The following is a 69,070-nucleotide window of genomic DNA, read 5'->3' as shown; positions in this document are numbered from 1 at the left end:
TGGTTCCTCACATGTAAGTATTTGTTTGTCTAAAACATTTTCCTCTCACGTCGGCTCAGCACGTCACCGTCCTGATAACACGGTCCTACACTGTACCAGCCTGATATTACAGTAATTTAAAAGTGTCCACGACACAGAAAACACACACCTGTAATCCTGCACTCGGACAGTTTCACAACAACTCACTGTATCATTAACCTGGAATGTGGAGCGAACTGCTGAGCGTCGTCGAAAAGAGAAAAGAGGCTCGTGAGCATCACAACAATACGTAACCGTGCCAACCAAGAAACTGAGATGTAAAAACTCATGTTTCCTCAAGTAAAGGCTCAGTTCACCCAAATGACACCTGACGATATCACGTCAACTCTTGTGGAATCAAACGACGGAGATTTCTTTTCTTGGATTTCTTGGAATTGACATTTAAAAACATTAAAGCTACAGGGTGTCATTTTCTGACAGCACCTGGTGGTAAAGTTGCAAACTGCAACCAACTGAGCAACCGACAGTGGGAATAATTAGAAGAATTTATTCACAGAAATTGAATATATTGTCCATAACTATGTGTTCATATATGTTAGATATAGTTCCATGAGGTGGAGCGACCTCCGTGTGAGTCTCCATGTTTCTACGTCGTGTTGAATACGGTTGTTGAACTAAACGCTCCAGAACACGTCGCGTTCACGTTGAATTTTCAGACGCTGACGGAAACAGGAAATGGAATCGACGATGCGCCACCATAAAGTGTCCCCTGTCGCTCGCTCAGTTGGTTGCAGTTTGCGACTTTACCACCAGTTGCCGCCAGAAAATTGCAAATATTACACACCGGGGCTTTAACTCAAATCATAAAAAGGATACAGTCATGACGACTCCTCCAAACAGGAACATGAAAACGAAATCCGCCGTCCGCCCCCGGAAGCAGCTTTCCTCCAGCATCTGGCAGTAACGATAACTCGCTGCAGTCAAGGAACCCGACAGATTCACTGAGGATATTTATTCAGTTTTTTCTACTCGCCGCGATAAAATAAGATACAGGAAGATGATGTTGAACAGGAAACTGAATCCGAGGGAACCGAAGAAGAGGAAGTTGGTGACCAGGCGCCATATCTGAGACGAGGGAGTAATTTAAAAAAACGCGTTAATATGACGATGTCAAGGTGTTTATTTACAAATAGTAAATATGAACGTTACCTGATATCGTCTGATGATGAGCTCGGGGTTGAAATAGAGCTGGAAGGGGCCGACGACCTCGAGCTGCTGAAAGATTTATACAGCTTGAGGTTTGATAGTGGACATTCTTATTTTGTAGGTGTTTCTATTTTTGATTGATTTGTATGTTTTGGTGAGAGACGTACGACTGAAATTTCATCTACTTCCGTTATTTTTACAAAGCTAATCTGTGTTTATCTCACTCTTAATTTAAATACTTTCAGTTTACAAGTGAACTTGTTGCTCACACTTCAACTGCTTTCACACGTTATACGTCAACTAACATTTCAACTGCATTTATTTGTTCTTAAAATGAGTTTAAGATCTTAAAAATCTCTCTGTTCTGTTGTAACTGTTCACGTTACTTCACTAACGCTAAATAGTTTTACACTTTGTCTGACGCCTCAACTCCTTTCACTCCTTTAACTTCGTCGTTGTTGTCGTCGTTGTTATTGTCGTTGTTGTTGTTGTTGTTGTCGTTGTTGTTGTCGTCGTTGTCGTTGTTTGTGTCTTACCACGGCGGTGGTGAGGACGCAGGCGGTCGTGTACGCTCGTGTCACCACGGGGATCTGGAGATACTCCTGAGTGAAGCTGTGAGCTGCCATCATCATCATCATCATCATCATCATCATCATCATCATCATCATCATCATCATCAACATGCTGCCGCCTCACTGTCCACCATCATTCACCCCGCTGCATCAGCAGCACAGGCCCCGCCCCCTGCTCCCTGCACCAGCCAATCAGATCCACTCATCCATTAACACCATCCTGCCCCACAGAACTTTTTCAGCAAGAAAAAAATGAATTGTTAAACCACCTCATCAGATGTTTTCTGCCAATTATTATTTCTAATAAATTTTAAAAACGATTGACATTCATTTGTAGTTTGAAAAAAATATTTTAAAAATATTTGTTTTATTTTGTTAATAAAGTATTTTTATCTTTTTCACCACAAACATTTCATGCAGTAATTTAAAAAAAGACCAAAAAAAAGAGAACGTTTTTCACAAAAAAATATTGGGTTTAAAGAAGCATTTAAAACTATTTTTGATTAATGATTAATGATTTGTTAAAATGATATACAGTTTAAACTGTTGCATTATTTTGAGGCGACTGGGTTTCGGTCTCTCACCACATGCTGCAGAGTTTGGTACAAAGATTATGTTTTATTAGAAAGAAACAATATGCAGTTCATATATTTCAATGTACAAGCTCAAGGCTACAAATGAGTAAGAAAAAAAATAATAATCAAAGACACGTATGTACAAGAAAAAAAAACCTTTGCTGAGTCGATTGCGTATAAATATTTTTTTGCACCGATTAACACTTGAAATGAGTTTGTAGAAAATGATTCAAACAATAAAAACAACAACTACAGAAACAACAACATCATCTAAAACAAGTGAAAGTGAAATGACTCGTCAGTGTCCTGCACTGAACAAACCAACGAGGAAGAGGAAGAGGAAGAGGAAGAGGAAGAAACAGCGGTTCTCAACCTGCGGGTCACGACCCCACAAAGAGGTCGCGACGGCCGTGAGGTCATTTGACTTCAGATACTTCACGTGAGTAAAAGTCCTGAAACAATAAGGTGAAAATATTGAACTACATGTGAAAGTCTTGAATTTTCTACATAGTTTATCATCATCATATTTTAAAATGATCAAATTGTCGATGGATCAGAAGCTGTTTCCTGCTGAAGCTCCTGGATGTGGAGCTCGTTTCAACTACTTTACAATAGAGTTACTGTGTTCGTGAGACAAAATGATATTAGTTTTATATTTTTATTTCAAATGTTTTAGTCTTTGGTCTTTTTTAAATGAAATCATGTGAAAGTTTATGTGTAAGAGTTCACAAGCCAAATATTACTTCTAAATACTGAACTCAATAACTAGAAACATGAAAGTAAATTGTTTACAGTGATGAATCCTGGAAAGATCCAGGTATGTTTATATATTTGTTGTGAACTAACTATAGTTTAGTTTATAGTTTATATAAAATGAGTAACTGTTTGGGACGGCGTTCATTCTTAATAATGTATTGTATCTTTAAATCATGTTTTTATGTCTATGTCTAATTTTAGAAATGATTATACCTGTCAAATGAAAGTTTGAGAGAAAAAAAAAGTAGAAGATTTTTGAGCTGCAAAAATATTTATTATTTATTTAATATATATCTTTTTTTTTATTTAAGCAAAAATGCAAAAATATTTAATATTTATAGTTTCCAAATGTTCCAACACGTGACAGTGAACTGAGAATCTTTGGATTCTCATTAGACAAAACAAGGTCGAAATTACAAACAAGCATTTCTTTTGCCATTTTCTACCATTTAAAAGAACGAATCATCAAAAATAATAATATACCTGGCAGATTAATTAATCTGTTAAAGTTGCAGCCCAAAAATATCTCGTCTCCGAAACGTAGTAGATTAGAAGTATAAAAGTAGAAGAAACTGGAGTAATACTTGTAAAAGTTACTTTATCGAAGTGACAGTCTGTCTGTGAGCGAACATCGTCCCTGAACGTTACACCGATCGTCCCTGAACGCAGCACCATGTTTTATTTAGAAAAGCAAAGACAGAGAGAGAGAGAGAGAGAGAGACATGAGGTCGTCTCCTCCTGCAGGGTGACGTGTCGGCCTCTAGATGGCGCCCTGGAGCTGGTTCCTGCAGACGGACGCGTGACGGCGACTCGACCGTGACCTCGTGTCGGAGGAGCGACGTCAAGACACAGTGACACAGTTACGTTTCTCTTTTTTCTTCCCACGTGGAAACTGACTTTGAAAAAATAATCTTTTGTTTTGTCAATGAAGAAAAGTAGATTGGTGAAAACCTTTTTCATACGCCTGGTCGAGAAACTGACGCGTGAAATTTAAAAACCTGCGTGGAGCGATGACGAGACTTTAGCTTCCTCATCTTCCTGTTCCCTCTTCTTCTGTGACTGTTGAACATTTATGTGAGCGCACCAAACATTAATTTGTACTTTTATTTTTTGCAGGTTTTCTGTAAATGTGGTTCAGATCGACTTCCCTACAGGCGGCGGCCTGACAGACTCGACTTCAGGGCAAGAAAAGCCCAGAGTCCTTTAGAACGTCCATCGAGCTCCATCAAAGTTTACGACTGTGTCACAGAAAAAAATATGTAATTTATTTTGTGTGATGCAAAACTCTGGTTCACGGTCGGCGTGAGGGAAAATCAGTTGCATGTGTGGTCACACGATGAAAAGAGCAACATGGTTCATATGTGCGTCTAAAGTTACAGCATTAGAACATTTGAGTGAACTCTCCGCGGCTCGTGTTCGCTCTTCAAAACGCCGGAGGATCAGCAGCGTCCAGCCGAGATTTAAAAGAAACAGAAACATCTGGAATAGAAAACACCCGGCACACAGGAAGTGAAGAGCGTCTGCACCGGTGCCGTCTTGAGAACCAAGAGAACTCCCGACCTCGGGCCTCAAAAGAGAAGAGGCGAGAGCCGCTCACGTCGGCCTCGTCCACGCAGATCTCGTGACAAACTGTGCAAAAATAAATATGAGTATAGCTGCACGGGAGAGTCGCCACGTCGGAGGAAACATCGCTGGGTTTTTCCTGAGTTGATCTGAGTATCAATAAAAAAACGTAGTAAAGCATAAACAGAATTTCTGTTGAAGGACGTCGTCTCGTCCTCGTCTCCTCCTCCTCGAATCCGAGCATACAAACGTCTTTGTTCCCAAAAAAAAAAACTCCTCTTCATTTGTCAACAACAAGAAAGAAAAAAATGGAATCTGTTCATCTGATTCTCCGCGAGAAGACTCACACGTTTCTACAGCCGAAAAAGTCCATGCCGATGTAGCGAGGGTATCCCTCCAGAGAGTTCATGCCCACCGGGTCGAACTTCCAGTACTGACGTCCGCGGATGAAGTGGGCGTAGCCTGGAAGACAAGAGGCCGCAGAGGAGCTCACGTTATGGATTTTTAAAAACCTTTTTAAAAATAATCATTTTTGCAAGAAGACGAAGAAAATGTACGTACGGGAAACATCTGTTAGCAGAACGCTTTGGTGCAACGCACACGCTCATGTAATGAACACAGTGACGACTACGAAGGCATTTATCAAAAGCTATTTTGTCATAATTAGCATGTGAATTGCCACAACTGAGGTCACAGTGACCTTAACCTTTGACCTTTGACCAAATTCTGATCAGATCTCATTTGTGTCCAAGTGGACATTTGGTCCAAATTTCAAGAAATTTACTCAATAGAGTGGAAAATGATAATTAATATTACTTGAGTTATTCATGATTTGTCCATTTTCATTCAATTTTCAAATTTGAAAAAAGTGCAATATCTACCAAATATTGTGAATTTTTTTTTGAATTTGAATTAATTCTTCTGATTTCGACCGATTGTTTCTAAAACAATAAGTGACGTGACTGCAGTCGAAACAACGTGGCTTTAAATATTCAATACAAAGATTGAAAACCTTCTGTGGAACCTTTTGAAACCCTTGAATAAAAACTGTAAAAAGTTTCCGTTCTTTCGCCGAGCGTACCGTAGATGTCCCTGAAGGCGGCGTCCACGTCGTCGGGGATGCCGCTCCAGTCCTGCATGCTGCGCGGGTACGCCGACTCCACCCGCCGCTCGCGGGGGCTGAACCTCCAGTAGCTGCCCGACTTGAAGAAGTAGGTGTTGTAGTTGGAGTCGTGGCCCCAGCGCAGCGCCGCCTGGACCCCGGACAGCGACAGGCCCAGACTGCCGATGGACTCGGGCCCGCGGACCTGCATCTCGGCATCGAACACCCAGTAGCTGTCGCCTGCGGAGACGGACGGACACAGTTTTGTGTCTTGTTTTCTTTTAGGTCGGCTGGAAACAACCTCGTTGATGAAGCGAATCCAAGTCAAGGAAACTTTTTATGAAAATGAAAAAACCCAAAAGCCAATCGTACAGTTCACGTCGCCTCATATTTCAGTTTCCTGCTGAACAATGTGACTCACAGAATCTATATGATGTTGACATTTTAATCCTTTTTTTTTCAGAATATCAGCAAATACCAGTGAGGACGAGCTCGGCCACGTCCTGGTTTTAGTGAAACACTTCATCGCTGTATCATCATTTCTTTTGTTTTGTTACACTTACGCTTTACACTTCCCTACGCGCGTCTGACACTTTCTGTTTCTCCTGCCCCGACACGAAAACCGCCATGACAGCAGCTCAAACGGCCTCGCTCACCTTGAAAGAACCAGATATTCCCCGACTTGTCTTCAAAGGCGGCGTCGATGTTGTCGGGAATCCCCCTCCAGTGACGGGACGCCAGCGCCGGGTAGCCGCTCTCCAGATGGCCGTCCCTGATCCGCCACACGTACCCCGACTTGAAGAAGAACAGCTCGCCGCGGATCATGGACACGGCATCAAAGTCCGTCTGGCAGGCGTCGGGCTGGAAACAAGACACGCGACATCACTTGTCTGTTTCCAAACGCAGCGGGATGAAGTGATGAAGAGGCGTTTGATTGCCTGAAGCGATGCCAGAAGTAAATCAGAGCTGGGTCTTCGTGTTTGACTCGGTTTAAGATCCAGATGAAGATCGCGTTCGCCCGCCGTAAAGGCATCACAAGGAATTTGAGGGTAAAAGCTCTCGGCAACAAGTTTTACAAGAGAGAGTGGCGCCTCTGACTTTTGTCTTTGACCCTCATTTAAGATCTACGGCTCATGTTTCAAAGTCACTGTTCAAGTCTTTAATGACCACAGGAACAACTTCCTCTTAAAAAGACTAAGACCTCGTCAACAACAAATGAATTGATCTTACAAATTACTCCAGTGAGCAGCAGTTTAAAGAAAACGGAAACTACAAATTGTCGATACTGTGCAGTTTAAAAAAACACAACTTTTCATCCAACAGTTTCTGATGTTATTCACTTTAAATGTATACGGCAACCTCACGGTGGCGCTAGATTCAATTATATTCATCTTTATTTGTATAGATTAGGATGAAGGATTGAATTTCGCCATAGGTCGTCACGGCGAGGGCCTCGGACGAAAACTCTGGATTTTTATAACTTTTCATCCCATAAGTGTTTGGATGAAACCCACCGAATTTGAAGTTGCTCATGTAAATCTAAAGGAGGAGTTCGTTAAAGTACAAAACGTGTAAAATCTAGATTAGATTCAATTACATTTGATTTGGTGGATGAAGGATCGAGATTCACCAGGTCGTCACGGCGAGGCCCTCTGAACAAAACTCTGAATTTTTATAACTTTTCACCCCATAGGTCTTTAGATGACACACACCAAATTTTAAGTTGCTCATGTAAAATCTGTAGGAGGAGTTCGTTAAAGTACGAATTGTGTAAAAAAGACAAAATAATATACTTTGGAACAAAAGACAAAAAAAGTACTTTGTTGTTGTACTGTTGGTTATAGAGCGTGTCTCCAAGAGGCCTTTTTGAGGCTACAGAATACACCTGCCTCCCAAATTTCATACTTGCGGGATAAAGGCAATTTTGGGGAGGGCCAGTGTGCGATGGAAAAACAAACGTGGGGAGCCAGAAAGATTCAACCTCTGGGCACCATGAATGTCTGGAGCAAAGTAAACTCGTGTCAACGCCTCGTCAGGTCCACTCACGTTCGTGGGGATCTCGTTGGTCTCGGGGTGGGACGGCGGCGGCGGAGGCGGCGGCGGTGGCGGCGGCGAGGGCAGGACCTGCGGATGAGCTCCGTACAGGAACTGGATGCCTCGCTTGTCGTCCTCGCTCAGCCTCAGCGGGTAGGAGAAGGTGTAGTAAGCGGACATGATGGCGCCCGGCTCGCGGGAGTGCTGCAGGCCCAGGACGTGGCCGAACTCGTGGGCCGCGACCTGGAGGAGGTCAGTACCTGCAGGAGGGAGGGGAAGAAGACATTTTTTCATGTCAGGACAGACATTTCCAAAAGAAAGAAATGTTCGTTGAACGCCTTTCTCTCTCTCACCCATGTGGTTTCCGAGCGTCCACGACTCGTCGTAGTCGAAGTGAACGTCGCCCTGTCGGTGAGTTCTGGGGAAGAAGGCGTGAGCGAGGATCCCGCCTGGGCCGTCGAACGGGAGGCTGTCTCCGTGCCAGTACCTGCAGGTTCGTAAAACAAACACACGTCTCAACATAAATCTCCGATGATGAGTCAGACGAGAAGACAAACGCTCCACGGTGACGGATCGATACGTTCGTCCGCCAATTCTTTGATCAATTGGTTGATTCTTTGAACTTGTTTTGTCCGAATGTACAAGAAAACACGCAAATATTCACTTTTCGAAAAAGAAAACTCATTTTTTTAAGTAAGATTTTTTTTAAATTTAATTTTGTTTTATTAAAATTTTGAAATAAAAATGCAAATTTGGAAAAAAAAATCAAATTTGGAAAAATATAAAATATTGTGAAATGTATTGATTGAAAGGGGGGAAAAAAAGTAACTATGAATGTTCACCAGAGCTTGTTTCGTTGGAAACTAACAAGACAACAAGCAAATATTCACTTTTCCCCCCAATTTTTGATTGGAAAAAAGCATAAATTGTAAAGTGATTATCAAAATTATTGCCGACTTCCTCTTTCACTTGTCTAAAGGACTAATCAGCTGATTTGACAAGTCAGATGTACAAAAGCCTTAGATGAATTGATTTCATGTTGTTATCTTACCAGCTCCTTAAACGTCCTGCTTGGGGTCTTGGGAGATGTTTATAGTAATAATTCATCTATTCTATGTTTTACTCACGCAGCATTTTCACATTTCCAATTTTCCAAATTTTCACACACAGTAAAGACTCATGAAGTTTTGTTAGTGTAAATTCAACGAGTTCACAACAATAATGAGATATTTTTTGTTTTTGTGGAAGTTATACATTGTCCTTGGGATCTTTGTGCAGCAGAACAAACAATGACCGAGTCTGTGACGTGACGAACAATAGAGCACAAATCAAAAACAAACTGAGCAACATAAAAGAGCATGAAGTCATTTTAAAAGATGATAAACAGATGAAACTGTGGATTTTCTTTATTCTTATCGACTCTTTGTTGCTCAACTTATCTCCTGTTTCCATCTTTCTGGCTCCGTGAAAACATTAGTAACAAACGATCTTTGTCCACATAAGATTTGGTTTCTTCATTTTGCTGCTCCAGAACTTTTAAGTACTTATATATAATTTTACTGTGATGTAGTTCTGGGAAATTATAAACGTAATAAATAGTTGTTGATATCATCACTACTGGTTTTACATTCTACATTTATTTTGACTTTTTATTCTTTGTAAAATAAAAAATGTGATGGGGTGCAGGTGTTTTCACACGTAAAATTTAGTTTATGAATCATAAATTCCTCATTTACATCCTTTCTACTTTATTAAAGAAGTTGTATTTGATTTCATTTCCCTCTCCCACCTGGTGAAGTCGATGCGGATGTCGGCCTTCCCGCTGTGGACCTCGGTGAAGGTGAGCGGCGTGACGTCGCTCCAGATCTGCAGCGCTTCCTGGAAGACGCGTCGGACCTTGTCCTCGCCCATCTGCCACGGGAACCGGACGATCCTGCAGCCGAGGGAGGGAAGGTGTCAGCACACACACACACACACACACACACAGAGGACGTACAGTAGCAGGGACCACCGGCCTCGCTCGCTCGCTCTGCCTCCCTCTAATCTAAGATCTGCCGCCCTGTCAGCTCGGGGAGGTTCGCTGTTTCCCCGACTCCCTCGAGGCCTCGTCGCCCGTCGCCGCCCTTTTCCTCTTTGCCATGGAACCACCCAGCGTGATAACTGGAGAGGAACCTCCTCGTCTTACCAACTGCACATAAACGCGTCATAAATGATATAGAGCAGTCGGCTGAATCTGGCATCGAATCAGAGAGTTAATGTTGCGGTAAAAAATTGAGAAATAAATCCTCACACGTCTTGTTTGGGATAAATCAACCGCAGCCCGACATGACAGGGCGACATCGTCGGCTCGTAATTAAGATGGAATTCAAGACGCTGACTGTGTAAAATGAGATTGATAATTTTTGCAGAAAAGGGCCACGAGTTCGAATCATGACACTCTCACGTCGGCGTGAGCGACGTGACGCTACGCAGACAGTTAGCTTAGCATTAAGACTGGAGACTGTTTCACCTAATGACCACAATGTCCACAATTAACACAAATAAAGTTAATATCTGTTTGTTATGTTTTAGCTGTACAAAATCCAAAGTGTTGTAATGAAATATGTTGTGATGCTAAGCTAGTATCCCGAGCTCAATGAGTGTTTCAGACCTTGATTAGGGCGGCAACTGAAGATTATTTTCATAATCGATTAATCGGTCGATTATTTTCTCAATTAATCAATTAGCTGTTTGGTTCATTAAATTTTGAAAAATGTCGATTATGTTTCCCAAAACCCCCTAAATGATGTTTTTTCTTTTGTCCACACACCAAAGATATTGAGTTTACTGTCACAGGGGAGCAGAGAAACCAGAATATATTCACATTGTGAATGAAGTCAGAGGATTAGGACTTATTTTTTCATCAAAATAGTTGCAGATTTATTGAGTAGTCAATTACTAATTGATTAATCGAGTAACTGTTGCAGCTCTCGTCTCGATAGGCTCAGGAAACATCACTGTGTGTCGTAGACAATGTGACTATTTTGGCTAAAACCCCAAATCTCCAAAATAAGAACAAATGAGTTTTTTACAGTGATTTTTTTTTAACCTGCTTTTTCTGGCTCGCAGCGGTTGCTAGGCGACCAGCTCAGACTCCGTCTGAGATATTCTGACATTCAAAATAAACAAATTGTCACTTTTGTTAAAAGTCATTTGAACGGGAATAAAAACGCTAATTACGGAGCTTTATCGATTATCTGAACTGTTCCTTTAACCAGCAACCGCGTCTCCTTGACGTGAGCCCAAGTAGCTAAAGGGACAGTTCAACATTCATGAAAATACGCCGATGTGTATTGAGTGAGAGACGAGGAGACTGAAACGTCTCGTCAGTGTGAATCTGTCGGGACTTGTTCAGTCTGTCCAACACGCTGCCAGCTGCTACTGGGGAAGGCAGGGATTTGGGTTTTGGCACAATCATTCCAAACCTGGCAACCGTGGCAACCGTGACTGTTCAAAAAGAGAATCTCTTAAAGAGATAAGACGCAGACTTTTGAACTTTGGACGACACACGTCAGTCGTTTCCTCCTGCAGCAAGACTTTCAATGATGAGTTGGGTCACATTGTCCGGACTGACTCCAGGTCTGTAACTCCACACACAAATGTGACACTGACAAAATAAAAAGTAGAGTCTCGGTATCAAAAACATCGTTTCTGTTTGATCAACGGTGTGAACTCGAGCAAACGCTGAGGGGAAAAAAGTCTGCAAATATTTGAGTTCACGTTTGCACAAAAGAGATCTTTTCTCAGTGCAAAGTTCATGTAGCTTGAAATCCTCCGGATTAACACCTTTTTTTGCACAAATACCCAAGAGATTAAAAGATGAAAAACTTTATGAAATATGACTCCGGGGACCCACACGGCTGAATACAGCAGGTTTTTATTAAAGGATATTTCTGCTACGCTCAGAGTCCTGTTACAAGCTTCTTTAAAAACGGGCAATAAACGAGTTTATATATATTTTTTTATTCACATGAACATGAACTCTCGGACCCTTGGTTTATTTTTGTCAGTCTGTGATGTTCAGAGAATTTCAGGAGGAATTTTGGAATAAACTTTTATAATTTCCTTTTAAGATAAAACCAAATTCCTCTCAACCTTTTATTTATTTTTTTATTACTACCTCTGCTGCAGTTATGGTTTTCCGACTGCCCTGACTGGAAACACATGTTGTGTGTGCTTTCAGTTTATTCCTGGACTATTGATGCTAATGTTCAAATTGGTCTTTCTGCCTTTTGTCAGTGGAGTTCCCTCAGGATATTTTTTAGAACATGTTTGTTTTTTGTGGACTCCTGAAACATTTTCTGATTTGTTAACAAAAACCTTGATTAATACGAGACTTATGTTTAATTTGACAGCTACATCTGAAGGTAATGAAACTTCCATAGCATCTTTACATAGATGAGATGTGTCAGCAGACAGTTAGCATTAGCATTAGCAGTAGCATCCACGAGAGGAGGCAGGTGTGCCAGCAGAAGTAAGCGTTAGCATTAGCAGTAGCATCCACAAGAGCACGGCAGGTTTGTCAGCAGACAGTTAGCGTTAGCATTAGCAGTTAACATCCACGGGAGGACGGCAGGTGTGCCAGCAGACAGTTAGCGTTAGCATTAGCCCTAAGCATCCACGAGAGGATGGCAGGTGTGTCAGCGGACAGTTAGCGTTAGCATTAGCAGTTAGATAAAGTTTTATGGCTGAATCTCTCCGATGTTGCCTCTATCCATCTTGTTGCGCAACATTCTTCCACCGGCCAACTTAGGGTGAGCAGCTGCGGTGGGTGGGGCCTGTGTCATTTCCATATCATGAATATTCATAGTGTCAGAATTCCTCAGTGAGGGAGAGACAGTGCATGGTTTCAGACACATTTCAGAGGGTTTTTAAAAAGAAAAAATTAGGGGTAAACAATGTTTTTAACAAAATATTATTCATAGTAGATTATTTTCATATACTTTAAAAAGTGACTGGAGGGGCTCTTTAACAGCCGTCAGAACAACGCTACTCTCTCTCTCAGCTGACGCGGTGAGAGCGTCGTGTCCAGACTCGTGTCCCGAGCTCAAATCGCCTGCTGACGCTAAATGAGAAAGTAAACACGGGGAATCATTAGCGTAGCTCTGCTCTGTCAACGCTCAGATTCATTTAGAAGCCCACAAGACGTACAGACGGCCCCTGTCGGGTCATGCAGAGGTATGCTCTGACTTGGCGGGCCGTTGCCACGGTCGCAGCCGACCACATCACTTTTTTGTCAGGTGTCGATGTTGTGAGCGTTTTATTGCTCAGAATCTCGTTAGCGTGTGGTCGGTGCTGCTGATTAAAGCCCCCCCCCCCCCTTCGCTCTCTGCTTGTCTTAATATACTGTTAAGTTAAAGAATGACCACAATGAGCGAGACCCCAGGAGACACAGACAGAGAGGCAGCAGCCACCAGACGACTGCCAGACGCCCGGTGGTGCCGAGGCCTCAGATAAAAGAAAACCAGCCCCCCCCCTTTTTTTTTAAATAATCATAATTTCAAGACATAATTTCCTAAGTACATTATAAACACTGCCTTTGTAAAAAAAAAAAAAAAAATCCTGCCTGCCTGCAACAGTCATCATTTTATCCACCAGTTGTTGTTTTTTTACAGCTGCAATAACAGATTGTAATCACTGTTTGGCCAGCACACACAATACGGAACACAACACTGACATATCATCACTTTGGTTTCAGTCATAAAAACAACGCAACTATTAATTTGGAACGCAACTATTAATTTGGAGACATGTTTGTCTCCATCTCATAAAGTTTAATATCCCAACTCTGTTGTAGCTCTGTTTTTGGTCTCCTCCACATCCTGAGGTAAATAGTTGGCTCTTTAGCCGCTAAATGCTCCTCTATGTTCAACGGGTCCTTTAACTTAACATTTGCTTAAATATACAACATATTTTTATATTTATCGTTACACTCTTCTTTTTTTACCCCACATCACAGAAGGAATTGGGGCAGCGGGTAACATACTCCTAATGGACGAGTGTGGTAAGGCTACGTGGCGTTCAGTGATCAGTATTGCGTATGAGTGTGTGTGGGTGTGTAGATCTACAGATCTTTACCTGTAGGTGAGGTCTGTCTTGTCCAAGCGTCCCCCGTAGAGGACGAAGCGCCGCTGGCGGTGTTGTCCATGGTGGTGTACCCCCTTTTGGGCTGGGTAGTCCGGCACGCCGCAGCGAGGTCGGTTCCACATGTTGGAGTTGGTGTTGTTCGGCTGACTCGCCTCCTTCACCGAGTCCTGAGCGTGAGGAACTTTTCCCCTCTTCTTCAGGTCGGGGAACTTCTCAGAGACCTGGAAGGACAGCGGAGTTAATTTAAACTTCTTTGATGGTGTTATTAGTTTACCACTGCCTCGAGATAACAATCTGTATGATGATCACACGTCATTTTAAGACCAGATGGGTGCAAGTGCATTTAGCGTGGGTGCTAGGAGGGAAAATGTCAACTGTTTGTCTGAAAGTAGCAAAGAAACTTGTTTGGTTACACTCTGTACCAGGCGTGAGATAGAGCGTCTGTGGGGCTATTATGAGGATATTAATATTAATAATGTTATAACTAATTTAGTTGCTATTGATCCTCTGGGGCACCATAAATGCGTGTCCCACATTTCATGGCAATCCATCAAATCGTCTCTGAGATATTTCAGCCTGGATCAAAGTGGTGGACCCAGTGACCGAGCAACACTGCCACCAACAGGGCAAAAAAATAGGACACGATTGAAGAAGTGAAAAAAAATAAGAAGGAAATAAAAGTTGCAAGAAGGATAAGTCCTAAAAGAACAGAAAGAAAGTCCTGAGGCAGACGTGCTGCACAGGAACCAGCATCTCATTTTGAACTCTGAGGTTATTGACAGCACACGCTCATATTTAGGTCAACAAAACAACTAGTTTGCCCCAGTTTAGGAGACACTCGGTCCCAGAGTGTCCCATCATCGTGGATGCCCCCTCTTCCCACAGAGGAAATGGCTCTTCTCATTTCCACAAAAGCAAATTACAGAGGAGAGCCGCCCCCACCAGCACCTCCTCATCTGCCTCAGGCCTCAAGCCTCCAGACCAAAATCCCACATTTGCAGCGCAGCTTCAGTTACACACAAAGTGATGTGCATTTCCTTTTCCACTGCCCGTCAGAAAACAACCTGTGGGAAGAGACGCTATCGATATATTGTAGAGACAAAACAAATGACCTCTATCATCGGATCCTACTAATCTTCCCACAGCTTCTTATGTAATCTCTCCAGGGTCTCCAGGCCACCATCACGCTGAGCTTTGACCTCAGGATCCTTTTGCTGATGTTGCCCTTTTCTGAATTATCCATGGGCCAGTATCAGGGTGGAGGGAGGTTCTGCATGAAAAAAGTTTTAATTATTTACAATATTACTACCATCCTTAGTCCAGATGTTTTTTCTTCACTTTTCAGCATCAGCCGTCATGTCGTCCATCCTTACAGTCTATCAATGCTACACAATGACAAGTGATAATATCGTGGTAATTCAGGCAGACAAGTTAGAACCAGAAACAAAAGAGAAAGAAGAACATGAACGTGCTGTATTGCTAACATTGCGCCTGGTCACAGGCTCTAGCTAACCCAGCTTGTAAAGCTAATAATGTGTTGCTAATGTGAGATAAACCTTGGCCCTGATCACCAGCTCGGACTTAGCTACCTTAGCTTGAACAGCGTGTTTCTAACGTTACATAAACTTTGGTTCCTGATCACTAGTTCTTAGCTAACTCAGCTTGTAAAACGCTGATGATTAGCTACAACCAGTTTCTCTTCTGATACCAGTCGTAATGCTACCAACAAACGAGGGGTGTCAATCTGAAATTATAAAAAAAGCTCTTGTTCACCTGTAGGTTCCTAAAACCATATTAAACCTCACAAAGAGTCCTGAAGTGTTGTAGTTCAGGTCAAATACAGTATCGTTCCTTCAAATCCAGACTTTTTTTGTTTGCAAATTGTACAGAGAGCTAAATTATTATATGACAATATTGAAAATAACAAGTCAAAACAATTCAAGAGATAAGGCCTCTATAGGTTGATGTCGCCTCATGTTTACAACTAATCTATAAAACATGAAACGTACTAAAACTGAGCGTTACAGGCCTTGACGAGTACACGACCCAGGAGGAAACACTCTAAACCGATCAGACATATCCACTGTCGGCATTATTGAACCAAAGATTGGGAGGTCAACCAGACAAAGGCCGAACCCTGATTCACACCAGACCTATGAAATATAGAATAATTGACACAGGCTGTTTAGTGGTGAAGGTTGAGAGGTGTTTTTTGTTGTGTTCCCTCTCTGCGGGACTCGGATCGCGTCGTCGTACGTTGTAAGTTATGGGGAACAAAACGCAGCAGGATTGGAGGAATGTGCCCCAGACTGCGGAAAACACCGTGACTGATGGGTCTGGATCGCAGAACAAACACAACACACCTCTAACAAACAGCCCTCTCGTCCGACCTCTGCACCTCCTGTGCTTCACTTTGTTTAGAGGAGATTATTCCGACGCACAAAGCACTTACTCACACGTCCTACAGTTTCATCTAAATGGCTGGTTCGTGTTGTTATGAATGAACTGAAAGAGCCGGCGGCGCCCGAAACTAAGCTCCCGACAGATTTTTAAAGGCGTCCTGAGAAAAAGAAGGTTATATTTTTGCTAAAAAATGTGTAGGGCCTGTGTGATGCTGTGAGTTTGCTCTCTTTGCTCTGTTATCTCCCTGCTGTCGAGACTCACGTCACCAAGTTCAGAAAAACAACAAAAGCCTCATCAAGGTGCAGTACAGCAGGTCTGAAGCGTATCAGTGCGAAGGCATATGACGAGAAACTCCTCGAAATCATTACCAGCGTAGAACTCAATCTGTATTTGATTGCTTTTGTTGACAGAGCCTACACCAGTCCACACATACTGAAGCTTCCAGAGAGGACACAGAGTTCATGTCCTAGGTATCGTCAATGAGAAGTTAGGGATTTTCTATAGCGGAGTTAAAGCAAACAGTTATAGAAAAAATCCCCCAAAAAATGTTGGCTTTATCTTTAAATCAGACTTTTTTTGGAAGATCAATTAGAATTTGGAATTCAAAGCTTCAACCTTTTGAATAAATTCTAACCCAATCAGCGATTCGCATTGTTCTACTCTGCTACTATTTTCAGAAGTACTCTTTAAAAAAATAAAAAGTATAGATATCGGTTCTGATCCCGCCTCTGATATTACTTAGTTAAAAGAAACCCAACACTGACTGTTGGTAGAAGACGAGATGCGATGTGAACGACCGTGTTCACCCTGAGTAACTTTTTATTGACGCGTCCATCGTGACCTCGTCACTACAGCCACAGGAAGTCCCTGCTAGGTGACCCCTGGAGCGATGACCCCTTACTGACCCCCACCATTACCTATGTTTCTTTAACGGCATAATATTTTTTCTGTGTTAGAATCAAGACTTTCATCAAACACGACTTTATTGACCCCTTGTTCTAGGGGTTTGGGGCAGTTACCAGCTTTGTCCAGCCTCGGTCGTTTCTGGTTCTGGTTCTGGTGAGGACATGTTCAGTTCAACTGTGGTCTTTGCTGAGAGCCCTGGGTTTTGAGCTGTCAATCACCTGGTCACAAGCGAACCTCTGTCCCTCCCCGAGCGAGACAGTTCAGACGGAAGCTGCCCGCTGCCTGATCCCAATCAGGTGACGGGGAGTGTCGGCTTTCAGGCTCGTAAAACTTTAGCTAATTCTAAGTGGTGGGTGGACCGGGGGGGCTCCTCTGTCATTTCAAAGAGCGAGATGGAGGGAAAAAAAAGAGGTTAAACGACTGACCCCACCCCCCCACCTCCCGCCTGTGTGTCAAATGGATTGTTTGACCCGTCTGACCCCACGGCACGGTTACACCCTAAATGTTCCTGATTCCCAGCAGGCTTCACTTCAAAGTTCAAGGTTAAACCCAAACAATGGATTAGCTCCATCTAGAATATTTTGCAGGTTTCCTCCTTCTCTTATCAATGGACGTACGACAGAGTTAACAAAGTCAGGCTGGTGGTTGACTCTCTTCCTTTGGAAAAAACATTCTTAAGTATTCTTAAAATATTTTACAAGGAGGTTTTTGTTTTGGCTCCTGTCCATTTTTTATATGAACGTATCTCCAAGAAACTTGGTGGAAGGATGGAACATGGGCCAAATAAGAATCCATGAAATTTGGGGGGTTGATCTGGACCAAGAGGCATAACAAGGGATTTTCTTTTATCACTTTCTCTAACATTGTGCAATATATATTCTTTTAAGCTTAAACTGGTTTCTCAGGAATAATTCATGGATCTTGATGAAAAAAAAAATCAGGCATATTTACTGGACTGATTCTATGAGTGTGTAAGATTTGGTGCGCCTTGATTTGAACTGGAATGAACTCTACTGGGTTCCATCCTAGAATCTCACTGGACAAATGAATTCCCTCGCTCTCATGTACGTTGCACTGAATCTGTCTCTCAACACTTCCTGACTTCCCTCTCAGCTCCAGGTCGATGGATTCCTACAGAAGAGATACATATTTAATACACCTTGGAAGTTTGAAATGGTGCGTTTGTTGGAGGCTGCTTTCAGTGGCAGATTCATTTGGTGTTGGACATTGGACGGTATCTTGAATCTCATGTCTTATCTACAGGTCAACAGCTGAATGAGTCGACTCTCTGACTCAGGTGTGTTCAGGTTACAGCTTCATGCGTTTATTTTAAATCTGAGACGCAGCTGCAAAAGGAAGCTAAAGGGGTTAATTCAGGGTTTTTTGTTTCCACTTGGGGGAGCTTGATACCGCGTCCGTGAGTCAGCCGGTGAGACTTCGGTCTTGTGGCTGTGCTTGCGTGTTCGTGTGTAATCTCAGAGCAGACAATGGAAATCCTGTCAGGAGACGGTGTGACGACGTTTGAGGGAGAGAGGGGAAGGAAAAAATTCCCCTCCAGACAATTAGTCTGTCACTTTCTGCTGAGAGAGCAAGAAGCTGGGCGATGAAATACGAAACTCCCCAAAGAGCCTGAAGGCCTCACGGAGGCTTGTTCATGCTGGGAACATGTGGAGGGGTTTGTGATGGTGGCAGTGAACGTGGGAGGGGGGGCGGGGGGGGGGGGGGGGGGGGGGGGGGGTCCATTACAAGTATGGACACATCTAGCTTCTGGTTACAGTGATGACAAGATGTGAGGGAAGCGGCGGCGCAGGGGATCTGACAGTGGTATTCAGAGAGCGTGTCTGGACACGGTGCGTCTGAAGAGCGTCTCCAGTCTGACAACAATCCCACCCGCCTCCGTCACCCCCGTCACCCCCCGTCAGGTCACCAGCAACCTGCACCGAGGAACCTCAGACCGAGTTCACATCTTCTACTTGAGGAGCGACAACCTTCATCTAAAACCTCGGAGCCAACGGTGGCAGCGATCAGGTGCAGCAACTCAAGTACTGCACTTGAAACCAGTAGCAGTTGAACCACAGCACAGTGACGATGTTTCTGGTTCTTCACTCACTTTGTCCCATTTTGTGAGACTTTCTCCTCTGCCTGCACAAAATTTGATTTATTAATCTCTACCCCATTCATTCCTCCCATCTCTCTCTCTCTCTCTCTCTCTCTCTCTCTCTCTCTGTCTCTCTGTCTCTCTCTCTCTCTCTCTCTCTCTCTCTCTTTGATTACACAAAAATCCTGAGTTACAAAACTGAACGCAGGACGTAACTTGTGACGGTCGCTGCTCCCAAAAACTTGCTAGATGAATCCGCTGCTGAAATTAGTCCCAGACAAAAAGCTAAGTTTTCTCCTATTTGAGTAAAGACAATGTCAAGTAATGTAGGAAATTACTGACACTGGAAACTAACGATTGTTTTCAGGCAAAAATAGTGAAAAACAAAAAGCCCTTTGCATCTTCTTAGAGACCAAAACCCAGCAGCTTTTTCTTTAAGATTTTATATTTCAGATCTTCAGTTAGTGAAGTTTTTTGTTCTCTTATAGAATAATGACAGCTTTCTCATTTAAAAGCCTTGTTTTTATACCAGCATGATATTGTAGATGTGTTTATGTAGAGTTTTATTTAAACCCAATCCAATAAATATATATATTTCAAACAATATACACATTTTTGGTAAAGGATCACCAACACTTGGGTAAAAGAAAATGTTTCAGCGGTCACACAACACACAACATGTGTTTTCAGTCAGCGCAGTAGGAAATCGATAACTGCAGCAGAAGTAGAAAGAAAAACGGTTGAGAGGAATTCGGTTTAATCTTAAAGGAAATTATAAAAGTTTATCGAAAAATTCCTCCTGAAATTCTCTGAACATCGCAGACTGATGTGGACTAAAACAAACCAGGGAACTGAGATGCAGGTGATGCTGCTTCTAACAGGACAAATCAGAAGTAGTCGGAGGCTTTTTCATCGTCGTGGCGACCGTCTAATCCTAGTAAGAGTAAAATCCCAATGAGAGGAAGTAAGTCATAAGTGAGTGTTTACTGGAGGAGACAGATAAGGTTTGAATTTGAAGGGTGTGTTCTCCCCGACGACACAGGTACAAAGGATTTGCTTACAGGGAGAGGATTTATTCTGCCAGATACTTTGTTATCTGCCTTTTTTAATCTCCTCATCCGATAGATCGTCAGAAGATCAGAAACACCCGGTGGTCGAAGGTGACACACATGCATCTGGGCATCTGCCTGAATCTCTTTATCTTTTCCTGGCACAACCAAACTTCTTCCGCTGCTTCCTCAGACTCGCAGATGTTCTGTCCGTCTGGCTGCAGGATGACTTACTGGTGATTTCACTGATGGTTGTGATTAATCAATGAGAAGAACACATTCCCAGGGGAGCAGTTAGTTCCTGGTGAAGTCAGGACCTAACAGTCATGGGGCCTCGAGTGTTCAACCAACTTCTTTTAGATTTTAAAACCACTGCATTTACTGCAGCACCGAATTTAATATGTCAATAGATTTTCGGATGATTGACATTAAATTGGGTTTAGACATTCAAGCCCCTGTCGAGATGAATTGCTACTTACTTTGATGGTTCTCTCAGTTTTTTATCTACAACCAGGCCAATACCGAGTATCTGCAAAAGGTCTAACATTCTAAACAGCACACTTTTTGCCTGTTTAAGCACAAGAGATCCAACCAATCAGTGCTGCAGTAGCATTTAAGCGGAGAACCATCCGGGTCGGCAGCCTTGGTAGGGATGGACTGGATGAACCGCCCACCAAGGTTTCAATAAGTAAGTACTGTCCAGTTCTGATGTGCCTGATGCTATTAGACGCTAACCTCAGCATTGTGGTTCACGAACAGTCGCTTCTTGATGCTGTCACACTTAAAACACGCCTCTTCACAATGATTAGATGTCGATCGAATGCCGTTTAGAGATGTCTGTGAAGATTCTCATTGGTCCAGGTACAAGGGTGTTGAATCAGGAGCAGCTGGACTTGGTTGAATGCGGAAAGCCACAAAACGAGCAACCAAGTCCAGTTGCTCCTGATTCAACAACCTGGTGGTTGATTCGAGAGGCGTTATTTCTGTACGTTGACCTATTTTTATGACTAGTTGCCTGGTTAAAGTTAATGCAACCCGGGCTGGGGCTAGCTGGTTAGCATGCTGAGTTTAGTAGAAGCAGAGATGTTATGGGAAATAGAAGCAAAACAAGAATTAAAATGTGCGTGGCCTTCCACCACTGGAGACTTGGACTAAAGGAATGAAGACTGGTAAGTAAACAGCTGCTACTGCTAACGTTGGCTATGTAGCAATAGCACCTTTAGGGGTAGCGGAATAGCTAGCAGTCTACATTTGGAGATGGTGTCCCCATTCTTGACCCCATCCGCTTACGGTGAATGGGGATTTTTGACTGATTCCTCAAGGAAACTCTCCAGTTGATGAAAACCCAGATGACGGCTATAACTTCTCCGGCCGCCATCTTTGTTCGGGTCGAGAGGCGGAGACGCAATCTTGTGGAATCCATCGGGCTGCAGACCTTTGCCAACCCTGAGACTCAGTGATGTGCACTCTAATGAATTCAAGTGCCAACACCATCCTGCCAACCTCACCCCGTCCTGACAGGGTGCACCGAGTTAGCGGAATCACCTCACCTGTAAACAACATGTTCGACGTTAACCCCCCCCTCTCACCTCGTAACGCAAGGATCAGGACCCGTCCGAAGGTCCCCCCCTCATGCCATCCAACAAAAGCGTGTGATTAACTGATGGAGGGGCGCATGTCCTTTTTAGCAGCACCCCTTCTTTGTTGTGTCTCTTCAGCCGCTCGCAGTCCGGCGCAGCTGTGACCTAGATCCGCTCGCTGGGAACCCAGAGACCAGCTCTCATGTCACCTTTGCTCTCACGGTTCCCCAGCCAATCGCTTCGCCCCGAAGACATCAACATGATGGGACACAACAGAAACGTAAGCCGAGGGTTTTTCACCGCAGAGGGAAAACAGGCCCTGTGTGTATCCCACTGTCATGGCGGCCTCAGACTCCGAGGCCTGCCCGGGCCTGTGTAATCGCTCGCTCTTTTGTCAGGAAAACACAGGAACAAATTGACAAAACTACAGATTAGGATTTGACCAGCAGACATAACAAAAGGCTGCTCAGTCCCAGGTGCTACATAGTTCTGATAATGCGTCTGTGTGGAGATGGTTTTCAACCCATCAGATAATCATGTCGACAAAAGATGTGTCATAACAACACTGAGGCCTCATGTCTGATTGCTGTGAATGAAACCGTGGAAAAGTATTAAGTCGTCAAACCCAACGGAAGCATGAACTCATCATTTTGCAATTGTGCCTGTTAAGGTGGTGAGTGTCAGAATAGGTCAAATTCAATGTTCTTGCAACTCCTCCTTATCATTGCAAATTTGACATCTGCCAGTTTTGTCCAGTCCGAGTCCCCCGCCCCCCATTTTAGTCAAGACCTGAAGAAGCTCAATGTATCCATTAAAGGGGCAATTAGCAATTTTGGAGAAAGATTGTTTTTTGTTGATGTTTTGCACTAGTCGGGCCTCGAACCCGCAGCCTCGGGTATGGGGCACCGACGTGCCAACGACAGGCGCATCAACCTTCAACCGTCTTACAAGACTCTTCCACACAATCACAACCAGCAGGTCCAAGGACTCAAACCTGATCGACAGCCATCGACCAGCGAATCAGGTAGAACGATCCAAACTCGCTCTCGTCCTCCTCTGAAACTTCCAAGGCCGCTCTCACTATCACTCCCACATTCTTCCCTGTGAACTGCTTGTCCCACAGCTCTGTCTGTCTTGTGCTGATGGATTACTTATCTTTCTGTGTAAAGAGACAAACACGCCTTTTACTCTATCATTACAGTCCGAAATGTTTTGCTCCAGGAAGTTGTCAAAGGGAAGGAACTGAATTACTGTTGTCGGCCGTAAACCAGAACTGACAACAGAGAGACGGAAACAAAATATGAAGACAGCAGTAGGAGTGAGACCATAAAACAAAAACTATGACATTACGTTATGAAAGCAACCAAAGCACATGACTGTGACAGTGTCTGCACAAGTGAAACACGTGGCCCCCTGACGCCGCCATGACGACTCTACGTGGAGGACCCCCTCTCTTTTATGGTGTTGTTGACAAAATGCCTGTAAGGACCTGTTATTACTGCTTCCTGCCCCACAGACAGACAGACAGACAGACAGGCACACACAGACAGACAGACACACACACAGACAGACAGACAGACAGACAGACACACACAGACAGACAGACACACACACAGACAGACAGACAGGGGAACTTGCAGCATTTATTTTCTCTTTCCTCCCCAGAGGATCAGACCCGCAACACGCACACTGTCATCGTGCGTCAGGCTGGGCCATAGTGCCAAGTCATGAGAACCTCGAGTGCTGAGCAGACAAAAAAAAGAAAAGGAAAATGAATCATAATAAATAGTGATGATAGTAATTTCTTCAGAGTAGTAAAGGAGCAGCTCGCTCCCGGGGGCTAATTACAGTGACAGGTCAGCGCCTGCGCGCGCGTAAAATAGCCATTTTCCCCTTAATTACAACACGAGTGTCATTGTGGTGCGGACGATCCCCGAAGGGGAAGCGCGTGCGTGTGCGCGAGTGTGCACGCGCTCGGGTGATGGAGGTGTAGCTGCAGACAAGTGTGTAGAAACGAATTACTCATGCAGTCGAGTGGAGGTTATTAACTTTGGAGAGGACACAGCTGAGAACTGTTGTGCACAAGCGAGTGTGTGTGTGTGTGAGAGAGAGAGTGTGTGTGTGTGTGTGTGTGTGTGTTTGCAGGGGAGGAAGAATGAAGTAAGTAAACACTGCAGATAAGTTTCAAAATGCACAGGAACAAGAGGTTTTCCACGCGCGCAACAACAGTGTCACAGCTCATCCAAACTTTGTCCAAACCTGCTGCTGCTGCAGGGGGAAGTTCTATCGACCTGAACCAGCGTCCTCCTCCAAACTCACCGGTGCCCCTTTGGCGTAGCGGCCGGGTCCCCGCGCCGGGTGACACACCGCGCTCCTCGGGAGGCACTGCAGCGCCAGGACGCAGCAGCACACGAGCAGAGAGGAGGAAGACGAAGTCCGCATCCTGGCCGCCGCCGTCCGTCGGGACCGGAGCCGTGGTGGTGGTGCACGGGGCAGCGAGGCAGGAGTGTGTGTGTGCAGGAGCGTGTGTGCAGGAGCGTGTGTGTGTGTGTGTGTGTGTGTGTGTGCAGGAGCGTGTGTGTGTGCAGGAGCGTGTGTGTGTGTGTGTGTGTGCAGGAGCGTGTGTGCAGGGCGCAGCGCCGGGAGTCACACGGCTGCAGGACCGGGAGGCGACTTCTCTTTAAATAGACTCTGATTTCTTTGTTCTCTCTCTTCAGGTTTTTTTTCTCTTTTTTTTTCTTAACTGCCCCGGGGCTGACAATACCACCCGCTCCCACGTGACTCTTAACCGTTTCTCTGCCGCGTCAACACAAAACAGATGATGATGATGATGATGATGATGATGGTTGTTTTTCTTCTCCCTCCCACCTGCCTGTAACTTTTGATTTCATAAAGACTAATTAGAAATCCAATATTAAGGCCTGTCAGGAACTTCCTCATGGTTGAACAGCAGGATGCAGCAGGCATGCTGGCAACACTGCAGCTGCATATATGGAAATATTACAGGATTATTATAAGAGTATTACAAGAGCACAATCACCCACGGCAAAAAAACTAACCAGCCACCTACAAGTCTGTGTAAATCCTTTTCTACCAGGAGTATAATAAAATAGACGAGTCTTTGTTTAGAACGACACTCCACTGCAGATATGTGAAGCAAAAATAATAAAAATTTAATATTTTTTAAAATGTCACAAAAGTAAAAAAGTCTTGTAGTGTCATGCAATGACACCCTAGGGATGAAATTTAAAATTTCCAAGTATTTCAATTAGTGCCCAATAAAGGGTTATAGAAATACTGAGAAAAAATGACCTGATGAAAACAATTTTACAATTTTTTAAACTAAATGAAAACAAAGTATCGCAGGTAGAATTTTTTCAGACGGCTTCCAAAAGTGAAGCCAAAACATCCTGATCGCCCCCTGGTGGCTGGCTGCAGTAAAGGTCATAAGCTCCGCCCCCTCCTTGTTAGCAGAAAGAATATGGACCAAAGTTTAATAAAAATCAAAGTAGAAGTTAAATAAGTGCTTCCAAAGATTTGTGGTAGTTCTCATCACACTGATGTTTGTTCACGTTTTCATGTGTCTGATCAGTTTGTTTTTCATTAGTTATTTGAGGATATCAAAAAAATGGACGAGACATTATGATTGACAGCTGAGACTGACTCTCAAACACGTTTATTGACGTAACCTTGACACTGTGGCTCCAAACGATGGCAGCGCCAATATACAAGATATTTTAGTTTAATTTTTATACAGCGGGAGTAAGTCGTCCATCTTTATTTACAATTATTGGCTCAACATCAAACTTCTGCTCTGACGAAGTTGTGCTGGTCAGAGTAGTTTTTAAAAGATGGCTGAAACTCTTAGACATCGACTATCACCTCCCGGCAAGAAAGCACGTGTGGTGGCAGAGAGAGTTTTTCTTTAATCCTGATTTCACAATGAGATTTTGCACACTGCTCAGAATGAGATCCACGTGAGAAAATAACGCATTAAAAACCCTTAAAGCGTCCCCCATCGTAGAATGTAAACTTGCACGTGAAGTTTTCGGGGGAGTAACTGTTGAGATGCTGCACAGGAGTTCTTTTTTTTTTTATTCATTTCTGTTATTGTACAGATCAAACAAACAAGATATATAACGTGATGTTTAACGAGCTCTGCAGGTGCTGGATGCTGGATGTTTGAGCGCTGTGCTGTTTCCAGTCTGTTTCCAGTCTGTTTCCAGTCTGTTTCCAGTTAGGCCGCCCGCCGCCCGCTCTCTCCAGCTCTGCACTTAACGCACAGGCATGAGATTAATCAATCTTCTCATCTAACCCCCAGAAACAAAGGTCCACATGTGGCAAACGACTCCATTAAAAACGGTTAGAATCAAAGGGGGGGCACAGTGTGTGTGAAGAGTCGTCATATACAAGAAAGAGCCCCCCCCCCCCACAGGACTCACCTCCGTCCCTTTGTTCAGGAAATAAACTCTTTGTGAGTCAATTTCAGATCGTTTCTATAATTACAACCACTAATAGCAGCAAAGAATTCCGCTTTGCTTTCCCATGTAATGGCTGTCAGATTTACAAAAAGGCTTTTTTCGGACATGAAAAAAAAAGGGGGGGGGGGCTCTAATAAAATGTGAGTGTAATGAAAGAGAAAAGGGAATGGGCCTTAAAGGAGGGCGACACTACTCATTTCTGGATTGGAGACTGTTATTAATGTTACTACGTACAGAGGCCAATTAGAGTCAAAGCTGTCGCCGAATTGGTCCAACGTCAGCGGTTTCTCTGCCTTCACCCTCTTATTTAAGCTCTTAGTGTGTCGGGTGAAACCAGCTGCACGTTATTTTTCTCGGAGACTGGTCCACAAACAAGAAACGACTTTCATATGCACTTGTTTATTTTGGTGATGTTGGTTTTCCCAACAGGACTGGAAACAGAGGGGGAACCCGGCTTCATCCAGACGTGTCAACATGTGCCCATCAGCACCTCTAAACCTCACTGATTAACATGTCGTGTCCTGTTTGGTTAAAGACATTGCGCCGCCCACCGTCGTCCCTTTGTGGAGGAAAAGCTCTCTGGATTGGAGGTCTTGTGTGGAGATTACATTTTGATGAACAACAGTTTATCCAGGATTTCGGGGCTGCGTCTTTGGCCACAGTGCTGATTGCCAAGAAATGGCCAGTGAGTTCAAGGTTGTTGTTTTTTTGTCTGCTTACCTTCGCATACATTTCTTTTAACCAATCACAAATGGTTTTGGAAGTGCTGCGCTGAGGACGTAGTGACTGCACTACCTGCCAGAAAGTCTCAGGGGAGGCTAGTTCCTTCACAAAGACATTTCCAATTGACTTGGTCAAAAACTTGCCATTTTGAGCGTGTAGGTTGCAGCTCGGAGGTTGTAATGGCAGACTTATTCCCACAGTTTGCTTTCGCAGGTGGCAAGACACAGGAGTACAAAGGTGACCTGGTAGCTAAATAATGAGGGCACATACCACATGGGCACAAACGCCTCCAGCAGGGAGTTCCTGGTTCGACTGGACCATTTGCTGCATTTCATTCCCTTATTATTTCCCCCACGTTTTCTGTCTGTCTTACTCCCCCTGTCCAATAAAGACATAATGGGCCCCCAAAAAATATTTAAACAAAAAAAACGTAGGAGTAACAAACTAACAAGAATTGATTCTGCTGTTGGATTCTGGTACATGAACGAGTCAACAGAGCTGCAACATGTAAACATCACTTTCCCGACACTTATAGCGACGTGCTAGCAACAGTTGCTACGACTCAGGGGTTTAGGCCTTGTGGTTAGCGCCTCCGTCTCTCGGGTTCGAGCCCCGACCAGTGTCGCCAAATCATCAACGAAAAACAATATTTCTCCAAAATCACCAACTGCCCCTAATTGTTGTTGAAAATAAATACAAGATTTTGAAAGGTGTTTTTTTCTTACCTCTGGAACAGACCCAGGAAGTTCTGCTTTCACTAGCTATAGCTAGGTGCTGGTTAGCAAGTTAGATAATTAGCTTCTCCAGGCCACACATGTTTAAAGCCATAAAATGATCCAGAAAACAAGCAACCTTAATTTCAACATTTTAAAAAGTGCTAAAATTGTGTCTCTGTACAATTTTGTGGGAAGTCTGGTTTTGGTGTTAGCTTTTTTTTTTTTTTTTACACCATTGCATCACAAAAGTTAGTTGATTTATTCATTGTCCCGAGAAGGGAAAATTCAGTTTCATAGAAAACTGTACATTCATCCCCACAAACCACCTCCCATGAATCAAACAGCAGAGCAAACAGCAGGTCCAGTTGGTCTGTAGTAAGTCATTGTAGTGATAGTTTACAAGTGCTATAGTTTCATAAATGAAGTTTAGGGAAGTTTGTCATTTATTAGTTTCATCTTTGTGTTGTTTGTGCTGTTCACGTTTGCCAGGTCACTTCCTCTTAACTTAACAGTGTGATCACACACTGTAAATTTACATTTTTAATAGTGTTGTTCTTGATCTGAACTTCACACAAACTCCCTCTTGTATAAAGCGAGCAAACCTAAAAGTGCTTTCATAACTGTGAATCAACCTGCGCCGCGCTGGCCACTGTCGTAACGTGAATCATATAAACAAGTTATCTCATGCTCCGCACAGATGGTACCAATACATTTTCCTCCTCAGTGTTTTTTTTTTTTTTTTTACGAGTGGTGGCAGCGTTCCAACATGACAGCAGCTCGCAATTACACAAGAAATACACTTCAATATCAGGATTCAAGTCTCTGCCAAGTGCCATAAATATAGTATTCTGCCTAAGTGACACTGGTGAAGGGGAATGCTGAAAACAAATGTCTCACATATCATGCTGATCAAGGAAGAAGGACACTGACGTAATTTAAACACAACCACTGTACAAGGTCACATGGGAACATGCAGCTAAAGGTAAAAAGGAAAAACAATGAAAAAACACTTAAAAGATGCAGTTTCTCTTATGACCACTGTACACTGGCTCCAAAAAAACATAAATCGTACGTATGTCACCTAAACAATTCTTATCTTTTCTACAGAAACCTGAACTTTAGGATGCAACATGTCATTTAAGAAATAAAGCTCCGGGCATATTTTAAGCAGAATGAGGTTAATCGCAAGGGGAAAGGCACTGGTCAGTCTTTTGGTCCAAAGCAGAGAAATTCTTCTTCTCTCATCTTTTATCAGCTACAGGTTAATTATTTTTTTCAAAAATGTAAAACCAGTATCCACAGTCTTGGCATGCAATGCTAATGATGTATAGGTAGCATGCTCACCGTACACAGGGTTCGAGCAAAGAGAATGGACAGCTGCACATTCAATTCAGGGTTGAAGTGCATTACACTAATGAGATGCACATTTTGGATTCTCCTTTATTGATTTCAGATGAGATATTTTGACTATTTTCTGGTTCCAGAAGTAAAAAAGTGACTCAACACGTACTACTGTGATCGGCATGAAACTTCCTTGGTTGAATCAGCTACAGAATCAGAATTTGCTACTTTTCTTATTTCTAAACCTATCTTAGCGTGCTAACTTCTGTATGAGGATGCTTGCTTCTAAAAAGACTTATTAGTTAGCATGCTAAGTACTAACACGAGTTAGAAGCATGCTAACTTCTAACAAGTCTCATTAGTTAGCATGCTAACTTTTAGAAGCACGCTAACTTTTAACAAAAGTTATTAGTTAGCGTGCTAACTTCCAACAAGAGTTAGAAGCATGCTAACTTTTAACAAGATTTATTAGTTTGCATGCTAAGTTCTAACAAGAGTTATTAGTTAGCGTGCTAACTTCCAACAAGAGTTAGAAGCACGCTAACTCTTAACAAGAGTTATTGGTTAGCGTGCTAACTTCTAAAAAGAGTCAGAAGCACGCTAACTTCTAACTTGAGTTTTAGCTAGCATGCTAACTTCTAACTGTTGTTAGAAGTTAGCATGCTAGCTAACTGTTGTTCTAACTGTTGTTAGAAGTTAGCGTGCTAACCAGCTAGCCCCGTCTCGTCACTTTCTTATCGCGAGTCACTGTCCAGTCTTGTCTGAAGAAGTATCTCTGCTCAGAGCGCATTTAAGAACCTCTAGTCTTGTAAACGCAGAGATTCCTGAAGCTCTTGGTGAGTAAACATCAACACCGCCCGCTCACGGTAACAAACCGTGTTCAGCTCCAGAGAAAAAGGGACATGTATATACATGAAAACAATTATAAATCAGTGGGGATGATGAGCTGAGGTTTCCTCGTGAGCAGATGTCGTGAGGGTAAACCAAGTCAAGCCCTCGGAATGAACAACCCCCATCGCACACATGCAAACACCAACTCAGCATTAGCTCACTGGAATGCCACGCTGTGCACTTTTTTAGTTTTTTGTTTAATGGTTTCAGCATTTTTTATTTTTTTGGACCAAAAGGAAAACACAGCGCTTTATCAGGAGAGCGTGTGCATGTGATGAAAACACATCGAGGCTTTCATTCGAAGAAACCGACCAACAGCTGCTGCCTCAGGACCAGATGGAAATAACCACAAAGGCCTTTTCATCTGGAAAGATCTCCGGGTTGATTTCACCTGTACGACGAAGACGTGGAACGAGCGCACAGCTGGCACCGTGGGACCGTGTTTATTCTCATGTCCATATGTTCGGATATTTATTCCTGGTTAATATGCACATGAAGGGTTTTTACCCTGAAATACTAAACAGTATGAAGAATCCACACGTTCCAGTGGTTCGTGTTTCAGTATAAAGCCTTGTAGTGTGTGTGTGTGTGTGTGTGTAGAGGCTGAAATCAAACTCCTTCTCAGATACTGTTCAAAAATGTGATGTCCAATTATAATTTCAAGACATATTTTGCGTCAAATTGCAATTGACCTAAAAAACGTTTTGATTTAAACCAGTTCCTCTAAAATCTGATCATTTGCTGCTGTGCGAGCAGGAATTATCCTGAAACCTTTAAATATTGTGAACATCATTGAAAACTCTTTGATCCTGTAAAAGAAATAAGAAAGTGCGGAGCCAAAAAACAGTTAAATTTACCAGTACCAATTTAAATATTTGTTAAATTCTTCTACTTTGACCTAACATTCAGTACAGATGAAGTCAGTCAACACGCTGACGTCAAGCAAACATGCTAAACATGGCTGGTTATGGCAACTCAGCAAATAGCTGCTTAGACTTTACATTGGCATGACTCCAAGAAAATAAATATTTATTTGATGATATTATCATATATCATAAGAGCTATGCTTTTATCTTCCTGTGGTGAGTTCGGCAAATAATGACTTTTTGAATTTTGACTTGTTACTTGTTGGTCTTGACACGGGGGAGTTTGATTTCCAACACTTTGAGACTGACTCGTGACGACTTCCCACCATGTGGACACGAGTTGCCGTGCGTGTTTGTGCACATCAGCGGGCTGAGGAGAATCTTCCTGCTGGTCTCAGGTGAGCGAAGGGAAGCCGAGTGCGACGCAACGCACCGGTGACGTGGAGAAGTTTCCATTGTGGTTACTCAAAGTGTTTATCTTGCTTTTTTGTGTGAAGTACAATCATTAATTCCCATGAAGGAGGAAAATGAGCCGTGACACCTTCATCTACTGCCCCCGCCGGCCCTACGAAGTGAAAACTCTAAAAGACTTCAACGTGATCGGATCAAGTCTTCACAAACCAAACAAATGCGTCCAACTCGAAATACATCTGGATTCCGAGCCGGTTGTAATCCCAAAGCCCCCGAAGATGCAAAAAGCTTTAAAACCAATGAAGATTGAGATCAAGAGCTTCGAAACATCGGCTGAAAGGACGTGGTGATAAGAAACCGCTGAGCTCGACTTGTAAAGTATCACAGAAAAGAAACGATCAGGAGAAGTGGGAATTTTTGACTTGACAACTTCATGTAAAAGATCTGCAGAAGTTGTTGGGGACTATTTTCAGCGGCGGATTAATCCACGCCGAGGAATACTGTAAGTCATCAGGCTGCAGGAGACGTTCACTGTTAGTTGTGGGACCAGACTCGTCCCTGAAGGAACGTAATGAAAGCATCCAGTGGCTGTTTGCTGTTGCAGGATGGTGCCCCGGTTAGACACATAGTCATAAAAAAAAGAAGAAAAATAAGGTCACAGGTTTGATCCCTGCCACAGCCCACGTGTCCATCAACCGCCCGTGTGTCCCCGAGGGGCTGCACACTGAGCTATTGTGTTCCGACCTGGAGGATAAATGTCAAGAAGAGTCGGCGGCGGCATGCAGCTGTAAAACGTGACATGTGATATTGATATATATATATACACACGTTAGAAGCATTAAACATTCGCTCTCTTATCTGGTGACTAACTCCGGCACAACGTTCCTCTCGGATCGACGGTTCCACGTCGCAGTGACACTCCGCCCGTCGGCCTCAAATCAAATCAAGCGCTTCCTGTCGCTGCGACGCCTCCTGTTTAAGGTGAGACACCGACCCTGAGCAGAGTTTAGCCTGAGAAGCCCGTTTTTCATGCGGCCGGTTATTTGGTCCGTGTCGGCCGCACTTCTCACAACAAAGACCACATGTGTCCGTTTAATGCAAACCAGACGCGTGGATGGAAGCGACCGGCCGCCTCCGACCAGAGCTGTGAAGAAAACGACCCTGAGGGGGGTCGGGGGGGTTATTGGTGAGTTTGACCCTCGTTCTCCGCGACCCCGGCTGACCCCTGGCAGGCCTCGCCACAACAAGAAAAAAAAGGGCCAACGCAGTGACGGGCGGAAAAGAAGGGAGAGAAAATCAGAGCTGCTGCTAATCTTTGTTTTCTCTCGACGGGGTGTCGTGAATCATCTTCTTCTTCTTCTGTGGTCACGTATTGAGTTTTCCTGTTTTGGGTTTTCCACGTCAGCAAAATCTCAATCTGCTGTAGTTTGTGAGATAAAAAAGAAGCGTGATGTCGTTGGAGGGGAAGAGGTGGAAATGTTTTGCATTTCAAAGCATTTTTTACTTTAGGACAAAACCACCAACTTGTGGCCTGAAGATAAAATATCTGCAGCGGCTCCAGAAAATCTCACAACAATCTGATTAGATTACTTTTATAGAAGCATTTGCAGTGTTTTATAAATTATGCTGCTCTGTTAAAGATTAAACTAACAGTATTTACAAGTATCAATCGGTCAATTGACAGAAAATTAATTTGCAGCTGTCAAGAAAAACTCTTTGAATTATGTTCTGTGCAGAAAATTTGAAACATTTCCTGGATCCAGCAACTTGTGCAACCTACCTATATACAATATAGGTAGGTTATATACAATATAGGTAGGTGGGTAGGTGGGTAGGTAGGTAGGTAGGTGGGTAGGTGGGTAGGTGGGTAGGTGGGTAGGTGGGTAGGTAGGTGGGTAGGTGGGTAGGTGGGTAGGTAGGTAGGTGGGTAGGTGGGTAGGTTGGTTGGTAGGTGGGTAGGTGGGTAGGTAGGTGGGTAGGTGGGTAGGTGGGTAGGTAGGTAGGTGGGTAGGTGGGTAGGTTGGTTGGTAGGTGGGTAGGTGGGTAGGTAGGTGGGTAGGTAGGTAGGTGGGTAGGTGGGTAAGTAGGTGGGTAGGTGGGTAGGTAGGTGGGTAGGTGGGTAGGTTGGTTGGTAGGTGGCTAGGTAGGTAAGTGGGTAGGTAGGTGGGTAGGTAGGCAAGGTGGGTAGGTAGGTGGGTAGGTAAGTGGGTAGGTAGGTAGATAGGTGGGTAAGTAGGGGTTAGGGTTAGGGGCTCGACCTTGTTAAATCTCTCTAAATGTCTTGAGACAGTAGATGATGATTTTATGCTCCAATGTATGAATATTGTGAAATGACATAACCCTCACTGTTGCTCTTCAGGTTAATGATATTGCCAGGTCAGATGTGAGGACATGGGGGGAAAAACACGGAGTCGACTTGAGTCTGATGGACCCAGTCGACCTTTTACATCTCATAACAGCCATCTTCTGGTGTCGCCTCTTGGCCGGATTCCAGAGAGTCTGTGTCTGTCTGACAACCACCTCTGTGTCAACATGAGTGTTTTTCACCGGCGGGTGAAACGTCCACGGCACAGCTGTGAAACGTGAACTCGTGTGAACCCCTGAAGGGGCTGAGGGGGGAAACGCACACGGCCTCTGCTGACCTCTGTCGCCGACGAGCGGGAGCTGCAGCGACGTGGAGCCTCAACAGACACATGTTCAGATTCTTTACTCAAAGAAAAGTAGTCTAAGTTCTCAAGTTACACGTCAAAGTCTTACTGTATTTACGTAAAAAGAACCAAAGTAGAATCAGAGTCAGAAGTAAAGTGACAAATAAAAAACAATAAATCATTAGATTATCAGATTTTAATGTCAATAGTCATAAATGTCTGTCTGTACTCTATAAAGCTGTCTACATCCACATCTATGCAATTTTTTATGCAATACACACATATTTATGGATGTTTATTTACTACTTATTTATCTTTTTACTTCAATCCACTGCACATTATCCTTCTTTCACAAGGCAATACTTGCACTCTACATTTATGTATATAAGTTTTTTTGATTTGATTTGAATTTACATTTTCTTAATGAAGGTGATGTAATTTTTCAGAGAGCAGCACGGATCAACCAACAAATGATGAAATAAATAATAATGTTAAAATTGATTTATGCAGCACTTGAGTGAGAATATCAAGTGAGAATATTAAATACTAATAATAATATCAGCAATTCTTACTAAATAGAAATGTTTTAGTTTATTTTTTGGGAAGGTAAGAACCTTACGGGCTGTACCTGAAAGCAGCATTCCCAAGTAACAACATGACAAAATTCTATTAGGTGTTACGTAATATATAAATAAATTAAATAGTATTATATTATATCCTAGATGGAATGTTTTGTTGAAAGGGGAGAAATGTGATATATTCATGGTTGAATGCACTGATTGTAAAGTCACTTTGGACAAAAGCGTTTGCTAAATGAATGAAATGTAAATATAATATATACATACATTTAAAATACTATTATATTATATAATATAGTGTTTTGAAGAAAACATGTTGTTGTTGTTAATCTCCAAAGTTTATTGACGAGTAGACGTTGCACCTTCATCGTTGGCCTTTCTTTTAACTATCTTTATGTTTTGAGCTAGCAGATGCAGCAGGAGGGTAACTAGCTATCAACAGCTCTGTGATTGGTCGAAAAGTCGACGGCAGAGAACTTATTTCTGATTGGTTCGTTTGGTTCCAAACGGTTGTTTCCAGCCTCCTTTGATCCTGACGGATCCACGACGCCATTCACGAACCTGAACGAGTTCAATCATATTTATTACGTCAATACGCAGAGATAATCTCAAACTGAGTGGCGTTTTATTGTTTTATCACAAATAACTTTTTTCCCTCACTCAAATTTCTGAGGAGGCAAAAGACAGAGAACCTGACGCCATTAAAATACGTAGGAAGAAGACAAACTCTAATAGAACTATGGCGGATGAAGAAGGTTTCAAGAGAGATAAGTATTTTTATTTGAGAAAATTTACGGATCTGGAGGAGCAGCTGGAGAGGTAAGACCGCGCTAATGTGCTAACATGCTAACTTTAGCACCTAAAGCTACGTCTCTGCTGGAGGAATGAAATCATTGCAAATGGTTTTATATTTAAATTTTTCTTTTAGTAATATATAGATGTAGATGTCTGTCTTGATTTATGTCTCATTAAAAGAAAAACATGCTTTATTCAAAGTCCTGAGTGATGTTAGCATTAGCACAAAGTCGGTATCAACGTCATGCTAAACTTTTTGCTTTTAATAATTCAAAATTTTTTTAGTTTAGCTACCAAATTGCTCGGGCTCATCTTTTAAACTATGTCCTTAAAGAAAACGTAATTTACCGATAATTATCTTTATTGTTTTATTGCCCAGCCCTGGTGCAGAGATAAGATGGGGGTCCCAAATCTAATTCTGCTTGGGGCCCCCTACAATACATATCCCAGTTATAGAATTCTATTTTCAATCCCACATTGACGGGAACATTCCCTCTTGGTGCAGATGTCAACTCAGACACGTGGAGATGGAGAAGCAGAACCGCGAGCTCACCGCTCGCTACGGCGCGCTGGAGAAGGACAAGAAGAAGATCACGGAGGAGCTCAAGAGCCGCGGGGCCGCGAAGAGGAAGGAGGCGGACGAGCTGGTGGAGCAGCTGCAGCTGCAGCCGCAGGACGCCGAGCAGGACAAGGTGGCGCTGAAGCTGCAGCACCAGCAGACGCTGCAGGAGCTGAGGGCCGAGCACGGACATCACTCCGAGATCCTGAGCTCGCAGGGTGAGACGCGCGGGAAAATACTGAACACGCGTCGCCGGGAAAAATGTTGACAACCAGAAGAACTTAGTTGTTCCATCATCTAGCGACAACACGGGGGAGAGAAACAAGCCAGACGCTGCAACAAACTATTATTATTATTATTATTATTATTAGAGGCCCATAATATCGGCCGAAACGAGCCTTTCACAGACGTATTTCGTGATCGGCGCTTATGTTTACCGAATATGAAATCTTATATTTTACAGAATCAACGATGCAGAATTTCCCCTTTTTGCATTCTACGTAAAATAAAAATTATGTTTATTTTCTCCATTCAAGTTCTATATATTTGGTTGAATTTGTGATCATTCTATTTATCTGTTGTTATTTACGATAAAGTTTTTGGTTAAAAACTGAAATATCAAGCATCCATTACATTTCTTTGTCAAAGAGGTTTGATAACGATATCTTAGGAATAATTGACATATTCAAAAATATATATACACATATTTCGGCCAATGTATCGGTATCGGAAATCTTGTACGCCCTAATATCGATATTGGCATCTGGCCCCCCAAAAAACCTATAGCTCTAATTATTATATGAATTGATATATGATTTATAATTTGATAAATGGCTTAAAGGATTGGGCAATCTTAAAAATCACTGTTTCCTTAGGATTTTCACTGATTCATATTCTGTAGCTGGGAGCGACTTTGCGATCAATACAAATCTGCTGGTAGAGCTAAGTGAGTTACACCGCTGACTTTGGTACAGAAGGTCGCGGGTTGGATTCCTGGTCATCCCCATGGGCTGTTTTAATTCTGCAGCTCATCCAGAGTGTTGGTCGTGGGGGTTTAAAAGTAGTTTGTGTGTATCCTCCTCTTGTCTCCTTGATCCCTTCCCTCTCCTCCTCCTCTCGTCTCCTTGTTCCCGTCCCTCTCCTCCTCCTCTCGTCTCCTTGTTCCCGTCCCTCTCCTCCTCCTCTGGTCTCCTTGTTCCCTTCCCTCTCCTCCTCCTCTCGTCTCCTTGTTCCCCTCCCTCTCCTCCTCCTCTCGTCTCCTTGTTCCCGTCCCTCTCCTCCTCCTCTCGTCTCCTTGTTCCCGTCCCTCTCCTCCTCCTCTCGTCTCCTTGTTCCCTTCCCTCTCCTCCTCCTCTCGTCTCCTTGTTCCCTTCCCTCTCCTCCTCCTCTCGTCTCCTTGTTCCCGTCCCTCTCCTCCTCCTCTCGTCTCCTTGTTCCCGTCCCTCTCCTCCTCCTCTCGTCTCCTTGTTCCCGTCCCTCTCCTCCTCCTCTCGTCTCCTTGTTCCCGTCCCTCTCCTCCTCCTCTGGTCTCCTTGTTCCCTTCCCTCTCCTCCTCTCGTCTCCTTGTTCCCTTCCCTCTCCTCCTCTCGTCTCCTTGTTCCCGTCCCTCTCCTCCTCTCGTCTCCTTGTTCCCGTCCCTCTCGTCCTCCTCTGGTCTCCTTGTTCCCGTCCCTCTCCTCCTCCTCTCGTCTCCTTGTTCCCGTCCCTCTCCTCCTCCTCTCGTCTCCTTGTTCCCGTCCCTCTCCTCCTCTCGTCTCCTTGTTCCCGTCCCTCTCCTCCTCCTCTCGTCTCCTTGTTCCCGTCCCTCTCCTCCTCCTCTCGTCTCCTTGTTCCCCTCCCTCTCCTCCTCCTCTCGTCTCCTTGTTCCCTTCCCTCTCCTCCTCCTCTGGTCTCCTTGTTCCCGTCCCTCTCCTCCTCCTCTGGTCTCCTTGTTCCCTTCCCTCTCCTCCTCCTCTCGTCTCCTTGTTCCCGTCCCTCTCCTCCTCCTCTCGTCTCCTTGTTCCCGTCCCTCTCCTCCTCCTCTCGTCTCCTTGTTCCCCTCCCTCTCCTCCTCCTCTCGTCTCCTTGTTCCCTTCCCTCTCCTGCTCCTCTCGTCTCCTTGTTCCCGTCCCTCTCCTCCTCCTCTGGTCTCCTTGTTCCCTTCCCTCTCCTCCTCCTCTCGTCTCCTTGTTCCCGTCCCTCTCCTCCTCCTCTCGTCTCCTTGTTCCCGTCCCTCTCCTCCTCCTCTCGTCTCCTTGATCCCGTCCCTCTCCTCCTCCTCTCGTCTCCTTGTTCCCGTCCCTCTCCTCCTCCTCCTCTCGTCTCCTTGTTCCCGTCCCTCTCCTCCTCCTCCTCCTCCTCCTCCTCTCAGCGATGAAGCTCGAGGAGCAGAAGGAGAATCTGATGATGCCATTCTCGGACGCCGACTCTCTGAAGGAGAAGCTGGTGAGTGAGCAGGAGGCGCACGACGCCGTCGTCCGAAACATGGTGATCGAGTCGCTGCTGGAATCGGTGATGGACTCGTCGCTGGACTTGGCGCTGGAGAAGGAGGAGAAGTAAAGTCCAGGACTCACACAGTCGATGTTGTGATGCTGATCTCCGTCCTGTTTGCTGTTAGTTCGACTGTGGCTTCAATGTGTTGTTGGTGTGTAGAAATCAGCTGCAGCTGCTGCTGAGCAACAACAGGATCCTGGAGAACGAGCGGGACGTGGTGCGAGACAGGGTGACGGGCCATTGTTTCAGGAGGGACGTCCTGAGGAAACATCTCAGCAAGATTACCACCGAATACTACAGGTGCCAGAAGGTAAGAGGACGCCTGGAAATCACTCTCTACGGGAAAGGTTACGTTGCTCTTCCGCATGATGCGGCCGGGGAACGTGCTCGAAGGCGACGTGTCTCAGAACAAAGGTCGTTGCCAACCTGAGAATGACTCGGGAAACGAGACGAGGAGCTCGTCGGCCCCCGTGGACGTAGTTTGGGGATGAAAAGTTTCACTGAGACCAGATATGAAATAACATCTGTGGGGATTTGACATTTCTCACAGTTTTTATCAATTATTAACAACATCTGCAGACGGGTGGCATAAGCCACCCGTCTTATGCCACCCGTATAAGCCACCCGGCATAAGCCACCCATCAGGGGGCATCCGGATTTGAACCGGAGACCTCTTGATCTGCAGTCAAATGCTCTACCACTGAGCTATACCCCCACATACACTGTGAGTGTTTGTGTTTGTTAATCCACACGTGGCCGACTGAGCCTCTTTTTCCCACGACCGTCTGTGTTTTACATTCAAGGCCTTTGTGAAACCGTGTTGAACGGCCTCCCGCCACCAGGAGGCAGCATGGTGCTGCTATTGAGCTCCGCAGGTTTGAACCACGACCGGATGAACTTTAGGTTCTGAGTTGTGAATGTGACAATCAAATACTTCGAACTAGAAAATGTCTTCTCATTGAAACAGTTATTTTAGAGAAACTTCTCATGATATTTATTTTTACAGTGTAAATGATAAAGTGAACATGTAAACAAACAGTCAGCAGAACTCTCTCACAGATTAGAATTCATATTCAATGGGTGATCACAGTGGGTTCATCCACTGCACATCCACTTACACCGGCGACCTGCACACATTGGACGGTACCAGCTGTCAATCACGCTTGTATCCACGCCTCCAATACATCTGGTGCTTTATTACAGAAGCGCTAAAATGCCACAGTGGAATTAGAAATATCTTAGCTGTTTCTCGTTATTACAACATTCTTCTATTTCATGGTCTATATCACTGTAACTTGACCATAATGTACAAAATGAACATCATGTGTTGAAGAAGACTTGAAACTAGAGATTGAACCATGAAGTCCTCAGGAAAATGTTTCACTGACGTTACATAATCAGGTGAGAATTAGTGTCATTATCTCAAAGACTTCTATAGAAACAACCAGTCGAGTCGCCCTCTGTTGGTCGTCACAGATAACACAGGCTGGAGTTTACCGTAGTGAGGCGGCATAAATCTGACACCAGGGGGCATCCGGATTTGAACCGGAGACCTCTTGATCTGCAGTCAAATGCTCTACCACTGAGCTATACCCCCACACTGTAGCTGCACTTCCTGAGAGACATCGTACAGTAGAAGATGTAGACAGGATCCGTGAACGTTGAGGCTCATGGTCTTGTTCACACTGGATCTGTAACATGCAGCAGGTGAGCAAACGTCCATTGAAAGAACCAACTGATAAAAACTCTGGGATGTGACAGTCGGAGAGGAAAGATGAGGCCCTTCCTAGGGAAGGGCAGCACTGTCTTTTCATTTTTTAATCGGCCACCTGGATGTGAACTGCAGAGAGATCGTCTCGATTGAAAGAGTCCAGATGAGACGCTAAACGCGACGCTTCATCTCTCTGAGTGAGACGAACCAAGACAGTGTTGTTCAAACTTTCCGTCTTCCCTGGGAAGGGCAGCACTGTCTTTTCATTTTTTTTATCGGCCACCTGGATGCAGGTCGGGTCAGTACGGATGTTAACGGTTGTGGGATTGTTGTACAATGTGACGTCGTTCCAGGTTAAAACTTCAACTTGTTGTACTTCTCATCCTCCTTCTCCAGGAGGTGGAGCAGATGAGGAGGAGGCACCACCAGCTGTCGATGGCACTGAAGGACCAGAGCAGCATCCACCAGCACAAGCAGGTCAAGATTCAGGCTCTCAGGTAAAAAAGATTTGTAAGTCTGCAGTTAAACGCTCTGAGCTACAGACTTCACGTCGTCTCATCGCGAATTGTGCAGAAGCCGTCTGGCCTCGGTGTCGGCTGCTGCGCGCCACGAGAGTGCCAACAAGATGGACCTGCTGGCGACCGAGCTCCAGCGGGAGAGGAGCAGGATCAGGGAGCTGGAGGATGTCGGGCGGGAGGCGGCCGTCGCACTCAGACACATCTTGACGGTAAAGTTCAGCATGATTCAATTATGATTCAAAGATGGGCATTCGTGTTGGCCTCTGCCCAGATGTCTGTTGTCAGGTATTATATAGATCTGGCACTAGGGGGCATCAGGATTTGAACCGGAGACCTCTTGATCTGCAGTCAAATGCTCTACCACTGAGCTATACCCCCTCGCTCTCACTGTCCTGTACAGGAATCAGAACACAAGACGTCAGACATGCAGAAGCTGCTGGAGCTCATGGAGAGCGTCGTCCCCGAGGGAACAGACGCCGCCTTCATGGGCCCCGAAGCAGCCAGGTACTGGAGTCACTTCCCCACAGGTTCTGGACTTCTTGTGGCGGGGCTGGGAATCAGCTGTGCAGCTGTTTTTCCTCGCAGCTGATTCCAACAACGACCAGATCAACTGTCAGATTGACTGGGCTGAGCTTTAAAAGTTTTTACATTCAATCTGATGATCAGAAACTGGTGAAATGATTCAGGATGTGAAAGTAAACACGTTCACCATTGTCAGCTTTAGGTGTATGTCTATATTAAATAGATACAATTGTTCCATAGTTGTGTTTAAGAATGAGTTGCTTTTTGTGTGTATTTGTATTTTTGTATTAATGTTGTTTCCGTGTCCATCTGCAGCGCGAAGAAGTCCAGCTCAGACGATCCGACGCCTCCGGCTCCTCAGCGAGTTGTTTCCATGGACAAATCCACTCAGCTGTAGGAAAATAAGAGTTTTGGTCGGACTGTTGATCTGTTTGTGTAGATTTGAACATTTAATGATTGCAAATGTTTTTTTGGCTTGTTTTTTGCAACTATTAGAATGAGTCTATTGATTAATTGTTTTTAATGAATTGATAATTTAGTCTATTTATTGTTGGGTTATACAAAATGTTTGAGATATGTTATTTACAGTCTGACATTCCTTTTGTTCTTGTTGTTTGAAATTTGTTTGTGATAGTAAATTAACTCATATAAAACTAAACTAGGAACAGAATTGGTTGTCAAATAATTATTTCTTAATTTTTAAATTTATAGTTTCCGCCCTACTTATTAATACTGATGAAGTGTTATGTTATGTACAGATACGGTTAATGATGAAATCTTCTCGAGACGTGTTGTGGTTTGTGGAGACAGAGTCTTCGCAGGAAGAATAAAATCATTTAAATAATGCATTTTAATTATTAGACCAAATTATTTCCAAAGTCTGATTGCTGATGTGAACTGGATTTATAAACCGGACACTGGATCTCGGATCAGATAAGCGGCTCTGAGCTGATGAAAGTGTGATCACCTCAGGAGTGTTTACAGAATACTTGGCCAACCCGGGGCCAAAGGTCAGGCCGCTCAACCACGACGGCCCGCTCACTTTGAACTGTCGCCACCGTTTAAAAATCACGGGGCCTCGCAGCGAGGAGAGGCGGAGTTCTGAGCAGACGGGGATATAACAGCCGCGGCAGGAGGCGACTGGAGGCACAAAGGGGAAACACAGCGGCCACAAATTCATCTGCAGCATCAAAACTCAGGACATGGAGCTCTACCTCGACCTCGTCTCTCAGCCCTGCCGCTCCGTCTTTGTGTTCGCCAAGGCGGTCGGGATTCCCTTCGAGTTCAAGGTCGTGGCGCTCGTCGAAGGTAATCCCCCCCGCAGCACACACACAGACACAGGGAGGAAACTCTGAACTCATGCTTGGCTGAATTGTCTGTGTTGTGTTAAGGAATTAACCTTCAGTTCAGGTTCTGCTAGTTCATTTTGAGCTTTGGGACAATGCACAGGACGCTGCCAGATGTTAGTACAGCGGTGGAGAGTTGAACGACCTGCAAGACTCAAAGCCTTACTGCTGCAAAAGCTCCAGTTTTAATTCTTTAATAATGTTGTGTGAGCGCAGTTTGCAGCAGCTGGGAGACGCCCTGCAGCCTCGGAAACCCCTGTTCGGAGCCTCCTCTGAGATACCAGATTACATTTTACAAATTTCACCCAGAAAGCTGACAGTGTCAGGCGCTGACCTGAGGGAGTGGAGTTACGCAAACTCCGAGATAGCCGACTCTGCAACAGTACCCAGTGGGCGGGGCGTTGGGGGGGTCGGAGGTCAGAGTGTTCAGACAAAACACTACAGCATCCCAGAGATGACTGAGTACAACAGAGAGGTGCTGGGTGAAGAAAATAAAGGAAAGAGAAGCAGTGGAAAGAAGATAATGAGGAGGGGCGGGAGGGGGGGATTGTTTTGGTGTTCCCACCATCAAATGGGGGAACAACCTCAGTTGTGTTTCTGTGAGCATGTTTTTTTCCCTCCCCTTCACATCGCTGGTTCTGGTTTGTGCGTGTGTCTCAGGTCAGCAGTACAGAGAGGAGTTCGCCAAAATCAGCATGATTCGGAAGGTTCCTGTCATGAAGGATGGAAGCTTCGTTCTGACAGAAAGGTACACGACGAAAAATCCAAAGTTCAGACCACGAGGACGACGGACAAACCTTCGCTCCACTTCCTCCCGTTGTACAAAGACGAAGCCAAAAAATCTTGAATACGGACGCCGCCATCTTGCGCTTTTGGCGTAATTTGAGCCAATGATGAGTCAGTGTCAGCTGTCAGTCATGGCGTCTCAGCCCGTTTTAATATCATCAAATAAAACAAAATTAAAACCAAACTGATCAGAAACACTTGAACATACATCAGTGTGATAAGAACGACCTCAAATAAAACCTTTTACTTTGGTTCACATCCCATCTGCTAACATGGCGCAACACAATATTATCTGTATAAGTTAAGTTAGCGAGGGGTAGCTGAGTCACAGCCAAGGTTTATCTAACGTTAGCAGCACATTATTATCTTTACAAGCTAGGTTCGCTAATTGGGTAGCTAAGTCAGGGCCAAGGTGTAGCTAACGTTAGCAACACATTATCTAAGCTAGGTTAGCTAAGGTAGCTAAGTCAGGGCCAATGGTTTAACGTTAGCAACACATTATTGTCTTTACAAGCTAGGTTAGCTAATTGGGTAGCTAAGTCAGGGCCAAGATGTAGCTAACGTTAGCAACACATTATCTAAGCTAGGTTAGCTAAGGTAGCTAAGTCAGGGCCAATGGTTTAATGCTAGCAACACATTACCTTTACAAGCTAGGTTAGCTAAGGTAGCTAAGTCAGGGCCAATGGTTTAATGCTAGCAACACATTATCTTTACAAGCTAGGTTAGCTAAGGTAGCCAACGTTGGCAACACATTATCTTTATTATCTTGGGAAAAAACGTAATGATCAAAATATGTCATTTGGAGGAGCAGATAATTTAGAGGTTTATCAGGAAGCATTTGTGGGTTAGACGACAGGAACTGAAAGTGTGATTAGCAGCAAACATCGTTTCGCTGTCGGCAGCAGTCAAGCAGTTTATTTTCAATAAAAGGAACATTTGTGTGGCGAATCACGGCCCTCCCTGTTGTGTTTCTGTTCATGCCCCTCTCTCTGTGCACTGCAGCGTTGCCATCCTGAAGTACCTGGCGCAGAAGCATTCGTCGTCCGTGGCGGACCACTGGTACCCGGCCGAGCTGCGGCAGCGAGCTCGCGTGAACGAATACCTGTCCTGGCAGCACATGAACCTCAGAGCTCACGGGTCAAAGGTCTTCCTGCTGCGGGTACGAGTCCTGAAGCGACCCAGTGCTGTAACTTCACATGTCTGACCTTCAGTGCAGTGCACACATTTCAACACCTCCAACATCCCTTTTGCAAACATTTGAGTTATGTAATAATTGATCCTCTCCTCCCACCTCTCCTACTATAGCTGTTATATTTATGTATAGTTTACATTTATACTCATGTGTTTAAATATTTCTCCAAAACACTCAGTTTTGATCATGTTTGGCCTCTTTGCTTTACTTTATCTGACTTCATCTATCCACTCTATGAGGCTCTACTTGAACAATGTGGCGGTTTGAGGTAAATGCTAATGCGAGCATGCTAACGTGTTCACAGTAACATGCTCACTTGCTGATGCTATAGCAAGTATAATGTTTTTTCCCCCTCATGAGGATCCTTTAGATTCATTTATTACTTTGTACCAAAACCATGATGCAGCAGATATTGAGAGATGTTTTCGCAGGAGGCTAGAAAAAAAGTCAAGCAGGTCGATCCCCAAAGTCTTTTGTACACATCCTCTGGGGACCATGACTATCTATAATCCATCTGCAGTCCATCTGTTGAGATGTTGGCATTTTCCTGTGCGAGCAGGCCATGTTTCCTCTCATCATGGGCTCAGAGGTGCCGAAGGAGAAGATGGACGCTGCCGTCGAGGATCTGAAGCTGTCGCTCAACCTGCTGGAGGAGAAATTCCTGCAGGACAAGCCGTTCATCGTCGGGGACAAGATCTCCCTGGCCGATCTGGTGGCTGTAGTTGAGCTCATGCAGGTAGTGTAGCTGTTTCTTACTTTATTTATTCTGCACCTGACAAGGCCGGAATTACCCATGCAGCATGTTTTTATATGTGTGTGTGTCTTGCAGCCTGTTGGAACCGGACTGGATGTGTTGGAAGGCCGGCCGAAGCTGATCGCCTGGAGAGATCGAGTGAAGCAGGAGGTGGGTGAGGAACTGTTTGACGAAGCTCACGAGCAGCTGATGAACATGAGCAGTCTGCAGGAGAAGATGCAGAACAACAGCGCGATGGAGATGCTCAAACCAAAGTTCCAGATGCTTTTCAAATGAGGACGTTCGTTTCTCGACCGATTTGTTTCTGTCTTCGTTGCTGTTGTTGGTCTTCATCAGAGAAATTCCTGTTCAGGTTTGATACGAAGTTCTGAGAAATCATAATTTTTTTTATCAGCTCTGTTCTCACACTGTGTTTATCCGATGGAAGCCAAGACTCGTGGGGCAGCTGACAGTCATGTGTTCAAAGACACTATTTGATTTGCCAAAAATGGAAAAATAAATCATTTCAATGCAATAAAATGCAGAATTTTCTTCTAGAAATGAAAAAAACCCTGCAGTTAGGAATAAATTCATATCTTTGATCCTGTAACACAAATATTCCAATTATGCATCAACATCACAAAAAACAAAACAACTGTGTATTTTTTTTTCATTGAGCCCGACCAATATACCAATATGAGCCTTTCATCGCCATATCTACTGTTTGTAGATTTGCGTGATAATTATGGCATTTCGTTCAGCGCCATCTTCGTTTTTGTACAAAATTGATGTCAGAAGACTTGAAATTAGAGCTTGAACCAGGAAAATGATATTAATCAGCTGAGAGTTGAGTCATTTTCTCATAGACTTCCATAGAAACAACCAGTGGAGTCGCCCTCTGCTGGTCAGTGCACAGAATACAGGCTTCACAGACCTGGAGTCTACTGTAGGTGAGGTGGCATAAGTTTGACACTAGGGGGCATCCGGATTTGAACCGGAGACCTCTTGATCTGCAGTCAAATGCTCTACCACTGAGCTATACCCCCACACTGTAGCTACACATCGTACAGTAGATCATCTAGACAGGACACGTGAGGCTCATCACCTCATCTCCCTGGATCCGTAACATTCAGCAGGTGAGCAAACATCCATCAAATGAACAAACTGATAAAAACCCTCGGATGCGAAAGTCCAAGAGGATAAACGAGGCCAAAGTAGATCAGAAGGTCGTGAGAGGAGCGTACAGTGAGCTTCAGCGTTCCCTTCAGAGATGATGTTAGGCCTCTGCCCAGATGTCTGCTGTGAGGTGATATATAGATTTGGCTCTAGGGGGCATCCGGACTTGAACCAGAGACCTCTTGATCTGCAGTCAAATGCTCTACCACTGAGCTATACCCCCACACTGACCATACCCATCATACTCTAGCACAGACAGGATGTATGAGCGTAGAGGCTCCTTGTCTTGTTCACACTGGATCTGTAACATTCAGCAGGTGAGCAAACGTCCATCCAATGAACAAACTGATAAGAACCCTCGGATGCGACAGTCGGACAGGAGAAATGAGGAACTGTGACATAAATCCAGTGAGCAGTCATGTTCTCGTCGACCAGTGCAGTCACCCTCTGCTGGTCAGTACGCACATTACACAAGACAGGCTTCACACACGTCAGCGTTGGCTCCACTTTCCGGATTTGGTGACCACGTCCAGTTTAACATACGGTTCATGATCGTGAGTCCCGACACATAGTTTGGGAACCACTGCTGTTTTTGAAGAAGGTTCCTGCTCCTGATACTTGAACTGTACAAGTGTTGGGACAGGAAATAGAGATTTCATGTTCAGGTCCAAGTGGATCTCTGGGTAAATGTTGTCAGTCACACAACAGACACACAGTCGCTGGTTCTCTCTCTCACTCCCCCTCATCACGTCACGCCGCTCGTCCTGCTGCGGGAACAAGAGGCTCTTTATCTGCAGGACCAGAGACTGTCGACATGGTGTCCACGTTTCATCACTGTGTTGTTTCCAAACCAGATCCTGCAATTTAGTTTCCGTCTTTCTTTGTTTTCTTTGTTTGGTGCAGGCGGGTCGAGAGGATCCTGCTCAGGTTGAGTCTCTGGACTGACTCCAACATTTACATCCCACACATTCATAACGTTACGGTTACTACAGTGGAGACAACGCTGCCACCTAGAGGACAGGAAGTCTGCAGGGCTCGACAACTCAAAATACTGTTTTTTCTGTCTTTCATTTAAAATTGGTCCAAAAACTATTTCTATTTTGTTGCTGATTCTAAATGTTTGACCTCATTTATCCGAGATGATCTCAAATGAGGAAGTGACTTTTAATCGTCCATTCATCCATTTTCTCCTCTTTTTTTTAATGCAGGTTCAAGTTATGATACAGTTAGTAAAAATTATATTATCGGGAATAATTACCGGCATGGCTGCAAACAACAATTCATTTCATTATCATTAAAATACATTATCTTTACAAAATCAATCAGAGAATAGTCATTGGCTTCCTAAAGCAGTGAACAGTTCAGATGGTTTCATGTTTCAGGTCCAATGAAATGAAACTACGATATTAAAATAAAATAAAAAAATAAAAAAATAAAAGGAAGTCAGAAAAAAAATTTAACAAAATTTGCGAAGGAGGATTTTTTTTCTTCCTTTTCTCATGAATCATCTTTAATAAAGTTTAAAAACAACAGTAGGATCCTGCTAAAAGTGATACTTTAATCTAGCTGATAGCACTCGTATTAAAGTCTAATCCTTCTGGATACTTGTCCTGCAGTGTTGTTGTTCTTTGGCACTTTTACGCAGCAGCTGCAGCTGATGCAGGAATGTGGACATGTGACCGCGCGCACAGGAAGAAGAGTGAAGACACGAGTCAGAGGTTCTTCCTCCACGGAGGAGACCGACACTCCCCGGACCCGAACCGCAGCTGCACCTCCTCCTGCTCCTGCTCGTCATCCTCCTCCTCCTCTTCATCCTCCTCCTCCTCTTCATCCTCCTCCTCCTGCTCCTCCTCTTCATCCTCCTCCTCCTGCTCCTCCTCGTCATCCTCCTCCTCCTGCTGCTCCTCCTCTTCATCCTCCTCTTCTCCACCTCCTCCTCCTCCTCCTCCTCTTCATCCTCCTCCTCCTCTTCCTCCTCCTCCTCGCCATGCCGCGCTGCCCGCTCCTCGCTCTGTGTCAGTATGAAACCACCAAGCTGGTCCGGATCCAGAGCGTCCGGCTCGGGTCTCTGAAGTGGAGCCTGAACGGAGCCATTCTGCTCTTCATCTGGTGAGTGGAGCCGCAGGGACGCTCTGCCCTGCAGGGGCGGCCCTGTGGGGGGGAGGGGGGGGGCTGCACACTTCTCCCCCCTCCTCCTCCTCCTTCATGCTATGGAAGCAAATAAGATACACAAGTCTTTGAACTTTAACAGCCACTGAATACTTAATATTGAAATATTTTATTTTGAAAATGTATCTGAATTTATTTGTTTGGATTTCACCTCTTTGAAATTATTTTACTTATACAAAAAAACTCAGATCTCAAATTTCAAGTTACAATTTTTCGATTGCTCAAATTAAATTCGAAAAATTCACACAGTAACATCCGGGCCACCAAGGACAGGACAAGCAATGCAGGCTCAGTTGCCCGGATGTTACTGTGTGAATTTTTCGAATTTAATTTGAGCAATCGAAAAATTGTAACTTGAAATTTGAGATCTGAGTTTTTTTGTAAAATAATTTCAAAGAGGTGAAATTCGAACAAATAAATTCAGATAAATGTTTTTCAAAAAAAAATATTTCAATATTAAGTTTTCAGTGGCTGTTAAAGTTCAAAGACTTATGTCTCTTATTTGCTTCCATACATTCCTCCTCCCCCTCCCCCTCCCTCTCCTCCTCTTCCTCCTCGTCCTCGTCCTCCTTCCCCTCCTCCTCTTCCTCCCCCTCCTCCTCCTCCTCCTCTCCTCCTCCTCCTCCCCCTCCACCTCCCTCTCCTCCTCTTCCTCCTCGTCCTCCTCCTCCTCTTCCTCCTCGTCCTCCCCCTCCTCGTCCTCCTCCTCCTCTTCCTCTTCCTCCCCCTCCTCCCCCTCCTCCTCCTCCTCCTCCTCTTCCTCCTCCCCCTCCTCCCCCTCCTCCTCCTCTTCCTCTTCCTCTTCCTCCCCCCCCCTCCTCCTCCTCCTCTTCCTCTTCCTCCCCCTCCTCCTCTTCCTCCTCGTCCTCCTCCTCTTCCTCTTCCTCCTCTTCCTCCTCATTATTCACCCGTCCCGTTAACTCTCAGACGGTTTCACCACCGTCTGCTTCTCGACCGTCAACTTCATCCACAGGCTGAAACTGATTTTTATACACCACGGAAAATCTTTGTACCATATTTTATTCTAATATAATATAAATAATTGTGCAGGAAACGCACGTGAGACACTGAATAATTTTTCATTTCTGATTTTCATGAACGTTGAATTCTAATGCGAAGCAGCTCAAAGGTGATTTAGTCATGTCTCTTATCTTTTATGAAACATTTGAACAAAAAGCATAAAAATTGGAAAAAGTCTGGTAGAATTATATGAATTTAATTAAGCAAAATGTAAAATAATGGAAGTTATAGTCAGATTCATGTCGAGTGGCCACAGGGTGGAACTGCAGCTTCTCTTCTGTGTGTGAACTGTTGTCGTGTTCCACGATTTAATGCAGCGACGAGAAATGTAGAAACATTTATAATGAACTTTTGATTTAAGGGTAAAGATCAAGATCAATAAAACGAGACTAAAACTGTGCGTAGACAAGAAGTGTACCAGCAAAAGGAAAACGGTTCAAACAGACGTGGGCTGGATTCAGATCGTCCTTCCTGTCGTCTTTTCCTAACCACTATACCTTGACCTCAGTGGAAAAGGTCACGAGGTCAACGGAAGGTGTCAAGGAGGGTTCATAGGACGTAGGAAAAGAGAATCACACTCCACTGACACTAAACCACGTCGTCATGACGATGGATGATGTGTGTTTTTTCATTCCGCAGCCTCCTGATGCTGTGGAACAGGAAGTACCAGGAGTTCGACCTGGTGGTGAGCTCGGTCACGGCCAAGGTGAAGGGCGTGGCGCAGGCCCGCCTGCCCGGGGGCGGGGACGTGGTCTGGGACGTGGTGGACTACAGCGGGCCCTCGCAGGTCGGGAGCCCCGGGCCCTCGGGGGCCGCGGAGGATCTTTGAGCTCGTTATAGAAGAAAAGTTAAAGATCTATTTTTGTCTTTTTTAGGACAAAAACTCCTTCTTCGTTATGACCAACGTGATCGTGACCAAGAACCAGAAGCAGGGGAAATGTCCAGAGGTGATTTCTATCATCATCATCATCATCATTACAGTTACACCATGTGATTGCTGAGTTGATCTGATTTCTCAGAAGTGTTTTTGTTCTAGGTTCCAGTTAACGGCCGAGTGTGTAAGACTGACGGAGACTGTGAGAGAGGAGCCACGGACCAGCAGAGCCACGGTACCGACCCGTCTGTTACCGACCCGTCTGTTACCGACCCGTCTGTTATTGACCCGTCTGTTATTGACCCGTCTGTTACCGACCCGTCTGTTACCGACCCGTCTGTTATTGACCCGTTTGTTACCTACTGACCCGTTTGTTACTGACCCGTCTGTTTTTGACCCGACCCGTCTGTAACCGACCCGTCTGTTATTGACCCGTCTGTTATTGACCCGTCTGTTACCGACCCGTCTGTTACCGACCCGTCTGTTATTGACCCGTCTGTTATTGACCCGTCTGTTACCGACCCGTCTGTTACCGACCCGTCTGTTATTGACCCGTTTGTTACCTACTGACCCGTCTGTTACCGACCCGTCTGTTATTGACCCGTTTGTTACCTACTGACCCGTTTGTTACTGACCCGTCTGTTTTTGACCCGACCCGTCTGTAACCGACCCGTCTGTAACCGACCCGTCTGTTACTGACCCGTCTGTAACCGACCCGTCTGTTACCGACCCGTCTGTTACTGACCCATCTGTAACCGACCCATCTGTAACCGACCCGTCTGTTACCGACCCGTCTGTTACTGACCCATCTGTAACCGACCCGTCTGTAACCGACCCGTCTGTAACCAACCCGTCTGTAACCGACACGTCTGTAACCGACCCATCTGTAACCGACCCGTCTGTTACCGACCCGTCTGTTACTGACCCATCTGTAACCGACCCGTCTGTAACCGACACGTCTGTAACCGACCCGTCTGTGAAAACCAACACAGACTCCTAGTTTTAGTTGAACAAGCCTCAGCTGCTTCACGCAGCAGTTTGCTCGCCGTCCGTTTGGTCCGTTGCCTGTTTCCACAGGAAGCAGCAGCTGCAGTCCGGTCGCGTCCCGACGTCACGCGTGTGTTTCGTCTCCCGCAGGGATCCAGACGGGCTCGTGTGTGAAGTTTGACGTGCTGAAGAAAACCTGCGAGGTCGCCGCCTGGTGTCCGATCGAAACCAAGACCAAGCCCCCGAGGTAAAACCACAGTCACGGGGTTTCAGGAGTCTCACGCGACGCAGGACGGAGGACGGAGGACGGAGGACGGAGGACGGAGGACGGAGGACGGAGGACGGAGGAACTCTGTTGGACACGAGGATTCTGCTCCCGAGGGAAATGTTGAAACATCTAGTTGATGTGACGTTTCCCGTGAAGCTGAGAATAACTGTTGAAGCTTCGTGGATCATCTGGTGTCTGACTGACGATGCTCTCGTTGTTTCTATCTCCTCCAGTAAATATTAAAATATTCATATTCAACCTCCTGTGCTTCAGACCTGCTCTGCTGGAGGCAGCGGAGAACTTCACCGTCCTCATCAAGAACAACATCCGGTTCCCTGCGTTCAACTTCATCCGGTGAGACGACGGAAAATGAATCGTCAACTATTTTGCTAGTTGATTGTTCCATCTGCTCAAATATGATGATTGTGGTTTGTCAGTAAACTTGTTTTTTTTTTCACGAATCTCGACAATAATTGATGAATTTGTTGATAATGTAGTTGCAATGAATGGATTTTTATTGATTAGTCGATTGAAATATTGTGGATTAAATGTCTAATTTGACTTTTTTGGTATAATTCCTTTTTCAAACATTCCTCCTGGTTCCAGATGCTCGGATACGAAGATTTGTTGTTTGGGGGAAATCAGAATATAGTTTAGACGAATCTCGTCTCAGAAGTCATCAAACTTGTCAGGTTTGTTTGTACCATGTCTGTGAGAGTCTGAGCGTCGTGTCTGTGTCTTCTTCCAGGAGGAACATCCTGCCGGAGATGAACGCCGCCTACCTGAGCAGCTGCCAGCGAGGAACCGACTCGCTGTGTCCGATCTTCAGGCTCGGAGACGTGGTGAAGGAGGCCGGGGAGACGTTCTCCGACATGGCCGTGGAGGTGACGTCCTTTGTATTTATGATTCTGTCAGATTGGCTCTTATTCTTTTCATGATTCTGTGAAGGGTTTTACATTCACGAGTCTTACTTGTCACAGCGGCGGACAGATTCGGGGTCGTCTCAGTTGTCGCCCTCGGCAACAGATCGAGAAAAGTGGAAATGAAACAAAATCAAAAAGAGGAAGTTTTTCTCCACAGCAAACTTTCTTCATGAGTCACAAAAATAACGTATGTTCTGAGAAAAAATTCATAATCTGAATTATTGTTTCTTCGCTATAAAAAGTCCTTGTGATGAAATAGTCCTTAAACTGTCGTTATGACAAGGAAACAAGTGGGTTAGTCAAATCTTAATCTAGTCTTTTTATTTCAAGGCTCAAAACATAAAAATCACAAAATGTCCATTTTTTATTTCTGTTTAAAATACGACACTGACAGATTAATTTCCTCTAGTTTATAAAAGAAAAATGAGGATTTGTCGACTGGGCGAACTGCTGTTCATCGGCCTCTGAAGAAAATGAAAAAAGAGGAATGTCCGATCGTTGAATTGATTGAATTGAAATGTGTTTATTGTGAACAAGTAAAGAAAAAAAAAAGAGGGAAAAAAACAAGAAAAGAAAATAATGGAACAAGTGGACAGACATAGAAAAGTAATATTCACAAACGATGTAAAGCACAAAGCAAAAGAAACTGTCCAACACTCGCTGGTTTACATTTCAACCTGAGAACTTTATACGTTTCCACTTTGACGAGCGAACGAGGGAGAAATGATTCCGCAGCTTTGTGTGATGAACTTTGAATTCCATTTCCTCTGGAGTTCGACGACTCCTGTGATGAACGTGTATCGACTGTGACTCTCTCAGTGACGTGGACCGGCGGCTGTTGTTCCCTCCGTTGACCACAGGGCGGCGTCATCGGCATCCTGATCAAGTGGGACTGTGACCTGGACCGGCTGTCGCGGCGCTGCCTGCCCCGCTACTCCTTCAGGCGGCTGGACGAGAAGGAGAGCAACAGGACGCTGTACCCGGGCATCAACTTCAGGTCGGCAGGGGTCGCCGGGGGGGTCAAAGGTCAAGGCCACGCGTTCATGTCTCACATTGTTAACTGTCGTACAGTCAAATGTAAAAAGAAACTTGACTTATATGAAGTTTACACATGAAACTCACCCGCTCGCCGTTTTCCTGTGAAGCTCAATAAACCTGATTTAATATTATATATTCTTATTATATATATTCTTATTATTATTTTCCATAGCGATGAGTATTGTTTTTCCTGTCGTCTGATCAGATTCGCAAAGTACAACATGGTGAACGGAGCCGAGGAGCGAACGCTGTACAAAGCTTTCGGCATCAGGTTCGACGTCATGGTGTTCGGACAGGTCATTTTTATTTTGTCATATTGGTAAAGAATAAAAATTTTGGGGATTAGAATTTTTGTGAAATTTCTTGTAAAATGTCGGAGTAGTAGTAAAAATATATATATATTTTTTTTTTTATTTTCTAAAAAAAATTCATATAATGTGAGTAAAATGTCAATCTTTGAAAAATATGGATGAATGTCTGGACTTTATAAGTAAAATTATTTTACTTATAAACTATTTTAGTGAAATTTTGGAAAAACAATTTGTTAGAATATGATTGAATCACTAAAGTGAAGTGAAATATCAGAAAAATAAGAATGAAATCTTTGAAAACATATTGTTGGAAGAATTTTATTGAAATATAAGTAACATTTCAGAAAAATATGAATATATTTCGTGGAATCACGTGGCGTCTGTTTGGCCTCGTCTTTGCTTTTTGTTTCGAGGTTTAAAGAAAACGATCTGAGATCGGACATGAGATGAATAAAATAAAACGAAAATGGCCGACGACCTTTACCCCCAGTGATTAACCTCTGACCTTTGACATGTGTCACACTGTTTCCAGGCGGGAAGGTTCAGCTTCATCCAGCTCATCGTCTACATCGGATCCACGCTGTCGTACTACGCTCTGGTGAGTCGATACTGAACAGACGGAATACCTTTCATTCATTATCTAAATTATATATTATGTTATATAAATACATATTATATATTTCCTGCAGACGAGCGTGTTCCTCGACTGGCTGATCGGAACCAGCTGCTACTCGGCCGATGTCGGACAGAACTACTCGGAGAGGAAAGTGGAGTCGGTCCGAGACAGACGGAAGGTGACGAGCGGTTTGACGTGACGATGACTGTACGTGTACAGTAAGTACAGTCGCTGTGAACTGAGTGTGTGTTTGTCGTCGTGTTGTTGCAGTGCGTCTTCTGTGTGTCGTACGTGGACGAGAACAACGTTCGACTGGTGAAGAGGAAACAGAAGAAAAGTTTACAGGACGTCGAACCGTTGTGTGTTCTGCCGCGTGAGGTAAAGAGAGGAGTCATTTTAATAACGTGTCACGTAAAAAGGTTTAAATCGCAGCTTCAGCCTCGCTGTTGATGACGACAGAGATATTTACAGTGACGCCCTCTCGTCCCGCAGGAGGACTCGGGACACCTGAGAGCCGTCCTCTGTCTGCTGCAGTCGGACCGCGACGCTCCGCCTCCCCTCGGCCGCGACGCTCCGGAGCCCAAACGCCACCGTCCCGCCTGGTGCAGGTGCGACCGCTGCGCTCCCTCCTCCGTCCCGCAGGAGGAGCTGTGCTGCCGGCGGAGCGACGGCGCCTGCATCACCTCGTCGCCGCTGTTCGAGCGGCTGGTGCTGCGTCGCCCCCTGCTGGAGGCCGCCCTCGCGTACCGGGACCCTCTGTCGCCGCCGCCCGCCGAGACCGCCGCCCTGCGTCACTGCGCCTACGCACAGTACGTCAGCTGGAGGTTGGGGGTCCCGCCCGCCGACGCCCACCCGGTCATCCCCAGCTGCTGCGTGCGGAGGGTCAGGGACGAGTACCCGAGTCCGGACGGACGGTACGGCGGCCTCAGACCTGCCAGGACGCCGCGCACGCAGGCCGGCGCCGACGGAGACGTGTGAGGGGCCGAGGAGTTCCCTCTCAGTGTTTGTTAAATGTGCAAAGAAATCAAATAAAAATGCAATAACTCTACTAACTGGTGGAAAATGAGCCATTGGGTGAGAGGACGAGGAGAAGAAAACCTCACCGACTCAGTTAATCTCTACGCTTTCTAAGAAATCTAAATCATCTCTCAAGTCATTTGGCTTCTCAGTGAAAAAAACATTTGTGAAATATTATTTTTTTCCATTTAGCAGCTTTCTTCCTTTCATGGGGACGAACGTTCGTCTCCGACTTCAGGAATGTGCTCGCGTCCGTCAAGAAAAGGGAAAAGTACAACTTACGGTTTTTACACGTTTTTTGCTTTTGTGCAAATCAAACAACGGACACATTCAGTCTTGACGTTCTGAGAGGTGTTATCTTTCTACCTTCTAACTGAGCCTGGCTAGCAGTTTCCCCCTGTTTCCACTCGTTGTGCTAAGCTAAGCTAACCGACTGCTGGCCTCAGATTCATATTTAACGTGCAGCATGCGTCCAAAATGTTTGACAACAGTGAGACAGATTCCAATGATGAAGAAAAAAAATTAAAATACAAATCTTTCTCTGAAAAATGTTGAACTATTCCTTTAAAACCTGTTTTCATCGTGTCATCGTCTTTCCCGTGGCGTCGTTTCTCACAGACGATGAGGTGGATTCATCAGCTGCAGATGAGTGGAGCAGCTGCTCATGGAGAATGATGGTCCAGAGTGAGAACATAAATACATGAATACATGAATACATCTACAGTACAGATGAGAAGTGTGTGTGTGTGTGTGTGTGTGTGTTGGCCCCACGTTCATCTGATTATATCGTGGGACTCTTTCCAGGGAGCCATTAGCTGAAAAACGCCTGTTTGTAGAACTGTGTTTGAAAACCCCACAGGGAGCCGTGATCTGATTCCACCGCGCCGCGTTGAAACAATGGAATGTAATCATGATGATTATGAAGTCGTCATGACGATGGGGCTGAGCGGCTCGCAGCAGCAGCAGCGGGCCTCGCTCCTCCTCGTGTGTGGGAACAGAAGATCTGAGGTGGTCACGGTGAAGTCAGATGCTTTCATACGACATGAAGGGAATCAAACCAAATTCACTGATTCAAGTCCACCGCAGTGGAAATCGTCATGAGGTCAAGGAAAGGGGTCAAGGAGGATTCATCTCCACTGACGTGGATGTTGTTGGTGCGTCTGTCGTGGTGAAACTACACATTTCTGAAGATAAAATACCAAAAGCATCGTCTGAGTTCTGGTTCATACTAAACATGAACAACCCAGTCAAACATACTTATTCATTACCGAGATCGGAATTGGAATAAAAACGATAATCTAGCAAACCTGTTTTGCTTTAGATTCGCGTACTGCCCCTTTAATCTCCCCCCGGGGGGGAAATCAGTGACAATGTTGAAAAAAAGTGATTCAATTTATGTGAATCTGCACAAAAATTGGATTGATTCTTTCTTGGCACACGTCCGATCCTTTCACCACGTTTCCTATGTCCGGGAGTTCTTTTGTGTAATCCCGCAAACAAACAGGAAATAGGCACAACCTGGGCCGCTGTAGTAAAAGTGACGTCATGTACAAATGAAACTCAGCTGACGCTCCACTGAGCTTCCTGTGCGTCAATGATTAAAGGAACAGAACGGTACAATTAGAGATTTGGTAAACAGATAAATGTGACCGTCATCAGTCAACGTGACGGTGTTGGGACATTAACAGTCTGCGTCGTCCTCGAACGGGGCCTGTTGTGCGTCGGTGGCGTGTGTTTGTGCGTCGGTGGCGTGTGTTTGTGCGTCGGTGGCGTGTGTTTGTGCGTCGGTGGCGTGTGTTTGTGCGTCGGTGGCGTGTGTTTGTGCGTCGGTGGCGTGTGTTTGTGCGTCGGTGGCGTGTGTTTGTGCGTCCGTGGCGTGTGTTTGTGCGTCGGTGGCGTGTGTTTGTGCGTCGGTGGCGTGTGTTTGTGCGTCCGTGGCGTGTGTTTGTGCGTCGGTGGCGTGTGTTTGTGCGTCTGTCAGCGGCGAGGACGTGCTATTGGGCTTCGCAGTCTTGCGCTGTATGAAAGCTAATTGCCCGTGGCACCAGACAGGCCTTCCCCCTAATGAACCATGCGCCCGAGGTTGATTTGATTTTGGGCAGAGGGCCCCTCACGAGTCACCTTGTTCCTCTGGAGAGAAAAAACGAAAGAGAGGAGCCGCCACAAAACGTTGCTTTGATACCTGAGATTGAATTTATGAACGACTGACGTACGAGCGCATGGATTTTACATGAAGCTGGAGAACAGGAACAACTGAATATTGGATTTGTAGGAAGGTGACTGACGTTTTACTTTGAAGGAACAACCTGTGATCTAATTGTGAACATGCTGATGTCACTGCACTGCAAAAAAGAAAAAAAGGAAAAGCTGAAATACAGAAATAAAACAATGAAATTGAAGAGAACATTTCTTCATACAAGTTAAATGATCTGTCCAACGTACATTTACCTTAACTTGACAAGAATTATACCACAACTTCAAAGATAGAAACAAGTAAATATCTTTTAAAACCAGATGATTCATCTCATATTTCCTAATTTTTGATTTTAAATCTTGTTGGTGAACCACAGAACAACTGGTTTTAGTCAAAGTTCGACAGTTATAGATTATTATGGGACTAAAACTGTCCTATACCAATATATCAGCATATTTATGTACGTATTTCACATCTGCGAAACTTGAGGTTTAATTTCTTCTGGTATGTTTTTAGCAGTTGATCAAGTATCACAGTTGTTGGTCATTGATTTAGTTTTAGTCGACTTATCATTTTCATTTGATCGGTGGGACGTGATGTTCTGCTGCAGTGGTAAGTGGAGGACAGTGGCTTCATTTCTCTTCCTCTGCTGTGGCGTTGACCTTTGTTTCTGCACTTCAGTTCTAAAAGCGGCGGAAAAACTAGGTCACCTTTGTTTAGCCCCCCCCCATAACAATAACCTTTATAAAAGCTGACATCAGAAAAACATTCCCTGCTGGATGGAGATTGTTTCTCCAGAGAAGAGCTGAACACAAATAAAACACTGAGTCCACTGGTCAAAACTGAGCATTGTCACGGAGCGTTGTCACGGAGCGTTGTCACGGAGCGTTGTTACGGAGCGTTGTTACGGAGCGTTGTTACGGAGCATTGTTACGGAGCGTTGTTATGGAACGATGTTACAGAACGATGTTACGGAGCGTTGTTACGGAGCGTTGTTACGGAACGATGTTACGGAGCATTGTTATGGAGCGTTGTTACAGAACGTTGTTACAGAGCGTTGTTACAGAACGTTGTTACGGAGCGTTGTTACAGAGCGTTGTTACAGAACGTTGTTACGGAGCGTTGTTATGGAACGTTGTCACGGAGCGTTGTTACAGAACGTTGTCGTGGAGCGATGTTACGGAATGATGTTACAGAACGTTGTCATGGAGCGTTGTTACAGAACGTTGTCATGGAGCGTTGTTACAGAACGTTGTCATGGAGCGTTGTTACAGAACGTTGTCATAGAGCGATGTTACAGAACGTTGTCATGGAGCGTTGTTACGGAGCGTTGTCACGGAACGTTGTCACGGAGCGTTGTTACGGAACGTTGTCACGGAGCGTTGTTACAGAACGTTGTCGTGGAGCGATGTTACGGAGCGTTGTCACGGAGCGTTGTTACAGAACGTTGTCGTGAAGCGTTGTTACGGAGCGTTGTCACAGAACGTTGTCACGGAGCGTTGTTACAGAACGTTGTCGTGAAGCGTTGTTACGGAGCGTTGTCACAGAACGTTGTCACGGAGCGTTGTTACGGAACGTTGTCACGGAGCGTTGTTACAGAACGTTGTCGTGGAGCGTTGTTACAGAACGTTGTCGTGGAGCGATGTTACAGAACGTTGTCACGGAGCGTTGTCAAGGAGCGTTGTCACGGAGCGTTGTCACGGAGCGTTGTTACGGAGCGTTGTTACGGAGCGTTGTTACGGAGCGTTGTTATGGAACGATGTTACAGAACGATGTTACGGAGCGTTGTTACGGAGCGTTGTTACGGAACGATGTTACGGAGCGTTGTTATGGAGCGTTGTTACAGAACGTTGTTACAGAGTGTTGTTACAGAACGTTGTTACGGAGCGTTGTTACGGAGCGTTGTTACAGAACGTTGTTACGGAGCGTTGTTATGGAACGTTGTCACGGAGCGTTGTTACAGAACGTTGTCGTGGAGCGATGTTACAGAACGTTGTCGTAGAGCGTTGTTACAGAACGTTGTCGTGGAGCGTTGTTACAGAACGTTGTCGTGGAGCGATGTTACAGAACGTTGTCACGGAGCGTTGTTACGGAACGTTGTCATAGAGCGATGTTACAGAACGTTGTCATGGAGCGATGTTACAGAACGTTGTCACGGAGCGTTGTTACGGAACGTTGTCGTGGAGCGATGTTACGGAATGATGTTACAGAACGTTGTCATGGAGCGTTGTTACAGAACGTTGTCATGGAGCGTTGTTACAGAACGTTGTCATGGAGCGTTGTTACAGAACGTTGTCATAGAGCGATGTTACAGAACGTTGTCATGGAGCGTTGTTACGGAGCGTTGTCACGGAACGTTGTCACGGAGCGTTGTTACGGAACGTTGTCACGGAGCGTTGTTACAGAACGTTGTCGTGGAGCGATGTTACGGAGCGTTGTCACGGAGCGTTGTTACAGAACGTTGTCGTGAAGCGTTGTTACGGAGCGTTGTCACAGAACGTTGTCACGGAGCGTTGTTACAGAACGTTGTCGTGAAGCGTTGTTACGGAGCGTTGTCACAGAACGTTGTCACGGAGCGTTGTTACGGAACGTTGTCACGGAGCGTTGTTACAGAACGTTGTCGTGGAGCGTTGTTACAGAACGTTGTCGTGGAGCGATGTTACAGAACGTTGTCACGGAGCGTTGTCAAGGAGCGTTGTCACGGAGCGTTGTCACGGAGCGTTGTTACGGAGCGTTGTTACGGAGCGTTGTTACGGAGCGTTGTTATGGAACGATGTTACAGAACGATGTTACGGAGCGTTGTTACGGAGCGTTGTTACGGAACGATGTTACGGAGCGTTGTTATGGAGCGTTGTTACAGAACGTTGTTACAGAGTGTTGTTACAGAACGTTGTTACGGAGCGTTGTTACGGAGCGTTGTTACAGAACGTTGTTACGGAGCGTTGTTATGGAACGTTGTCACGGAGCGTTGTTACAGAACGTTGTCGTGGAGCGATGTTACAGAACGTTGTCGTAGAGCGTTGTTACAGAACGTTGTCGTGGAGCGTTGTTACAGAACGTTGTCGTGGAGCGATGTTACAGAACGTTGTCACGGAGCGTTGTTACGGAACGTTGTCACGGAGCGTTGTTACAGAACGTTGTCGTGGAGCGATGTTACAGAATGTTGTCATGGAGCGTTGTAACAGGTGTGAAAGGTTCCTCGGACCAACGGACCAAATTCTGGTCCGACCAAAAGAGGAGGTCTTGGTCCCGATCAAACTGAATCATGGTTCGGTTTGTTAGCGGCATGAAAACTATTGTTTGGATGGTCCGGACTTTCTGATCAATGACAGAAAGTTGAGGCAGCGATGTGTCATAGAAGAAGAAAAAGAACGATGACGACAGGACGCAGGTTTGTAACGTAAGGTTCACTAGTGTGTCGCAACAACCAGAACCTACCAGATCAAATGAATGAACGGTTGTGTTGGTTCGGACCCGGTGAAAACGCCGTCTGACCCTCTCGTCCTCACCCTGTTTTTGTAACAGTCTTCCACACATGTTGCCTCCCGGGACTTGAACCACGGCATCACAAGCTCTTCTTCTTCTCTCCAGACGTGCAGTCACAAGGTGGTTCGCCGCCGGCCGACCGGCACGCAGCCTGCTGTGTACCCAGAGCGCTGCGTTGCCTCGGTAACGGGGTGATAACAAGTCTTACAGGACCACCGGAGTCGCCGCCTCGACCTTTGGCCTCATAACTCTGGCCAGATGTGACCCTCGACCTGGACGATAAAAGCGTGGACTTCCTCCACACCTCGCTTCTCCACCATATGGTTACAGAGCCAGTGTGTGAAAGACGCCTCTGTTCGACCGGCCTGGAAGGGAAACACGCTCTCACCAACATGACAACCACCCCCCCACAAAAATAAAAATGAAAAAAGAGTTCATATCACACAGATGCTCTGGGCTCTGGTTTAATGTGGTGAATCAGCAGTCAACACCGTTTTGGTCGTGACGCAAACTGTTATAGAACTTTGTTTTTTTTCCATTTTTTATTTCATGGTATTAAGGACAAAAGACAATGGTGGGTGTGAAAATACTGCTGTTAAGCAACAAGCCACAGATTGAATAGCGTTCAGAATAATATACAATATGATAATGTATTTGTTGGGGGGGTTGGAAGTCAGTCACCATGGCAACAGGCAGCTGACCCTGCTGGTTGGGATGACGGTGCCGTCTCCTTTTTGTAAACGGTGGGAAAAGGTGTGTTGACGTGTTTTGTCTCGTGATGGACGTCCGCCATGTTCTGTGACAGTCGAGGCAGAGTTCTCCACGACTCATATTCATCCCTGAGATATCGACCACAATTCCCGCTCGATTTGAATGAACTCGTTGACCTGCGTTGCATCGTTCGAATGGGTCGTACTGAATGAATCAGGGGCGTGTTTTGGGCATAAAATGCCATCAACCAATCGGAGTGCCTTCTTTAATTCCCTAACGACTCCCTGCAGAGGAATTCGGCCATTTTCTATATCAATGATTTGGGGAAGCGTCTTGATTTTTGCCGTCGTGCTCCAGGTTGCAAGTGGAAGACCAAAGAACCAACGCGAGCTACGTGACGAGACGCAGCCAGAGAGAGATGTCTTTGTATTGCAATTTGTGTGAACTGACCCTTTAAATGTTTCATCAACGCTGCCTCCTGCTCCCTGACAGTCGCTCTGCAGGTGGCATCAGTGTGTGTGTGTGTGTGTGTGTGTGTGTGTGTGTGTGTGTGTGTGTTACTGCACCCACCAGGGTGTTTTTTCTCATCTTCACCTTTTCCTCCTCCCTCCCTCCTCCTCCTCCTCCTCTCGTCTGTCCTTCATCTTCCTTCCATCTCCCGTCGCTCGCCGGCAGCAGCAGCAGGATTTCTCCTCAAAAGAACGGCCTCACATTATTCTCCTGTGTGTGTGTGTGTGGTGTGTGTGTGTGTGTGTGTGTGTGTGTGTTGCCATTTGCACGGGTACCGTCCATACGCCAGGGAAGCCCGTCGGGGAGGGTGTGTGTGTGTGTGTGTGTGGATGTGTGGGCACGTGGTTGGGCGTGACTGGTCGAGAAGGGGAAACCCGCTCGCTGCCTATTGGCTGAGACGTTGGAGGAGGAGGGGCCGTGGAGATGAAGGATGGAGGGATGCTGAGACGTGTGTGTGTGTGGGGGGGGGGACGGACGATGGAGGAGGAAGAAAAAGGGACGAGAGGAAATAACAGCCGCGGCACGGCGACGAATGAATTAATAAAACCACCAAATTTAATAAAACTGATTTCATTTCTGATTTAACTGATCAAGTGAGAAGTAGAGTCACGTTCTCATAGAGTCGCCCTCTGCTGGTCAGCACTCAGAATACAGGCTTCAGGCTTGAATTGTTCCGACCCGGTGACCGAACGTCCAGTTTCATAAACAGTCTGGTTTTTCCAACGAACTTCCAACATCCACATGGTTTTTGATTGGTACAGTGACATTCAGACGGGCGGAGGGAGGAAGAGGAGGGGAGTGTGAGAGAGGGAGGAGAGGAAAACATGTGTGTGAGAGAGAGAGAGAGAGAGAGAGAGAGCAGGGGGAGAGCAGGGGGAGAGCAGGGGGAGGAGAGGGAAGCAGTGCTGCATCATCACTACACTGCTACTACAGCAGAGACGAGAGTCAGTTCACTGCCTGACTCTCTCTCTCACTCACACACACACACACACACACACACACACACACACACACACACTCGCTGCCACTTCTCACACACACACACACACACACACACATTGACAGCCAGCCGGCTGAGGATCCCGGTGTCGTTACCCATCAGCTCTGGAGACGCTCGCCTCGTCTTGTCCACGGGACTTTCCCTGCTCTGGATGCTCTGAGTGTGTGTGAGTGTGTGTGAGTGTGTGTGTGTGTGTGTGTGCGTGTGTGTGTTCATCACTGGACTGTGGACGAGGCGGCTGCTTCCCTTCCAGATGTGACGTCGGCGTGGAGGAGTTCTCGACCGGGACCTTCTGCTTTACCGGAAACTCCACGAGTTCCAAGTGGAGGCCTGCTTCTTTCTTTTCTGTCTGTTGGAGTCTGCGTACCGGAGCAGAGTGCTCACAGCCCCTCGGGACCTGTAGTGGAGGAGGCGGCGGGGGGGGGGGGGGGCTATGATAAACAGCTGTGAAGTGAGGACGCCGGGCGCTGCAGCATCACACTGGCACCTCTTGTTCTACGTCGGGGGATTTATTTATTATCTTTTGTGCCTCTCGCACGTGCACCGATTCCTCAGCAGCGGCAGAGTGTGACTGCGTGGTGGACTGCTGCCCCGTCGGGGATGGGCTCTCCGCCCGCTGAGGAGGACGAGGTGCCGGCTCAGAGCGGGAACAGGAGACGGGCTTTGTTTTTTGGAGCAGAAGACGGGACGAGCAACTTCAGGATTAACGGGATGATGGTTGAGTTGAGCTGAAACTGCCTCCTCCTCCTCTTCCTCCTCCTCCTCCTCTTCCTCCTTCCTCCTCCTCCTCCTCCTCTTCCTCCTTCCTCCTCCTCTTCCTCCTCCTCCTCCTCTTCCTCCTTCCTCCTCCTCCTCCTCCTCCTCCTCTTCCTCCTCCTCCTCCTCCTCTTGCTCCCTCCTTCCTCCTCCTCCTCCTCCTCCTCTTCCTCCTCCTCCTCTTGCTCCCTCCTTCCTCCTCCTCCTCCTCCTCCTCCTCCTCCTCCTCTTCCTCCTCCTCTTGCTCCCTCCTCCTCCTCCTCCACTTCCTCCTTCCTCCTCCTCCTCCTCCTCCTCTTCCTCCTCCTCCTCCTCCTCCTCCTCCTCTTCCTCCTCCTCCTCCTCCTCCTCTTCCTCCTCCTCTTGCTCCCTCCTCCTCCTCCTCCACTTCCTCCTTCCTCCTCCTCCTCCTCCTCCTCCTCCTCCTCCTCTTGCTCCCTCCTTCCTCCTCCTCCTCCTCCTCCTCTTCCTCCTCCTCCTCCTCCTCCTCCTCCTCCTCCTCTTCCTCCTCCTCTTGCTCCCTCCTCCTCCTCCTCCACTTCCTCCTTCCTCCTCCTCCTCCTCCTCCTCCTCCTCCTCCTCCTCCTCCTCCTCTTCCTCCTTCCCCCTCCTCCTCCTCCTCTTCCTCCTTCCTCCTCCTCCTCTTCCTCCCTCCTCGAGTCCAAACATGAACTCTTCCTCTGATGTCAACCAAAGCAGCAGCTCTCCGCCCTTCTGCCTGCTGGGCGCCGCAGGCTACTCCCACCGCCTGGACACCTGCGTGGTGGAGGTGGTCGTCATCCTCTTCCTCACCGTGCTCATCATCGCCGGCAACCTGGTGGTGATCTTCGTGTTCCACTGCGCGCCGCTGCTGCACCACCACACCACCAGCCACTTCATCCAGACCATGGCGTACGCCGACCTGCTGGTGGGCGTCAGCTGCCTGGTGCCCTCGCTGTCCCTCCTCCACTACCTCCGGGGCCTGAACGAGGAGTTCACCTGCAAGGCGTTCGGCTACATGGTCTCGGTGCTGAAGAGCGTCTCCATGGCGTCGCTGGCGTGCATCAGCGTGGACCGCTACATCGCCATCACCCGCCCGCTGTCGTACGCCACGCTGGTGACGCCCTGCCGGCTCCGGGCGTGCATCGTCCTCGTCTGGGTCTACTCCGCTCTGATCTTCCTGCCGTCCTTCTTCGGCTGGGGGAAGCCCGGCTACCACGGGGACATATTCCGTTGGTGCGCCGACTCGTGGAAGACGCGGCCGGCGTTCAGCTCCTTCATCGTGGCGCTGCTCTACGCGCCGGCGGCGCTCATCGTCTGCTTCACCTACGGGAGTATCTTCCGGATCTGCCGGCAGCACACCAAGGAGATCACGCAGCGCCACGCTCGCTTCAGCTCGCCGACGGAGGGCGAGCGCGGGGAGCGCGCGGAGGGCTGCCCGGACAAGCGCTACGCCATGGTGCTGTTCCGCATCACCAGCGTCTTCTACGTGCTGTGGATGCCGTACATCCTCTACTTCCTCCTGGAGAGTGCCGGACTCTACCAACACAAGGTGGCGTCCTTCCTCACGACGTGGCTGGCGATCAGCAACAGCTTCTGCAACTGCCTCATCTACAGCCTGTCGAACAGCGTGTTCCGCAAAGGCCTCGGCCGCCTCTTCAGCCCGCTGTTTCCCTCCTGCCTCGGCTGCACCGACGCCAAGAAGGCTCCGGTGCCCGTCAGCCCTCGGTCGGACGCTCGATGCCAAGTATGAGCCCTGACGACCAAGGATTCGGGTTTTGGTCCCTTTGGAGGCGCGGCGCTCTGTGTGTGCACTCAGCTGCGTGGCGCCACACCGGTGTTTGTGGACCCCACGGTGAGACGTGTTGGGGTCCTGCTGCTGCTCGGCGCATGGCGAGGTGCCCGTGCGGACGCCTGTCGGCCGCTTCAGAGGCCGGTTTTGCGGGAAAAGAGTAAACTGGGAAGTCGACGGACTGAGGACGAGAAGTTTGATGCCGATGAACAAAGTGGACTGTAGGAAAGATTCACGTTATGTTATTCGATGAACAATCCTGTTGGGCACCGACTCATGAACTCCCAGACGCGACTTGTTTTGTGCAATTTACTGAAATGCAAAAAAACCCAAAACCCCGAAAACAACAAATGCAAATTGTCGTGGTTTGAATTTAAAACGTTCAACACTGGAACCTGCTGATCTGTTGTCAGTCATTGATTCGGTGCGTGTGAGATATGACAGATGTTGAGCTGAGAGAAGATTTTGAGGTTTGTTCTGGAGAAGGATTCCATCTCGTTTGTGGCGGGAAGCTCCAAGTATGTTCACAAAGTCTCGGGTTTCAGGCGGAAACGTTGATTCAAGAATTAGCTCTGCTTTCTAAAGATGGCCGCTGACACCGCGGGGGAAGTTCTCCAGCCGGCTGTCGGGCGGAGCGTCATCGAGACAAGAAGGTTTTATTTATTTGGAAGAGTTTCATGCTCTTTGCGTTTCGTCCTCAGGGTTATCAGCAGAAATGTGTCGGTCTTTGAGACTCACATGATCACGTCCACGCGGGTCTCGATGCAAACACTTAACTCCCTCGTCGTCTTTGACCTTTCAGAGCTCGTCGTCGCTGACGGCTGCTCAGCTCGAGTAGAAAGTGAAAGGGAGGAGTCGTCACTTTCGCCCTTTTACGACCACCGACCTCAAAGCGTGTGAGAGGCACTTTTCTGAGAACCACTGAGCAGCTTGTGGCTTGTTTGGCTTCATGTACATACACTTCAGAGTTTAAATATTTAAACAGCGGCGAAGCGGGACCTCTGGGGGGTTTTGCCCACTGGCGTAAAGTAGAACCGCCAGGATTATTAATGTGTTGTGCTTCTTCTTTTTAATTTATTTGTCACGGCTAAGAGGTCTGAGATGGAAACTGCTTATTTGACAGTGTTCAGAAGAAGGAAAAGTGTTTCTTTATTTACCACAGGAAGATTTAAGACTTTAAAATTTTAGATTTAGGACGTGGAGTTTGTTTTTTAAGTCCCAGTGAAATGACTTTTCTGAGAGCGTCTTGCTCCTGAATCTTACATAGAGACACTGTAGAAACTGGCTCCTTCATAAAGTTCATGATACAACCGTTTAAGAATATGGACTAGAGCTCGGCCGATATGGATTTGTTTTTACAATGGTTCCTAAGATGTAGTTATCAAACCCTTATGACGAAGACATTTAATTGGGGCTTAACATTTTGACTGTTTAACCATGAACTTTTTTTATGAATGAAAAGAAAACACAAAAACAACCAAATGTATAGAACTTGAGAAAATAAAATAAAAACATGAATATGCATCTTTTCTGCTTTTTTTTTTTGTTCAGTAAAAATGTAAAGTTTTGATATTTGCACACAAACACGGATGCTGATATGTCTATGAAAGGCATATTTACATGTCCGGGGATGTTTTACACGGTTCGGAACTTGGCTCTAAGAATTGACTATTGGGCTAACGTAGAAAGAATAACTGTTTTGATAATCAATAAAAATGTGTGTAATTTTCAAACAGAAGGGCCTTTGGGTTTGAAAAGTAAGCTACTGGGGATACTTAACTTTGTGCTTTAAATGTGATTTGATCTTATCTTCATATTTGGTGAAAATTGACAAAAATATGATTTTTTTTAACAGTTTAGACCAGTTTAATTATTAAAATATATTGAATGCTACGAAAAATGTATAATTTCCCTGACAACAGCATGTGAATTTTGAAGCATTTCAAATGAGAGTTTTTTGCTAATCTCCTGTAGTTTGTGTTTATGGATTATTTGACAGGGAAAGTTCACATATTGAGACAGAAGTTGTGACTGCAAATGCACCAGAATTTCCCCCAGAGGCTAAAAACGCTGCCGTCACACTTCCTGTAATATTTTTCACAGAGTAACTAGAAGAACTAGACGGCTAAAGCTAAAAAGCTAAATCAGGTTCAAGCTAACAGATGACACAGCTAGCCGTAGCTGAAACTGGGCGACTTATTTGCTTTTTCCCCTTCAACTCTCATCTGCAAATGAATAATAATAAGTTGATATACAACATAACTAAGGCAAAAGTTCAACGGAAAAGTCAATCACGATGGAGACAAACTAAAACCTGCTAAACCAATGTTGCTAAACGTTTGACTAGCCTAGCTTAGCAGAGGAGCAGAAATTGACAAATCATCTTGTGTCCACTAAATGTATTTATTGTAGTCGTGTTCAATCGACATATTTTAATGTATGTAAGTTATGAAATTTAGTAGTTAGTAACAAATTGTGGATAATGGAGAGCTACAGCAAAAAACCCTTTTACTTCATTTTTACAAAAATCAAGCAAAAGTGTGTTGGATACGGGCGCGGCCATCTTGTGCCCGCCGACCAGTTACGAGTTTTGATACCATCGAATAGCTAATTAAAAGCCAACTGATTTTTATGTGGGGGCGTGGTTCATGACCTATACTGCAGCAGGCCACCAGGGGGCGATCAATCGATTTTGGCTTCACTTTTGGGGAGCGTTCGTGTCGTCCATCTTTATTACGGTTTATGTATTGTTATATTAAGATCCCTACAGATTTAGGGAGACGATGGCAGATTGCACATTTTAAGTATTTAGTTTAGTTTATGCAAACAAATTTGATTTTATGGATAAAATTTAAAAGACATAAAAGCAGCCTGAACACGTTCAACAGATTTATATCTCATCTTAATCTTTTCTGTACCCACTCTGTCATACTGTGTATTAAGTCATTGAGTGATGTTTACATGTTGTATTCAATTTGTTTTAAATATTATCTATACTCCAGGTA

At 45.4% G+C, this 69,070-nt stretch overlaps 6 protein-coding genes and 5 non-coding genes across 12 annotated transcripts in view; 4 read left to right on the top strand and 7 right to left on the bottom strand.

Moving 5' to 3' along the window:
• The window catches only part of LOC118314576 (derlin-3-like), a 3,622-nt gene extending 1,729 nt beyond the window's left edge, over positions 1–1,893 (bottom strand). The window contains 3 exon segments of the mRNA XM_047329070.1: positions 856–949; positions 1,031–1,254; positions 1,722–1,893. Coding sequence (XP_047185026.1) covers positions 856–949; positions 1,031–1,254; positions 1,722–1,868 — 465 coding nt within the window. The 5' untranslated portion in view covers positions 1,869–1,893.
• Positions 1,894–2,313: 420 nt separating this feature from the next.
• On the bottom strand, positions 2,314–24,677 carry mmp11a (matrix metallopeptidase 11a). Of its 2 annotated transcripts, none has more exons than XM_035640969.2 (8): positions 24,269–24,677; positions 13,905–14,134; positions 9,577–9,720; positions 8,141–8,274; positions 7,800–8,047; positions 6,410–6,614; positions 5,733–5,993; positions 2,314–5,113 (listed from the first exon to the last, which is right to left on the bottom strand). In XM_035640969.2, the coding sequence occupies exons 1-8, from the start codon at positions 24,389–24,391 to the stop codon at positions 4,995–4,997; spliced, it is 1,464 nt and encodes a 487-aa protein (XP_035496862.1). In that variant the 5' UTR covers positions 24,392–24,677; the 3' UTR covers positions 2,314–4,994. The 2 variants fall into 2 exon arrangements, with proteins under 2 accessions (XP_035496862.1, XP_035496863.1); XM_035640970.2 differs by having other exon boundaries at positions 2,315–5,113; positions 24,209–24,329.
• A 10,476-nt stretch (positions 24,678–35,153) lies between these two features.
• LOC118314196 (cilia- and flagella-associated protein 157-like) lies at positions 35,154–42,027 on the top strand. The gene is made up of 8 exons (XM_035640463.2): positions 35,154–35,423; positions 35,905–36,176; positions 38,309–38,492; positions 38,590–38,740; positions 40,538–40,638; positions 40,715–40,868; positions 41,060–41,163; positions 41,497–42,027. Exons 1-8 carry the CDS (start codon positions 35,344–35,346, stop codon positions 41,576–41,578), a joined length of 1,128 nt encoding a protein of 375 aa, XP_035496356.2. The 5' UTR covers positions 35,154–35,343; the 3' UTR covers positions 41,579–42,027.
• Positions 39,074–39,145, bottom strand: trnac-gca. The gene has a single exon. It is a non-coding gene; the product is annotated as a tRNA-Cys (tRNA).
• Positions 39,956–40,027, bottom strand: trnac-gca. Its single transcript has one exon. It is a non-coding gene; the product is annotated as a tRNA-Cys (tRNA).
• trnac-gca lies at positions 40,966–41,037 on the bottom strand. The gene has a single exon. It is a non-coding gene; the product is annotated as a tRNA-Cys (tRNA).
• A 234-nt stretch (positions 42,028–42,261) lies between the features above and the next one.
• gstt1a (glutathione S-transferase theta 1a) lies at positions 42,262–45,789 on the top strand. Its single transcript, XM_035640464.2, has 5 exons — positions 42,262–42,489; positions 43,188–43,275; positions 44,316–44,472; positions 45,065–45,241; positions 45,335–45,789. Exons 1-5 carry the CDS (start codon positions 42,384–42,386, stop codon positions 45,533–45,535), a joined length of 729 nt encoding a protein of 242 aa, XP_035496357.1. The 5' UTR covers positions 42,262–42,383; the 3' UTR covers positions 45,536–45,789.
• A 423-nt stretch (positions 45,790–46,212) lies between these two features.
• Positions 46,213–46,284, bottom strand: trnac-gca. Its single transcript has one exon. It is a non-coding gene; the product is annotated as a tRNA-Cys (tRNA).
• A 281-nt stretch (positions 46,285–46,565) lies between these two features.
• Positions 46,566–46,637, bottom strand: trnac-gca. Its single transcript has one exon. It is a non-coding gene; the product is annotated as a tRNA-Cys (tRNA).
• Positions 46,638–47,299: 662 nt separating this feature from the next.
• p2rx7 (purinergic receptor P2X, ligand-gated ion channel, 7) lies at positions 47,300–56,207 on the top strand. The gene is made up of 13 exons (XM_035640462.2): positions 47,300–48,523; positions 50,243–50,390; positions 50,479–50,550; positions 50,640–50,712; positions 51,615–51,711; positions 52,006–52,086; positions 52,481–52,616; positions 53,516–53,652; positions 53,899–53,989; positions 54,537–54,602; positions 54,694–54,798; positions 54,891–54,998; positions 55,113–56,207. The coding sequence occupies exons 1-13, from the start codon at positions 48,072–48,074 to the stop codon at positions 55,596–55,598; spliced, it is 2,052 nt and encodes a 683-aa protein (XP_035496355.2). The 5' UTR covers positions 47,300–48,071; the 3' UTR covers positions 55,599–56,207.
• Positions 56,208–64,841: 8,634 nt separating this feature from the next.
• LOC118314555 (probable G-protein coupled receptor 21) lies at positions 64,842–67,583 on the top strand. Its single transcript, XM_035641084.2, has one exon. The coding sequence runs from the start codon at positions 64,962–64,964 to the stop codon at positions 66,024–66,026; it is 1,065 nt and encodes a 354-aa protein (XP_035496977.2). The 5' UTR covers positions 64,842–64,961; the 3' UTR covers positions 66,027–67,583.
• Positions 67,584–69,070: the final 1,487 nt, after the last annotated feature.

Source organism: Scophthalmus maximus, chromosome 19, assembly GCF_022379125.1.
Source record: "Scophthalmus maximus strain ysfricsl-2021 chromosome 19, ASM2237912v1, whole genome shotgun sequence".
Classification (NCBI taxonomy): Eukaryota; Metazoa; Chordata; class Actinopteri; order Pleuronectiformes; family Scophthalmidae; genus Scophthalmus; species Scophthalmus maximus.
Note: the sequence above shows the minus strand (reverse complement) of the source record. Positions and strands in the feature narration are given on the sequence as shown.

What these genes read in the sequence shown, in the direction of transcription:
- mmp11a (XM_035640969.2), bottom strand. Translation starts at nt 24,391, where the DNA reads ATGCGGACTTCGTCTTCCTCCTCTCTGCTCGTGTGCTGCTGCGTCCTG. An exon ending in GACGCTCGGAAACCACATGG is followed by an intron (nt 8,048 to 8,140) that starts GTGAGAGAGAGA and finishes TCCCTCCTGCAG; the next exon opens with GTACTGACCTCCTCCAGGTC. An exon ending in CCAACGAGATCCCCACGAAC is followed by an intron (nt 6,615 to 7,799) that starts GTGAGTGGACCT and finishes TCTTGTTTCCAG; the next exon opens with CCCGACGCCTGCCAGACGGA.
- LOC118314196 (XM_035640463.2), top strand. Translation starts at nt 35,344, where the DNA reads ATGGCGGATGAAGAAGGTTTCAAGAGAGATAAGTATTTTTATTTGAGA. An exon ending in CACTCAGACACATCTTGACG is followed by an intron (nt 40,869 to 41,059) that starts GTAAAGTTCAGC and finishes TGTCCTGTACAG; the next exon opens with GAATCAGAACACAAGACGTC. An exon ending in ATGGGCCCCGAAGCAGCCAG is followed by an intron (nt 41,164 to 41,496) that starts GTACTGGAGTCA and finishes GTCCATCTGCAG; the next exon opens with CGCGAAGAAGTCCAGCTCAG.
- gstt1a (XM_035640464.2), top strand. Translation starts at nt 42,384, where the DNA reads ATGGAGCTCTACCTCGACCTCGTCTCTCAGCCCTGCCGCTCCGTCTTT. An exon ending in CAAAGGTCTTCCTGCTGCGG is followed by an intron (nt 44,473 to 45,064) that starts GTACGAGTCCTG and finishes CTGTGCGAGCAG; the next exon opens with GCCATGTTTCCTCTCATCAT. An exon ending in CTGTAGTTGAGCTCATGCAG is followed by an intron (nt 45,242 to 45,334) that starts GTAGTGTAGCTG and finishes TGTGTCTTGCAG; the next exon opens with CCTGTTGGAACCGGACTGGA.
- p2rx7 (XM_035640462.2), top strand. Translation starts at nt 48,072, where the DNA reads ATGCAGGAATGTGGACATGTGACCGCGCGCACAGGAAGAAGAGTGAAG. An exon ending in ACCAAGACCAAGCCCCCGAG is followed by an intron (nt 51,712 to 52,005) that starts GTAAAACCACAG and finishes CCTGTGCTTCAG; the next exon opens with ACCTGCTCTGCTGGAGGCAG. An exon ending in TACCCGGGCATCAACTTCAG is followed by an intron (nt 53,653 to 53,898) that starts GTCGGCAGGGGT and finishes TCGTCTGATCAG; the next exon opens with ATTCGCAAAGTACAACATGG.
- LOC118314555 (XM_035641084.2), top strand. Translation starts at nt 64,962, where the DNA reads ATGAACTCTTCCTCTGATGTCAACCAAAGCAGCAGCTCTCCGCCCTTC.